The sequence below is a fragment of the Pleurodeles waltl genome, chromosome 2_1 (genome assembly GCF_031143425.1).
Source record: "Pleurodeles waltl isolate 20211129_DDA chromosome 2_1, aPleWal1.hap1.20221129, whole genome shotgun sequence".
Lineage (NCBI taxonomy): Eukaryota > Metazoa > Chordata > Amphibia > Caudata > Salamandridae > Pleurodeles > Pleurodeles waltl.
Window position 1 is genome coordinate 632,423,407 of NC_090438.1, and position 72,089 is coordinate 632,495,495.

The window sequence follows — 72,089 nt, forward strand, 5'->3', positions numbered from 1 at the left end:
GCTTTTTGGTATGTACAGACCCATTTTTGCCATTCGGTAATCTATTTATCGAATCGCAAAAAGGGTTTGCGAGTCACAATTAGGAATGGGCGTTCCCTTCCTAACTGCGAGTCGCAGTCAGAAGTACGATTGTTTTGTGACCGTGAATGCGGTCACAAAACAATCACAATTAGCACTAGTTTCAAACTGGTGCTAACCCATTCGCAAACGGGAAGGGTTCCCCATGGGACCCCTTCCCCTTTGTGAATGGCAGTGAAAATATTTTTTCAGAACAGGCCTGTTCTGAAAAAATGAAAAGAAAGCTTTTCATTTTTTGTTTTTGAAATGCGTCTCGTTTTCCTTTAAGGAAAACGGGTTTCATTTTAAAAATAAACTGCTTTGTTTAAAAGCAGTCACAGACATGGTGGTCTGCTGTCTCCAGCAAGCCACCATTCCTGTGCTGTGAGGACGGCCATTCCCAATGGGGTCGCAAATTGCGACCTACGTCATGAATATTCATGAGGCTGGTCATTTGCGATCCCATTGGGAATCGCAAACTGTGTAAAGTACACTGTTGTACATTCGGTTTTGCGACTCGTAAATTGCGAGTTGCGAAGACTCGCAGTTTGCGAGTCGTAAAACCGAATCTTTGTACATGTGGCCCAAAATCCTTTCCCATTTCTGTGAGAATTGCACTGACCATTCCGGATGCTATTATAGGTAATTGTCAAAAAGGACCATTACATTGTTACCCTCCTTGTACACTTCATTGCCAAAATGATCGACTCACAATGTATACACACCTTTAATTTGAGGAGCAGTTTCACAGTAAATTCTTAATAATTATAGTCCATTTTTAGAGCAATTGAGAAATAATGATGAATATAATACTGTTTCTTGTGTTTTGTAAAATGTTAAGGCTTCTTTAAAAAAATATTAAGGGGCATATTTATACTCTGTTTGCACCGAATAAGTGTCATTTTTTTAAACTCTAATTCGGTGCAAAACTAACTCCATATTTATACTTTGGTGCTAGACCCCTCTAGCGCCAAATTTATGGAGTTAAAGTAATTTTTTGAAAGTGGAGACCTACCTTGCCTTAATGAGATGCAAGGTAGGCGTTCCCATGCAAAAAATGACTCTATGGCCTTAACGCCATATTTAGGGGCATATTTATACTCTGCGGCATATTTATACTCTATTTACACCGAATTAGCGTATTTTTTTTTACTCTAATTCAGTGCAAATCTAACTCCATATTTATACTTTGGTGCTAGACCCGTCTAGCACCAAGGCCCTGATTTATACTTTTTTTGCACCGCATTAACGTCATTTTTTGACGCAAAAGTGGCGCAAACTTACAAAATATTGCCCCTTATTTATACTTTTTGAGCAAAACTGCACTAACTCAGTTTTGCACCAAAAAGTTTAGCACCGGCTTGCACCATTTCTGTGCACCAGCTGGGCACCATATTTATGGAATGGTGCAAGCCAGTGCAAAGGGTAGGCTATAGTAAAAAAAAATGACTTTAGTTGGGTGGGGCTGGCAGTATAGAAGAAGATGGTTTAGCACCAAAAAATGACTTTAGGCAGGTTAGAGTAAAAAAAGAAGACTAACAAGATTAGCGTCATTTTATTGTGCTAAACCTACCAAGCCACATGACTCCTGCATTAGAAAAGGCAGGAGTCATGCCCACCATCCCAATGGCCAGCACAGAGGACAGGGGTCCCCTGGGCATGGCCATTGTACCCTGTGCCATTTATGGGGGCCCATTTCAGGGCTCCATATGGCACTTTAAAAAAAATGAAATTAAATGCAATCTTACCTGTACTTACCTGGGATAGGGTCCCCCATCCTCCGCAGTCCCTCTGGGGTAGGTGGGGGTGCCCCTGGGGCCTGGGGAGGGCACCTGTGGGCTTATTCCATGGTATTCCACCTTGGAAATAGGCCCACAGGTCCCCTAACGCCTGCCCTGACCCAGGCTTTAAAAAATGGGGCAAAGCAAGCTTTGCCCCATTTTTTGACCCCTCCTCCCTCCCTTGCACCATTTTTGCGTGGGAGTATAAATATGGCGTTAAGGCCATAGAGTCATTTTTTGCACGGGAACGCCTACCTTGCATCTCATTAAGGCAAGGTAGGTTTCCACTTCCAAAAAATGACTTTAACTCCATAAATTTGGCACTAGACAGGTCTAGCACCAAAGTATAAATATGGAGTTAGTTTTGCACTGAATTAGAGTAAAAAAAAAAAGACGCAAATTCAGTGGAAAAAGAGTATAAATATGCCCTTTAGCGTCAAAAAATGAAATGATGCTAATCTGGTCAAAATCATTTATTTTGCCTCAAACCTGCCTAATGTAATTTTTTTTTAAGTTAGCCTAACCTTTGCACCGGCTTGCACCATTCCATAAATATTGTGCCCAGCTGGTGCTAAAAAACGGTGCAAGCCGGTGCAAAACATTTTGGTGCAAAACTGTGTTAGTGCAGTTTTGCACCAAAAAGTATAAATAGGGCCCTAAGTACTGGTTTCCTGACTAATACTAGTCACCTCCTAGGTTCGCAATTGATTACATCAAATAATCAGTTTTAAGGTGCTCACAAAAGATTTCATGTAAATTCGATCAAAACGGTGGGCACATTCTTGAGAAATCTTCGAAAAAGGACATAATTATTTAATATCTTTTAAATGATATTTACTATCTTCCGTTGCACTCAAACCGGACCATAAACTTAATGTTCAAGATACATAGTCCTTGTGAAACTAATCTAATTGGATTCAGCGATTTTTACTCAGTACAATACATGAATCTGTTTACACACATACCAATAGAAGCTAGGTTGGAACCCATATGTAAGATCAAGCCAACAAGTTCTATTAACAATGCTGCGTAGGGTGTCGGTGTCCGTAGTATTTCCTATTGCAACACTTACATTTGCATGGAATCTATCTCAATTACCCTCCATGTATGCTTCCATGTATGCTTCCATGTATGCTTCCATGTATGCCTCCATGTATGCTTCAACAGTAAGTTTGTAATTCTCAGTTTTCACCACGATCTTATTAACATTCTTCTCAAGCAACCATTACCTCAAACTTAGAAAATGTAGGAAAATATACCCCGAACCATGGCCGTTTGAAACATTTGTACATTGGTACATTAGTATCGAAGCTTTATACCCTGCATTGTGCAAATCACTATTAAGACCATTATTTAGGACTGTAATATGGCAGTTAAGAAGGTTTTGCAATTTTTTTCTTCACCTCAATATATTTTCTCCGTCTCATCCGCTTCTTTGTCAATAAATATGTGTGAGCCCTAAGTACGATTTCTACAATGTCTTATGAATGTGACTTCCATCTCAATGTGTTGACATCAAATATTTCTTACCACAACTTTTCAATGATGCTAAGATGTTTCTGTGATCAGTCTTTCAATAACCCCTCTGTTGACCCCATAGGTATATTGTTGAAAACACGGGACACAACGTCCAGTAGTTCATACAGTAATGGGTATTACAGTTAATAAAGTCTATTTTCGTCACTTCCTGTAAACATTTTCTGTGTAACTAAGGTATATTTGAAAAAAAAAAATAACAGCATTTATAAATTAAAAGCAAGAACGGTAAAGTCAATGTCAAATGCAATAATCCAACAATAGATATGATGGTGTGTTGTTTGAATCTTTGCAGAGGACCTGTCAGGTGAAGGCCGCATTAGCAATGATCTCTTGAGCCTCAGTGTCATTATTTGCCAGCAAATGGAGCTAAGATAAAATTCAGTGGCCTCTACAGAGATGCACATTTTTATGATGAGCATCTTCTACGAATGGGTTAATCAGGTTCAACCACAATATTGACACCTGTGGGCTTTTGGGCTTTACTGTCGGGTATGGCAGGCATTCTGAAAGAGGAACAAGGCAAGCTGGCCAAATGCTGGCAGATTTTAGTATTCCATAAGTATAATTTAGGCAAATTAAAAATTCACAGTGAACACTAAGGACCTTACCATTTACTATTATTTGCTTTTTGTGTTAAACTGACTTCATACTTTTTCTTGCTGTGTAACATAATAAGAAGTGAACAAAACTCCTTTCCTCCATTTTTCAAAAATGAGTCTTTGTTTGAATCAGAATCAGTCCTTTCTGATTTTCAGCGCATAAGTAAAAAGAATATTGGAAATCACTTTTATACCAGTTGCTCTCAGATTACGATTTCTGTGTACATTAGGCAACAGGTGTTGCATATGGTTTCTCAATCTTTTTAATCCATTTTCCTCTGATGCAAAATGATTTCCATAATACAGATTGAAGCAAAATCTATTGGCACCATTCTGTAGTAAAGAAGCAGCAAAAAATGTGTACCCGTTTTTCCCTTTTTTTCACCAGTGCAGCATTTCTGCAGCATGGCTGCATGCAGTAATTGTTGCCTTCTTCAGATGCAACACTAATTGAAAAAGCACAATAAAACAGGTATGTGTTCAAGCAAATTGACATTTTAGGTGCTGACAGTAGTAGATAAGATGTCAGACTCACATAGATACCCCTTTTTTTGAAGTAAACACTATTGTAATAATCTTGACGTTTTATCATTTTTCTTCCTACATTTCCCTTGCCCATTGTATTCCTGGACAGTAACAGTTGCTGCAGCAGAGGCAAGGCAGCAACTAGGTTCCAGTTCTCAAGTATTCCTGCTATTCAGCCTGCTATGTGTCACTTCTATCATTTAGAGACACACAAGATACTTAGGGCCAGATGTACGAAGCATTTTTCAAGTCGCAAAGGGGCCGATTCGAGGAATCGGCCCGTTGCGACTTGAAAAATGTTTTTTGGGAGGTACAAAGCCCAAACTGCGATTTGGTAACTTGTTACCGAATCGCAGTTTGGATTTTGCGATTCGGTATTAGGAAGGGGCGTGTCAAGGCCGTCCCTTCCTAATACAGAATCCAAGTGGTATGTTTGATTGTTATTCCCGGTCGCAAAACAATCGCAGTTAGCACCAGTTTCAAAATGGTGCTAACCGATTCGCAAAGGGGAAGGGGTCTCCATGGAACCCCTTCCCTTTTGTGAATGGCAGCAAAAATATTTTTTCAGAAGAGGCAGTGGTCCCACTGCTTTGAAAAATATGAAAAGAAAACTTTTCATTTTTGTTTTTGAAATGCATCTCGTTTTCCTTTAAGGAAAACGGGCTGCATTTAAAAAAAAAAAAACTGCTTTATTTAAAAGCAGTCACAGACATGGTGGTCTGCTGTCTCCAACAGGCCACCATCCCTGTGAGGCCGGCCATTTCCAATGGGGTCGCAAACTGCAACCTACCTCATGAATATTCACGCAGTAGGTCATTGGCGACCCCATTGGGAATTCCAAACAATGTAAAGTACACTGTTGTACATCCGTTTTTTGCGACTTGCAAATTGCGAGTCTCTAAGACAAGCAGTTTGCGAGTCGCAAAACCGGATCTTTGTACATGTGGCCCTTAATACCCAAAATCCCTTCCAAGACAAAATCTGCATTTGGAAAAGTTATATAGACAATATTTTGATAATTTGGAATGGGGATGAAACAACAGCGAAACCCTTCATGAACTGGCTTAGCACACAGAATGATTTTTTAAAATTCATCTATACCATGAGTAACAAGGAGCTGGTATTTGTGGATTTGAATATTGAGGCAGATCAAGGAGCAATAAAGAATACAACTCATAAAAAACCTGTGGCGAAGAATTGTCTATTACTGTTTGATAGTTTTCATCCACGTCATTTAAAGGAAAACCTTCCATTTGGACAATTTCTCAGACTAAGAAGAAATTGTTTCGATATTAGGGATTACAAGAAGCAAGCAGCTAATTTAGCAAATAAGGTACAAGCAAGGAGCTATCCGAAAAGGATTGTGGATAAGGCTATAAAACAGTCTAATAAAAACAACTGGGAAACCCTCTTGGAAATTCCCCCACCAAAGGATCAGAAAAACAGGCTCATCTGCATAAACACATTCAACATAGTATCAGATAGAGAAAGCAAGATAATCAATAAACATTGATGAATCCTAAATAGTAGCCCTTTGAATTTTGCCAAAACCAATGTCCTCAAACAAGTAAGACTGAAAGACCTATTACAGTGCACCCACCCACAAAAACCTCTGAATAACACTAGGAGGATCACAAAGACTGTCCCACAAGCCACAGGTCATTCTGGTGGCGGATGTACTGTTTGCAGTTTAACAAAAGTCACAAAGATTATCACCTTCAAGGATCAGACAAAGTGGGACCTCAGAACACTCACAAACTACAAAACAGCAAGGGTGGTATATCCTATTTCCTGCCTGTGTAGTCTCTATCATGTGGGAATGGCCACTCAAAAACAAAAAAATAGGATAGGAGAACATCGGAGCAATCTCAGATGCGAAACAGAATCCACTAAGATGTCAACACATTATATAGAACAAAAACATACAGTGTTGGAATACCAGTAGTAGAGAAGGAACAAAGATGGGTTTTGAGACTTAACACGCATAGTGAAGGCCCGAATGACAATATACCATGGGATGCCTTTATTGGTTATTAGTCATCGGTTCCCAAAGGATCTGGTGAACATTACATTTTTTTTTTACTCTCACTAGTACAGGGTAATATCAGATTAACTGTGTTTGTCTTCACAGAAAAAGCCTACACATGGTAAAGGGACAAATGTTTTGCATAGAGCATAACATGCATACTCAACTATGCAGCAGTACCTCACTAGTACTTAACTAATCTTGTTTTCACCATCATTTCTCATTTACCTTGTTTTGGTTTTAAGACATGGACAGGAAGGATCTTGTGACTTTTTTGGCGTATTTTGACAAGCAAAAATAATTTATGTTGTAATGGGTATTGATCAATCACCCCCTTTTTTATATGAGTGGGTAAATAATTAGAGTCACAGGTTTTTACCCCCTCTTGGTAATATCAATAAATAGCCCCTTTGTTGTGAAGGAGAATAGGAACCAGGAAAAAGTTCCATGTACCGCCACCATTGTGGAACAATGAACGGTCTAGTTGCTCATTGGTACCAGGAAGTAGGAACATCGGAGACACGTTTGTGGGATAATGCGAGGGCAATCTTCCTCTGGTTGAGATATTAAAGGTGTACCGCAGGCGGACACAGGTCAATATTTGGTTCCTGGTGAATCAAAGTAGGTGAATCCAGCTGAGTAAGACCTTGATGCAATAAGTATGGCACAGCTGAATAGGAGCAAATGAGGGAGTATGTATTAAATAATATGCCCGAATGAATCAGTGCATTTTGATTTATGTCCGCAGAGTGTGACTATGGACTCGTTCACCCACTTAGCAGATGAAAAGCCCTTTTACAAGTATGTAGTTGTTTGTGACTATGGCCCTCATTACGACCCTGGGGGTGGGTGATAAATTGGCGGTAATACTGCCAACAGGCTGGCGGTAAGTACTGCCAAATTATGACCATGGCGGTGATATCTCTGATAGACAGCCAATATACCACACCAACCACCAGGGTGGAAATAACAGCCACTGCGGTGGTAGATGCCAACAGCCAGGCGGAAGTCAAAGTTCCACCTACCATATTAAGACCCTGCAAACCGCCACCTTTTCGGCGGCGGTACCAATGCCAATAAAAGCCTGGCGGAAACAGAGCACAGAAGTGAAAGATTTGGATTTGGAGACACAGGGAAGAACCACGCCGCCATGGAACCCGAACTGCAAGTTTTCCCGATGATCTTCTATGTTATGCTTCACCTGGAACACCAACGCAGACGAAGACGACAACGGTGAGTACAGCCACCTAGCACACAAGGGAGGGTGGGAGTAAAACGAGAGCGACACACACACACACACCACATACACCATTCACACACACACACACCATACACACAACCAGCTGCACTACAAAAACAATTTGACCCCGAAATTCGGCAGAATAATGCAACGACAACAGGAACTGACAAAAGTGATTATAATCAGTGCAACATCAAAATTAATAATCCGATTTGGCAATGAAACAGATATGGACACATGTACAAAAAAGGGACACTGTCCAGTCCAAAGTTCAAAGGGCCCACATGGCCACAGGGCACAGTCGAAGGCCCAACTAGATTCCTGAGCACATCCGGATAGAACACTGCAGGGGGATCAGTTTGCAAACAGGTAGGCACCTCAGCCAGATGCGGGAACAATCCCACTGGTTCTGGAGGGGGCAACATGCCCATTGCTCTGTCCTGGGGAGTGCAAGGCCACAGTCTCTGGAGTGGGTGTCTTTCCCACTGGTTATGGAGGGGGGCAACATGCCCATTGCTCTTTGTCCTGGGGAGTGCAAGGCAACAGTCTCTGGAGTGGGTGTCTTTCCCACTGGTTCTGGAGGGGGCAACATGCCCATTGCTCTTTGACCTGGGGAGTGCAAGGCCTTAGTCTCTCAGGTGGGTGAATACCCCTCTGGTTCTGGAGGGGGGGGCAACATGCCCATTTCTCTGTCCTGGGGAGTGCAAGGCCACAGTCTCTGGAGTGGGTGTCTTCTCCACTGGTTCTGGAGGGGGCAACATGCCCATAGTTCTTTGTTCTGGGGAGTGCAAGGCCACAGTCTCTCAGGTGGGGGAATACCCAACTGGTTCTGGAGGGGACAACATGCCCATTACTCTTTGTCCTGGGGAGTGCAAGGCCCCAGTCTCTCGAGTGGGTGACTTGTCCACTGGTTCTGGAGGGAGAAGCCCACACAGTAGTCCCTGAAGGGTGGACTACACGGCGTCCACCGGCGGTGAAAGCTGCATGTTGGTGGTGGTTGGGGGAGGCTCCTGGGCAGATCCTGCACTCACTGATGGCTGCATGTTGGTGGTGCTTGGGGGAGGCTCTTGGGAGGCCCCTACACTCATTGATGGCTGCATGTTGGTGGTGGTTGGGGGAGGCTCCTGGGCAGCCCCTGCACTCACTGATGGCTGCACATACACTGCTGGCGGTAGGGGCCCTGTGACAGCTGCTGGTGGTGGCGGTGTTTACCTGACAGCTTCCTCTGCCGCAGAGTGCCTCTTGATCTCCTGGTCATGGGTTGGGGATCCATTACCGTTCCTGGCATGGGTGGATGGGATCTTCCCCTCTCTGCCTGGCGGTGCAGGCTCCTTCCCCTTCCTCACAGCTTGTGCAGGCTCCTTCCCCTTCTTCACAGCTGGTGCAGGCTCTTTCCCCTTCCTCACAGCTGGTGCTGGGCTCTTCCCTTTCATCCCAGGTTGCGCTGGCTCCTTCCCTTTCAGTGTTGTTGGTCTGGTCTCCCTACCACCACGAGTAGGTGGTGCTACCACTGTCCCCATGGACTGTTTGGCTGAGGTACTGGGCTGTGTCCTTGGTACCCTGCCCATATATGGAGGATGGCGGGAGGGGAAGGGAAGAGGTCAATCTGGGAAAGGAAAAGCTTTTTAGGGACGTTGGGGCGGGAGGAGGGAGGAGTAATGGGAGTGGAGGATGAGGGAGTGGTTGTCGGAGGTGTATGTCTGCTGGATTTGGGTGCAGGTGTCTGGGCTTTATGCTGTTGTGAGGTGGATGGCTGTTGGGTGTCTGAGTGCTTGTGTTTGTGTCCTTTAGGAGGGGGGCAGACACAGTTGGAGAGGACATAGGGGACGTGTGCATGGATGTTGTGGAGGTGTCTGCCAGTGAGGCGTGTGTTCTGCTTGGTGTGGTGATGATGCTGGTAGTGGATATTGATGTAGTGCATGCAGGTGTGAGTATGGATGTAACTGGGTGAGAGGTGGAGGAGGAGGGGGAGACATTGGAGGCAGTGGATGTTTTCGTGTCTGCAACTGTATGGTGTTTGTGTGAGTGCCTGTAGGATGAAGTGTGGTGCTTGTGTTTGCCTGTGCCACCATTGGGTATTGTGTTGTGTGCATGCTCGTCTGCCTGTGTGCTTGGGATGAGTTGGGGTTGAAGAGAATGGACTGGGAAGTGGAAGTTAGAGGGGGAACGGTTGAAACAAGGACAATGGCTGCCATCAGAGAGAAGGCCAGAGCCTAAATCGATCTCCGTTGGGCCACCAATCCACTGTGAATGCCCTACAGGAATGCATTGCATTGCTGCATCGGGGGTGCCAGCCCCTGGATGGCATTAACAATGGTTGATTGCCCTACAGATATGGATCTCAGGAGGTCAATAGCCTCCTCACTCAGGGAAGCAGGGCTGACTGGGGCAGGGCCTGAGGTGCCTGGGGCGAAGGAGATGCCCACCCTCCTGGGAGAGCCGGCATGGGCAACTTGCTGAGGGGCTACTGGGAGGGCAGTGCTTGTATGGGGGGCAGTGGCTGGACCTGCAGCTGGGGTGGTCACAGAGGTGTCTGCCCCTGTCAGGTAGCTCCCATCGGAGGAGGTATCAGAGTCTGTGTTGTCCCCTCCAGTCTCCGCCATGGTGCTTCCCTCGCTCTCCGTCCCACTGGTTCCCTCGGCGTCGGTAGGCTCTGCCTCCAGGGTCCTGTGGGATGCAGCTCCTTCTGTCGCCGGGGCCTCTGCTCCTCCACCAGATGATGCTAATGCACAAGGGGGAGAGAGAGACAAAGGATACACTGGGTCAATGACTGCACCAGCACCACCGTTGGCGTACAAAGCACCCTCACACACAGGGAACAGGCCTACGCACTATGCATTGCACTACCAGTGAAATGGCTAGTCACCAAGGCATGAGGAGGGGCACATACACCGCCAACTGCAGAACACCTGGGACCTACGCGGCCCTGCCTAGAAGTGAATACTAACAAGCTAGGTAACCAGTATTTTACATTCAACCATTACTCTGCTGAGGTCCTACGCTGCTAAGTCTGGCCTGGCCTAGGGGCACCCACTAACACACAACCACCACACGGATACCACCTCTTCAGCCATAAGTTGTGATAATAGCCACTGTACTCACCCCCTTTTGGCTTCTGTGATGCCCTCATGCGTCCATCCAGCTCAGCTTAGGCCACCGCTAGTATGCAGGCCATCAGGGGCATCAGGGTCTGATGGGTATCCTTCTTTGTTGGAAGGCCATCCCCAGCTGGGCCTCCTCGGTCTTCCTTGCCCAGCATGTCAGGTCCTCCCACCGTTACCGACAGTGGGTGATCCGCCTGCCATAGACCCCCAGGGTCCACACATCCTTGGCGATGGCATGCCATATTTCCTTCTTTTGATGGGCACTGACCTGCAGACAGGAGAACACCATTAGACAAAAAGTCCAGCCTGTCGTTCAAATGGCCCACCATACCCGTTTGCATCACCATTGGCACACACATAGCACAACGCACACCATGTACACTGTCAAGAGGAAATCCACCCCGCTTACACGATGCCTTCCCACACAACTCGATGCATTCATGCCACATGCATTATGCCACAGTGTACTCACTTGTTGGTCTGGAGGCCTACACAGCAGTCTGTACAGGGGTAGGACCCCATCCACCAGTTACTCCAACTCCCCCGAAGTGAAGGTTGGGGCCCTTTCCCCAATCACACGGGCCATGGTAGGTTCCATACACAGGTCACAGCAGCACATGCAGTGTAGGTCCTCTCCTATGGAAGGTCAGGAAACAAGTGGGGAATGTGAAATAAAATGGCCATCACATCTGTGGCGGTGCATACCGTCACTGCCGGTGTAGATCCCCATTGGCCATTGAACCCCATTGGGCCCAATATAAACCAGTGAGGAATTGCACAGTGGTTCAAAACCGCCTACCGCCAGGGCGAAAAGAGCGAACAGGGCGCCAGGGTGAACAACGGACACACAGGACAGGCGGTCGCCATTTCGGGGGGTGGTGAACAGGCCTATCAATAATTTCTGTGGCACAGGATATATAGGCACATACTTTTAAATTACACTGTCCCAAAACCTGATTGCACGATGTGGACTGCTGTTGTGGTAAAGTTGTTCAAATTGTGACAGCCTACTCACTCTTGTGTCCCTTAGATACCTACCGCTTTGGATGAATAGGAGATGGAGATAACACCCCTGTGTACAGATCCCTGGTGGACTTGACCACACTGGAGGAGAGGCTTATTATACTCACCTATAGACTGGACAGGGCCACAATCACAGAGCTGTGTGCCCAGTTGGAACCTGACCTAATCTCAGCTATCCGTCATCCGACTGGGATCCTGTCAGAGTCACCAGATCCTCGGGGTCTGTGCACGTTCCCAACACTTCCACCACAAGACAGCTCCAATACTCTGATTAGATTTGTCACAGAGTCTAAGAGAGTCCAAGTGGGGAAAAGGGGATTAGGAAGAGAACAGCTGGGAAGGAGACCTGTAGGAAGCAAAAGGTTAAACACACAACATCAAAATCACTTCTCATGAAATCAGTACTATGCTATGACTCTAAGCATCGTCATTCTGAAAACATGAACAATCTTAGAATAGTCTTAAAATGACTAGGCTTTTAGATGACTGAATACCTGTGGGAGAAACAAGAGAAGTTAGATAAAACTTTCAGATTCAAGTACTTTTTTTAGCATGAGAATCAGGAAGCAATCTGAGTAATTTCTGAACCATCATATGAATCTTATTTTAAGAATACATATCAGGAACACACAGCATTACATCTAGAACACTGGTCTTTTTGTTTTCTCCCAAAACATTGGAAAATTAATTGCGCACATTGCAAGTTTTTATATAAGTATTAAACACCATATACGGATTGTGCACCATGAAATAACACCAAGTAGATTCAAGGAATAAATCATGCGACTTGTCAACTCGAATACTACCAAGGAAATGCCTTAGAATGGTAGCACACAGTAAATAACATAAATTAAGCATGAGGAAATAATTGCGCGTCTTGCTGATTCAAATGCCACTATGTAACTGCCAAAAAATTGTAGCGCACTATGAATGACACAAATTAAACACGAGGAAGGAATCGTGCGTCTTGCCGACTCGAATGCCACCATGTAACTGCCAAGGAATGGTAGCGCAGAATGCAAATCAAAGGTTAAGTCACTAGGAAGCGAATCGCGCGTCTTGCCGATTCGAACGCCACCATGAAACTGCCAAGAAATGGTAGCGTACAATGAATATCATGAATTAACCAAAAGGAAAGAATCGCGCGTCTTGCCGATTCGAACGCCACCATGAAACTACCAAGAAATGGTAGCGTACAATGAATATCATGAATTAACCACAAGGAAAGAATCGTGCGTCTTGCCGATTCGAATGCCACCATGAAACTGCCACGGAAATGGTAGCGTACAATGAATATCAAGAGTTACACACAAGGAAAGAATCGCGCGTCTTGCCGATTCGAATGCCACCATGAAACTGCCAAGGAAATGGTAGCGTACTATGAACATCACGGGTTAAACCGCTAGGAAACGAATCGCGCGTCTTGCAATTTCGATGGCCACCATGTAACTGTCAAGGAATGGTAGAGCACAATGAATATCATTAATTAATCCCAAGGAAAGAATTACGCGTCTCGCCGATTCAAATGCGAGCATGCAAAACGCATAATTACACGCGCAAGAGCAAATTGGTTTAACATGAAGAATTAGGCCCAAGAATACGAGCATCTTCGATTACGGGGTCGGGGCCCAGCCCAACCTCCGTCTTACCGCCCTGACTAAGGATCACCACTGTAGTACGAAGCGCAGAGGCCTGGAAGGCCAAGGTAGGCCACCGGAACAGGAGCTCAGGAAGTTGCTGCTGCTCTGCACTGGGACCTCTGAATAGTGAGCACGAGGAGCTGGGCTGGCTCCCTTTTATAGAGTCTTGGCCCAGCCCACAACCACTCCCAGGCATGCTGCAGGGAAAGCTTCTAGAAGGCCCTGGAAAGGGACCACACCCTGACTCACTCTGAAAGCCTGCAGCAATACATTGCAAATGAACATTATTTATAAGCACCTTAAGAATGAATCTTCTGGATTGAATTCTGCAATGCAAAAGGTATAACAATAACATATCAGTACAATGCATAAATTACCTTATCTTGAAAGTGTTGGGTTTTTGTATTCTAGTCGCCCGTAGAGCGCGCACTGTCCTGGTGTTGACAGATCCCCCCTCTTGTGCAAGTGCTATCAGTGCTTCAGTTCCTGTCAACTGGTTCTTTCCAAGTGACAGTGGGATTGGCAGCAGGAATGTCACACCCAATGTTCTCAATAGTGCTGGCAAGAGTCTTGTCTGCCCTGATAAAACACATGTGCAGCTACTTTCCCTCAGGTGGAGGATTTGGCCACAGTGAATGCCGGGTTTTATGCAATAGGACATATCCCCGGTATAATTGGGGAGATTGACGGAACACATATTGCGTTTGTCTCCCCCCTGGCAAAATGAACAGGTGTACAGGAATCTTAAGAGTTTCCATTCCATGAATGTGCAGATGGTGTGTGTGACAGGGTCAGAAATAATGGAGGCTTGTAGGCGTTGTAGTAGTTTATGGTTTTATTTATTTTTCATAATGTAATGGGTTGCAGTCTTTCCATACGAGCGTCTCTTTGTTTTCCTCTCTCTCTTTCTCTGCTGGTACGTCTTCAGCTTCTTGACTCTGTTCCATCTTTCTTTTCTTTTGGTTTTCAGGTGGAATCTCAGGTATCATCCAGGAGGTGCATAGGAGGAAAGAAGAACATAGAAGACCTTTAGGAGGTAGGTATTGTTTACTTTTCTCTCTCTCTCTGTCTTTTCTGACCTTTGTTTTCTTTCTCCTTGTCAGAGTCACCAAATCCTTGGGGTCTGCGCATGTTCCCAACATGTCCACCACAAGACAGCTCCAATACTCTGATTAGAATGTCACAGAGTCTAAGAGAGTCCAAGAGGGGAAAAGGGGATTAGGTAGGGAACAACTGGGAAGGAGACCTGTAGGAAGCAAAAGGTTAAACAACACAACATCAAAATAAAATTACATTGACTGTCACTAGATTATGATTCTTAGTGTTGTCTTACTGTTACCATGAATACTCTAAGGAGTGATTTTAACTAGGCCTAAAGAACTCTGGATACCTGGAATAAAATCAAGGATGATTAATGCAATGTTTCATGAAGGTTTTTTCATAACATGTCATGTAATGTCTAGAAATACAAGAACTTTCTAGAATATAGCTTCAGAACCAACACTGCCTTTTTTAACATGAGGACTAAAGGCTGTCTAAAAACCATCTCTGGAAAACAATTGGAATTATGCTAGGAACTTAATATGCACTAGAACGTCACATTTAGGTTTTGTCCTTTTCACAAAAAGAAATGTGTGCACATTAAATAACATTACACTTCAGAGTTTTTTTTGTATGGCCATGAACTGATTATACACACTGTTTCCGATCTGGGAATCAAGTTTTACATGAGGGAAATGAATCGTGCACTCTGCTGATTCCAACAGGAATATGTAAATGTCTTGTAATGATCGTGCAACCTTTTGCCGATCCGAACACCAAGGTTGTCATGCAAGAAATGAATTGCGCACACAGCCAATTCTAACCAGAATATGTAAATGCCATAAAATGATCCCGCAAGCCTTTGCCGATCCGTACACCAGGTTTGTCATGCAAGAAATGAATCGCGCGCACAGCTGATTCTAACAAAGTATGCAAATGCCATGAAACGATTGCGCAAGCCTTTGCTGATCCGAGCACCAGGGTTATCATGCAAGAAATGAATTGCGTGCTCAGCCGATTCGAACAAAGTATGCAAATGCCATGAAAAAATTGCGCAAAACCTTTGCCGATCCGAACACCAAGATAAACATCAAAGTAATGCTTTGCGTACTCTGAAAGTTTTCAAGAATAGGCCCAAGTATTCAAGAGTCTTTTTAGAGCGGGGTCGGGGGCCCAGCCCGACCACCGTCTTACCACCCTGCTCTAGGATCACAAAGATAATGCTGTGCAGGCCTGGAACTTAAAGGTAGGCCTCCCGAACAGGAGCTCAGGAAATAGCTGCTGCTCTGTACCGGGACCTCTGAATAGTGAGCCTGTGGAGCTGGGCTGGCTCCCTTATATAGAGTCTGGCCCAGCCCACAGACCACACCCAGTCATACTGCAGAGAAAACTTCCAGAAGGTCCTAGAAAGGAACCACACCCTAACACACTCAATAAGTCTGCGGCAATACCTTGCAATTGAACAGTTATTGCAAACATCATTAATAGTGTTTTTCAAGGTTAAAGTCTGCAATGCAAAAGGTTAACAAACTGCATATAAACACAATGCATGAATTATGCACTTGCATAAAGGCTGAGTTTTTGCATTTTTGTCACCCGTAGAGCGTGCACTGTCCTGATGTTGACACTCCTGTCTTCCTTCTGTTCCGTGGTGTTGTCTTTCTCTTTCTTTTCTCCCTTTCTTTTGTGTTTTGCCAATACTCTTTCTATCCTTGGTTTCTCTTTTCCTGTCTTTCGGACTTCCTTTCTTTCTTTCTCAGGGCACTTCTATAATCCACTATCTCTCTCTGTAATATCTTGTCTGTCTGTATTTCTCCTTTCGAATTACTTTTACTACTAAGGATCCTAGCTGCTTTGTTCTCCTCAGTTTCCCTCTCATTTTCTATAACATACTTACATGTAGCTGAGTCTCTTTTCTAGTAACATCTTTGGTGCCCCGTGAAACAGTGAAATTAACAAAACCTCAATTTTGTGTGCCCCTGGGATGAATTCCCTTCGGTCCCCACTCCCCCTTCTCTTTTATTGAAAAAAACAAATTCCCACCTCCCTGTGTCGCGTTTCGTCTGTGGTCCATTCCTGACTGGGCCACGTTCTTCAGAGAACGTGGACGGCCTGTCTGCTCCTTCTTTCCTCTGGGATGTCCTCCAGGTCAGCGTCGATGCCCTCGACAGTGCCCCCAGGTACTTCCTCACCAGATCTGGGTTCCTCGGACCATCGCATTCCACTGCCCTGTAGGTAGTGGCTGTTGGAGCCACTGGTCGGATGGATATCGAGAGAGATAATCTGTGTTTGAAAGAAGGGAGCCAGGGGAGTGTTGTTTCTGGAAGGAAAAAGATTGTAGGGATAAGAACCATCGTAGGACCCATGCATTTGTGTCTTTGTGTTGCGACAGCCAGGTCAAGGGACCATGACCCAGGAGCAAAGTAAAGGGACGGTCCGACAAGTAATACCTAAGGGATTCAATAGCTCATTTTATTGCAAGACATTCCTTTTCTATTGTGGGATAATGTCTTTTGCAGGGTAAATGTTTTCTGCTAACGTATACAATAGGATGATATAGTCCATCCTCATCTCTTTGAGACAAAGCAGCTTCTATCCCTTGATCGGAAGCATCGGTTTGAACCTGGAAGGGTTTGTGGAAATCAGGGCAACGTAACACAGGTTCAGTTGTGAGTAGGTGTTTCAAGCGTAGAAAACATTCTTTCTCCAATAGGTTAGGTGGGTTATCTGATTAGGTCTGTTCTTTTCAAGTAAGGCAGTAAGAGGAGCCGCGATATCAGACAAATGAGGAATAAACCGTCTATAATACCCTACCATATTTAGGAAAACTTTGACGTCCTTTTTGCGTCATAGAAAATAAATTTGTGTAATAGCGTATATCTTTTCCATTTGTGGTTTCAGAGTTCCATGACCTATCACATATCCTAAATACTTAAGGGAATCCTGTACTAGTTCGCATTTTTCTGGATTTGCTGTGAGTCCTGCCTGTCTGGTGGCGTTTAAAATGTTAGATAAATTTGAAGTATGGTCTTCCCATGTTTCACTGTAAATTACAATGTTGTCTAAATATGCAGCCGCGTACTCTTGAAAGGGCCGCAACACCATATGAATCAATCTCTGAAAGGTAGCTGGTGCTCCACGTAACCAAAAGGAAGGACCGTGATCTGATATAAACCTGACGGTGTAGCAAAAGCCGTTTTTTTTTATCACCCTCCTCAAGGGGGATCTGCCAATAACCCTTTGTTAGGTCTAGCGTAGTCATATTTTTTGCCTTTCCCAACCGTTCTAGAAGGTCATCTATTCTAGGCATGGGATATGTATTGAGGTGGGAGTGGGCATTTACTCGTCTGAAATCAATGCAAAACCAGATAGAGCCATCCGGTTTTGGGACTAAGACTATGGGTGAACACCAGGGACTATATGAGGGCTCAATAACCTGAGCTTTTAACATCTCCGTCACTTCCTTCTCAAACATCTGTTTCCCTGCTTCCGGTATCCGATAGGGTCTTTGTCGTGACACGCGATTGCCTAAGGTACGAATGTGATGTTTTATTAGATGGGTCCTCCCATCGTTAGAAAAAACGTTGGGGTTAGTATGTACTATATTTTCTAACTGGGAATATTGATTTGGTATGAGATTGGTACCCAACTGGGGCATAATAATGTCATTGTCCCTTTCCGTACTAGTGGGATATATTAGTATTTCAGTTTTGGAACAGGTGGAAATGTATAGGCTACTGGTCTGTCCTTCTGGTTCATGCCATACTTTCAGAAGATTGATATGATATATCTGACCTCAACCGACCCAGTTAGTATTTCTATTTTATACATCACAGAAGTAACTTTTTCTAGTATAGTTTAGGGTCCTTGCCAGTGGGGGAGTAGCTTGTTATCTGTGGTCGGTAATAGAACCAATACCTGTTGTTCTATTGCTAAATCACGGGGTTTGCTTTGAGTATCATAATAGGTTTTCTGTCTCTCATGAGCTTCTTTCAGATTTTTATGTACCTCCTCCCAAATGTTATGTAAGTTTTCCTTAAGTTCTCTAGTATAGGTCAGTACATCTTTGATTTCCTCTTCTGTTTCTTCCCATTGTTCTGCTAACATTTCCAACAAGGTACATGGTTGCATCCCAAAGAGGAGTTCAAAGGGACTATGCCCAGTGGATGATTGTAGCTGCTTTGTTCTCCTCAGTTTCCCTCTCGGTTTTTATAACGTACCTACATGTAGCTGAGTCTCTTTTCTAGTAACATCTTTGGTGCCCCGTGAAACAGTGAAATTAACAAAACCTCAATTGTGTGTGCCCCCATGATGAATTCCCTTCGGTCCCCACTCCCCCTTCTCTTTTATTAAAGAAAACAAATTCCCGCCTCCCCGTGTCCCGTTTCGTCTGTGGTTCGTACCTGACTGGGCCACGTTCTTCCCAGAACGTGGCCGGCCTGCCCGCTCCTTCTTTCCTCCGGGACATCCACTGCGGTCTCTGCCTCTGGGCTGATCGGCGCCTCTCCTCCTGGTCGTCTTCTTCCGGACTTCAGCTCCGGTCCATTCATCCCGCTTTCCTTCCTCGCCACGTCTTCACCTCCTGGAGAAAACAACTCTCTCTCTTTCTTGTCCCGCTCGGGGTTTAAAACCCCTCTAGGTTCCGTGTCATTCTCGCGGACACGCTTCTCAACCGTCCCCACCTCTTTCGGGTCAGCATTGATGCCGTCAACAGTGCCCCTGGGGTACTTCCTCTCCAGATCTGGGTTCCTTGGACCATCTCAGTGTGCATGGTGGACCAGTACATCTCCCACATCAGTGCTAAGTATCCTGGGTCGGTGCATGATGCCTTTGTCCTGAGGAATAGAAGCATCCCAAATGTGATGGCCCAACTACAGAGGCACTGGGTGTGGCTAATAGGTGAGCCCTAGGTCCCCACCCAGTATATGTTGGTGTATGCCTATGCTGTTGGCCATATGGGATAGTGTGTGCATAAATGTTGTCCCTCAATATTTGCAGGTGACTCTGGTTACCCAAACCTATCATGGCTGCTGACCCCTATGAGGAATGCCAGGACAAGGGCAGTAGAACGCTATAATGAGGCACATGGGTGATCCAGAAGGATAATTGAGAGGACCTTCGGCCTCCTGAAGGCCAGGTTCAGGTGCCTCCATCTGACAGGTGGATCCCGGTGCTACTCAGACAAGAAGGTCTGCCAGGTAGTAGTGGCATGATGCGTGTTGCACAACCTGGCCCTCAGACGCCATGTACCTTTTCTGCAGGAGGAGGAGACTGGAGATGCCCCTGTGGCGGCAGTGGACCCTGAGGACAGTGAGAATGAGGTGGCAGAGGATGAGGATGTGGACAACAGAACATTGGTGATACGTCAGTACTTTCAATGACACACAGGTGAGACAGTGCAACTTCACATTTCTATGACTATTTGGGTATTCTGCTTGGCATTGGCATGCTGGCATTACCCACTTCTTTCCCCTACTTACTGTTACCTATGGATATTCATTTTACATATGTTGTTGATATAACAACAATGTCCTGATGTGATCACAACAGCCAGCAACAGGTCATTAATTCTATGCTCATACTATGTACAGTTAATTTGCAATGGTTGTAGCTGTTTCAATCAATATACATTTGCAATACATGAAATACTAGTGGTCAAGTTTTATCCAAGGGTGTTTATTGTTGTGCTAAAATATAGAGGGGAAAGTGCAATGGAATGGGGTCATGATGGAGGAAAGTCCTGGGTATTGTTCCAGTCTGTTTGCAGCACAGGTGCGGTGTCCATGGGGACATAGGAAGGGGAGCAATGGCAGTTCAAGGTGGACAAGGTGACTGAGTGGGATTCATGGGGGGCAGTCAGGAGTGTCTCATTTCCTGGCAGTGGTCTTGGCAAGTGTCTCTGGCTTCTGTCTGGGTCGCCGAGAACGTTTGTGGGGTGGTCACCTTCTGCAGGGGGAGGGATGCTGGTGGCCTGTGGGTCCTGTGGGGGGGCCTCCTTGCCACTAGCGGCAGCCGAAGTGGAGGGCTTTTCAGATGACTGGCTAGTGGTAGGGGCCTGGTGGTGTGCTGTTGCCTTCCTCATGATGTTGGCCATGTCTGCCAGCATCCCTGCTATGGAGATCAGGGTGGTGTTGATGGCCTGCAAGTCCTCCCTGATTCCCTGATACTGTCCCTCCTGCAGCCGCCTGTTCTCCTGCACGTTGTCTAGGATCTGGCCCATCATGTCCTGGGAATGTTGGTAGGCTCCCAGGATCTCGGAGAGTGCCTCCTGGAGAGTCAGTTTCCTGGACCTGCCCTCCCCCTGGCACACAGCAGTCCTCCCAGTGTCCCTGTAGGCCTGTGCCTCTGTCCCCTGAACAGTGTGCCCACTGACTCCAGGTCAGTCTTGTGTGCGAGGTGTGACCTGGGGTCCCTGTACAGGTGGGCACTCTGCTGATTGATGTCTCCTGTGGACAGAGGCACAGGTATGCTGGGTGGATGCTGTGGTGTTGGTTCCTGATGGGGGAAGCTTTGTGGTGGTCTGTGAGTGGCCTTGGGTGACCGGCTGTCCAGTGGTCACTGATGGGCCAGGTAGGTAATCCAGATCCAGAAGTCCAGAGTTACTGTCATCACTGGGGGCCTCTTCTGTTTGGGGACTGGATAGTGGTGGCACCCCCCTCCACTGACATTGGCTGGGGTACCTGTGGGGATGTAAATGATGAATTATGCTTCAAGTGTATCACATTTGTATTTCTGTAGTTTCCCCTCTATGGTTGGTGTTACCCCGCCAGCTTTTGCTAGTGTATATTGGTGTATAGTGGGATTGTTAGTTTCCCTATGCTGGGCATGCTTTAGTAATGAGTGTCCATGCAGGGCTGGGAGGGGTGTCCATGCATTGGTACAGCATGCAGGGCCTGGCATTGGGATTAGTGAGATGTGTTGGTGGAGTGTGTGGGATGTGGTGGAATGATGGGAGTGAGGGTGTGGGTGTGTGATGGCATGCAGGTATGGGGGTGATAATTGTTAAATGTTTACTTACCAGTGTCCAGTCCTCCGCCAACTCTAGCGGGTCCCTAAGGATGCAGTATTGCCAGTACCTGCTCCTCCCATGCTGTCAACTGCGGGGGAGGAGGTAGTGGTCCACCGCCAGTCCTCTGTCTGGCGAGCTGGTGTCTTGCTGCAATGGAACGTACCTTCCCTCGTAGGTCGTTCCACCCCTTCCTGATGTCATCCCTTGTTCTTGGGTGCTGTCCCACGGCATTGACCCTGTCCACGATTCTCCACCATAGCTCCATCTTCCTTGCTATAGATATTTGCTGCACTTGTGCTCCAAAGAGCTGTGGCTCTACCCTGACAATTTCCTCCACTGTGACCCTTAACTCCTCCTCAGTGAAACGGGGGTGCCTTTGTGGCACCATGGGCTTTGTGTGATGTGTGTTGGTGAGGGTGTGTTGGGTAATGTGGTGGGGTGTGTGATGTGGAGTGCGTGAGGGGTGTATGGGTGTATGTGGAGTGTGTGTCTAGTTGTCTCTATGCTCTTCTTCTCAGTCTCCTGGTGGCAATTGTTGTACGTAAGGGGTTGTGGGTAATGTGGGTGTATGTTTTATAGTGGTGTGGGTGTGTGGGTGAGGTGTGTGTATGGGTGTGAGATGTGTGTATTTGGTATTGTCCAATGTAGTGTTGTTTAGTATGTGGGTGTCCAATCTGAGCGCGGCGGTATGTACAGCCAATGGTTTACCGCCATTGAATGTCCGCCGTGGTGATTCGTGGGTCCTAATGTGATGGGCGTTGTTCTGTTGGCGTAACGATATGGGTTTTGGAACCGCCACTTTATCACTGACCTTTGGTCTGGCAGATTTGTGTATGTGGCTGTATTCTGTTGAATTGGTGAGTGTGTGTCATAATATGGTGAACGGATATTCGCCAGCGCAGTGGCAAGTTGGCAGCCGTCAGTGTGCGGTAAGCGGGATTTACCGCCAATGTAATAATGAGGGCCTATGTATTGTATTGTGTTTTTGTGTGTACTTTTATCTGTTGCCACAGAGTTTTCAAACTAATGGTTTGCTCACCATTTTATGCAAATTAGAAGTGTTCAATATAAACACCATGACATTACTATTACTCCGGTTGCCCACAGTGTGTGTTGTTGTGGAATAGAAACTATGTACATTATGGTTTCCTTATCCCTTAAAAAATATTTATAGCTCCTCATTATCTGTTACAGGTATTAAATATTTTGACAAATAGGAGGATAAGCTTTCTGTAACAAACCTCTGGCTTTCCTTTTTGCTGTATAATTACTTCTATCAATGTCACAATGGCGGTCATTACAACATTGGCGGTAAAAGCCACTTACTGCCGTGCAGAAGACCGCCATCACACCACTGCGGCCGCAGAAATCTGCCACAGCTATTATGACCCACAGCTCGGAATCCGCCAAAATTCAGACACCCACACAAGTCTGCCACACCAAAGGTCAGTGATAAACTGGCGAAAACAAAACCTCCACCGTCATGCCAACAGAAATACGCCCACACTATCACGACCCACGAATCCAAGCGGCAGTCTTTCAACCGCGGTATTCCATTGGCGGTTCAAACCGCCGCGCTCAAAATATACACACATTTACAAAACACATCCACATTGGACAATTCGAAATACACACACCTGATACACATACACACACCACTCCCACACACCCAATACAATATAAAACACACACCCACATCATCCACAAACCCTTACGACAACAAGTCACGAACGAAGGCCAGAGAGAGACACCACCATCAACAACACTAGCATCCACAGGCACACAACACCATCACCCACATAACTTCCACGCACCGCACACTACACACCACTAAATATCATCACACTCATCACCCCACGCATCACCTACACCACCCCATGGCACGGCAAAGACACCCCAGGTTCTCGGAGGAGGAGCTCAGGGTCATGGTGGAGGAAATCGTCCGGGTAGAGCCACAGCTATTCGGATCACAGGTGCAGTACACCTCAATTGCAAGGAAGATGGAGCTATGGCGAAGAATCGTGGACAGGGTCAACGCAGTGGGACAGCACCCAAGAAATCGGGAGGACATAAGGAAGAGGTGGAACGACCTACGGGGAAAGGTACGTTCTGTGGTCTCACAACACCACCTGGCGGTTCAGCGGACTGGCGGCGGACCCCCACCTCATCCCCCACAACTAACAACATGGGATGAGCAGGTCTTGGCGATTCTGCATCCTGAGGGCCTCGCAGGAGTAGGTGGAGGAATGGACTCTGGTAAGTCAAATCTTAACTATTACATCCCCCACCCTAACTGCATGCCAGCACATACCCCCACCCTCACCCTCACCCCCATCACTCTAACTCCTCACAAATGTCCCAACATCACAAACCACACATCCTAACACCAAGCCCTGCATGCAACAACAAAGCATGGACACCCATCACTAAAGCATGCCTACTGCACATACCCATACACCCCCCTAAACCACCATCACACAAGTTCCCACACAGGAATGCAAGCACTGGGGTACACGGTCACCCACCCATTGCACACCATGCCACACACAGATGTAATAACCATCCATTTATACCCCTGCAGGACCCCTACCCAATGTCACCGGACAGGAGGGTCCACACATGTCCACACCACCAACAGAAGAGGCCCACAGTGATGACAGCACCTCTGTCCAACTGGATCTAGATGACCAGCCCAGCCCATCGGGGACCTCGGGACAGTCGGTTCCCCACACCCAGTCACAGGCCACCACAGAGCTTCCCCCCTCTGGAAACACCAGCACAGCACCCACCCAGCGGGCCCATACCTCCGTCCCCAGGACATGACAATCAGCTGTGTGTCCACCACTACAGGGAACCCAGGCTAACCCACCACTCCATCAACAACAGGGACCTGGGGGCAGTGGTAGTGGGCACACAGTCCAGGGGACGGAGGCCCAGGAACACAGGGGAACTGGGGGGGCTGCTGAGCAACAGGGGGGTGGACAGGCCCAAGGAACCCACTCTCCACGAGGCCCTCTCCTCCATCATGGGAGCCTACCACCAATCCCAGGAGACGATGGCAACAGTACTGGCCAAGTTTCAGGAGACCCAGCGCCTGCAGGAGGAACAGTATATGGGCTTCAGGGAGGAACTCAGAACCATCAATTCCACCCTGGGCACCATCGTAGGGGTGCTGAAGGAAGTACTCAACACCAGGAGGGAACTGTGGCACTACAAGGGGCCCCTGACACTAGCCTGGACGATGAACTGCCCACCACCTCCGCCGGCGCTAGTGGACAGGAGGAACCGCCACAAGACCACCACACCAGCACCCCACCCCCTGCAGAGGGAGAACCACCTAGCAAATGGTCCCTGAGATCCAGGAAAAAGAAAGAGAACGATGCCAAGACCCTCGCCAAGAAATGAGACCACCCTGATTGTCATCCTACTGTCCCACTTTGTCACCCTGTCCATCCTTCAACTGCCCCAGCCCCACTTCCTATGCCCATATGGGCAATGCACCTGTGAGACTAATAGACTGGACTCTGCCATGGACATTCCTCCGCCATCACCCCTCACCATTTTACAACCCCTCCAATATTGAGCACTTAAATAAACACTCTTAAAGCACAAAACAATCTGGAGTCTGTCTGTGGTTTCGGAATACTGTATTAGCAATAACTGTGGCAAAAAGCTTTTTCATTGTTAATGTCAACATACCTATGTCACACAGCTCTGGTCCATGAGGAATCAAAGCAGATGTCACACAGTGGGACCCACATCTGTGAAATCGTAAGGGAAAGTGACAACTCAGTGACCATACACTGGGTGAAAACGACAAACAGTAGAGAGGCAGTAGTGTTTAAGTACATGTAGTAGGCAGGTCTGTATTCTTATCTGTGTGCCACTGGAAATTTTGCTGGATCACTGAGTCCCTGCTGTCTTTGTCTTCTTCCTCTGCTTCCTCGTCTTCACTGACCACAGGCTCCACAGCTGCCACAACACCGCCATCTGGACCATCCTCCTGCAGAAAAGGCACCTGTCGTCGCAAAGCCAAGTTGTGAAGCATACAGCAGGCCACGATGATCTGGCACACCTTCTTTGGTGAGTAGAATAGGGATCCACCTGTCATATGGAGGCACCTGAACTTGGCATTCAGGAGGCCGAAGGTCCGCTCAATCACCCTCCTAGTTCACCCATGGGCCTCATTGTAGCGTTCCTCTGCCCTTGTCCAGGGATTTCTCACTGGGGTCAGTAGCCATGACAAGTTGGGGTAACCAGAGTCACCTGCAAATGGCGAGGGACAACTGTTAGACACACAGTAACCTGGAGGGATATTCCCAGCCAACCATTCCCACTGACTAGCTTCCAGGTGCTCACCTAATAGCCACACACAGTGCCTCTGGAGTTGACCCATCACATAAGGAATGCTGCTATTCCGCAGGATGTAGGCGTCATGCACTGAGCCAGGGAACATGGCATTCACATGGGAGATGTACTGGTCTGCCAAACATACCATCTGTACATTCATCGAATGATAACTCTTCCGGTTTCTGTACACCTGTTCACTGCTGTGGGGGGGTACCAAAGCGACATGTGTCCCATCAATGGCACCTCTGATGTTGGGGATATGTCCCAGGGCATAGAAATCACCTTTCACTGTAGGCAAATCCTCCACCTGAGGGAAAACGATGCAGCTCCACATGTGTTTCAGCAGGGCAGACAACACTCTGGACAACACGTTGGAAAACATAGGCTGGGACATCCCTGATGCTATGGCCACTGTTGTTTGAAATGACCCACTTGCAAGGAAATGGAGCACTGACAGCACCTACTCTTGAGGGGGGATTCCTGTGGGATGGCGGATAGCTGACATCAGGTCTGGCTCCAACTGGGTACACAGTTCATGGATTGTGGCACGGTCAAGCCTGTATGTGATTATCACATGTCTTTCCTCCATTGTCGACAGGTCCACCAACGGTCGGTACACAGGAGGATGCCGCCATCTCCTCACATGTCTCTGCGGACGGTGCCTATGAAGGACAACAGCGAGCACAGAGTCAAACAACTCAGAGGTACGTACCCACAGCATACACAGAACACGATTCATAACCTAAAAAGTGGCCTGTATGTGTGTTGAGTCTAGGCCTAGGTATGTGTGACGCAGTTGAAATTGTAGGCATGTGGGCCCCTGAAATGGCGGCTCCCTGACCTGTAAAGTGGGACAATGGGATGTGAGGTAACTGCGCTGGCGTTGTACACCGTCGCAGTAGGCGGTCGAAGACCACGGTGCAATGCTGCATTGGTTAACATTGGACCCTATGGGTCTCAGGAGCCAATGACGATGTTCGCCGGCGGTGACGGTACGCACCACTGCGGACGTGACCGCCAATTTCTATCTGTTCAATCACTCAATACCTGATCTTCGACAGGAGAGGACCTACACTGGAAGTGCTGCTGTGACCTCGGTCTGGAAGAGACAATGGCTCGAGTGTCTGGGGCCCCTGCCTTCACAATCGGAGGAGTTGGAGAAACTCATGGATGGGGTCCTCCCCCAGTACACGCTACTCTACGGTCCTCCAGATAAACAGGTAAGTACACTGGGAGCATGCTGTATGGGCTATGCCTGTGTGGAGAGGGGCGGATGTAAGAAGGAAGGGGGGAGAGTGCGGCGTGCATGAAACAACGGTGAGTGCATGTGCCACATGGCAAGGGTAGGGATGGGGGCCAATCACTTTGATGGTGCAGTTGGTAATAACTTTCTCTTCCCCCTGTACAAATTATGTAGGTCAGCGCCCACCAGAAAAAACATATTTGGCGTGCCATCGCCAAGAACGTCCGGACCCTGGGGGTCTACCACAGATGGAGCACCCACTGCCAGAAAAGATGGGAGGACATTCGCCGCTGGAGCAAGAAGACGGCAGAGGCTCAGCTCGGGATGGTATCCCAACGTGGGAGGGGTGCCCGTTGCACCATGACCCCCCTGATGTTCAGGATCCTGGCGGAGGCATACCCGGAGTTGGATGGGCGCTTGAGGGCATCACAGCAGCCACAAGGAGGTGAGTAGACTCGCATTCTGCTGATTTTGCACGCAGTGGAGGTGTCTGGGTGGGGGAGGTGGGCTGTGGGTTTCCCTAGGCCAGGGCGAGTTCCGTAGGCAAGGTCCCTCCATAAGGCAGGCCATGTGGCACCCCACTGCACCTCTGTAGAGTGCCAACTACACCTAGTCATGCCCCTGTGTCATCCATGTGTGCAGATGTCGTCCATTGCCTAGTAGGCCATTTCCCAGGAATTGAACAGTGGAGCCCAAGAGCGCGGCGAGGTGCAGGGGGCTTCTGTGTCTGTCGTGTCTGCCAACGGTAGCGGTAATGCATGCACTCAACATGTCTTTCTTCTGTCGTCCCCCCCTTTTTGTGGTCTCCCTGTTCTTGTGTGCATTAGCATCATCAGGCGGCGGAGCAGTGGCACCGGAGCATGTGGGGGCTGCAACCCATATGGCCACGGAGGGCCACACTACAGACTCGGAGTTTCCCAGTGGTGGCGGCAACATCTGTGCCCCCCCCATCTACAGGTACAGCCGCCCCCCCCCTTCCAGCACCACCTTCCCAGCAGCCCCTCAGCCTTTGCCCTGTGCCCGCTCACCCAAGAGGGTGGGCATCACCTTCGCCCCAGGCACCTCAGGCCCTGCCCCAGTCACCTCTGCTGCCCTCAGTGAGGAGCCCATTGACCTCCTCAGGTCCCTCACTGTTGGGCAGTCTACCATTTTGAATGCCATCCAGAGTGTAGAAAGGCAGTTGCAACAAACAAATGCATTCCTGGAGGGCATTCATTTTGGTCAGGCGGCCCTTCAGCGAGCTTTTCAGACTCTGGCCTCAGCACTGATGGCAGCCATTGTCCCTGTGTCTAGCCTCCCCCCTCCAACTTCCTCCACCCAGACCCAATCCCCTCTAACTCAGCCTATCCCAAGCACACCTACAGACCAGCATGCACACACGTCAACACACAAGGGAAGCTCATGCAAACATAAGCACCACACATCCCACAGGCACTCACGCAAGTATCAGACACATGCATACACACCAAATCCACTGCCTCCACTGTGTCCCCCTCCTCCTCGCCTCCCTCCTCCCTCCCTGTCTCGTCTCCACTCACACCTGCATGCACTACCTCTACAGCCACTACTACCATCACCAGCACACCCACCACCACACCCCGCTCACGTGCGGTCACCACCCCCACTTTCATTCACACGTCCCCTGTGTCCTCTCCCAGTGTGTCTGTGACGCCCCCTCCCAAGATACAGAAACGCAGGCACACACTCACCCAACAGCCATCCACCTCATGTCAGCCTCCAGTGCATGCACCTTCACCCAAAGTCAGCAAACGAACACCTCCTACAAACACAACCTCTTCCTCCACTCCTAAACCCCCTCCAGCTACCTGTCCCAGTGTGTCAAAAAAACTTTTCCTGTCCAACCTTGACCTCTTTCCCACACCTCCCCCACCCCGTCCGTCTCCTAGGTCCTGAACTAGCACCTCAGCCACAACATCTCTGGGACCAGTGGTGCCTGTAGTCACCGGTATCTGGAGTGCACCAGCCACCAGGGCAGCCAGTGTGGCACGGAGCCACAGCACAGTCAGTCCCCCACCTTTGAAGCATCAGAAGTTGGCCAGTGCCCGGCGGGAGAGGGGGAAGACTCCAGCCACAAAAGCTGCTCCCAGGGGTACAGGTGGGAGTGTGGAGTCAGCTGCGACACCTTCCAAGGTGGGGAAGGGGCACTAGAAACTCAGCAAGTCTGGGAAGAGCAGCACGGCGGAGAAGACCGCCATCATCCCAGCTGCCCAGGAGGCCACCGCCAGCACCAGCCCAGCTGCCCAGGAGGCCAGCAACAGCCCAGCTGCCCAGGAGGCCACCGCCAGCACAAGCCCAGCTGCCCAGGAGGCCACCGCCAGCACAAGCCCAGCTGCCCAGGAGGCCACCGCCAGCACAAGCCCCCCTCCAGAACCAGTGGAGAGATCCATCCACTACCTCTGTCCTTAGCAGGATGAAGCACTCTGGGCACCATGCCCCCTCCAGAACCAGTGGAGAGATCCATCCACTACCTCTGTCCTTAGCAGGTTGAAGCACTCTGGGCACCATGCCCCCTCCAGAACCAGTGGAGAGATCCATCCACTACCTCTGTCCTTAGCAGGATGATGCACTCTGGGCACCATGCCCCCTCCAGAACCAGTGGAGAGATCCATCCACTACCTCTGTCCTTATCAGGATGAAGCACTCTGGGCACCATGCCCCCTCCAGAACCAGTCGAGACTGTTATCCACTTGAGAGACTGTGGCTTTGCACTCCCCAGGATGGAACAGTGGGCAACCCACTCACTGTAGAGACTTGAGAGACTGTGGCTTTGCACTCCCCAGGATTGATCAGTGGGCAACCCACCCACTGTAGAGAGTTGAGAGACTGTGGCTTTGAACTCCTCAGGATGGAACAGTGGGCAACCCACCCACTGTAGAGACTTGAGAGACTGTGGCTTTGCACTCCCCAGGATGGAACAGTGGGCAACCCACCCACTGTAGAGACTTGAGAGACTGTGGCTTTGCACTCCCCAGGATGGAACAGTGGGCAACCCACCCACTGTATAGACTTGAGAGACTGTGGCTTTGCACTCCCCAGGATGGAACAGTGGGCAACCCACCCACTGTAGAGACTTGAGAGACTGTGGCTTTGCACTCCCCAGGATGGAACAGTGGGCAGCCCACCCACTGTATAGACTTGAGAGACTGTGGCTTTGCACTCCCCAGGATTGAACAGTGGGCATGTCGCCCCCTCGTGGATTTGGCGTTGTGCACTCAACCGGCTGAGGTGCCCTCCCTTTCCCTCCCCCTGAGGTGCCTGTTTTGTGGCTCTCTGATGCCGCTGCAGTGTTCTCTCCGTCATGGTCGGGGATCTTGTGTGGGCCTCACCCATACCTTGTGGGCCCAGTGTTCCACGGACTTAATTGGAGCACTACCTGGATTACTATGCTTGGTATATATTTTGTACATGGTGTATATATATATTTTTGCGTACTTGATTTTAATATACGACAATGGTTACACTCATTTTCTGTTGTCTTTGCATTCTTCCACGGGGGTTGGGGGGGTGACTGTGATGTATCAATTTGCATTAGTGTGTGTGTTGTAGTGGGTGAGGGTGGGGGTGTTGCGTGTGTGTGTCCCTGTTTTTTCCCTCCCCCCTCCCCTGTGTCGTAGGTGCAGTACTCACCATGGTCTTCGCCGCCGGCATTCGTGCTCCTGGTAGAGGAGCAGGAAGACTATCGTAGGGGGAATTTGGAGTTCCAGGTCCATGGTGTCCTCGTTCCTCGTGGGGTGTGTAGAGGTGAGCGTTTCCCTTCGGAATCCTGTTTCCGCCGTGTTTTTATCCGCGGTGAATCCACCCCGGAAAAGGTGGCGGATTGGTGGGTTGTGATAGTGTGGGCGGTACATTGTCTGTTGGCGGTGACCGCCACGCTGTTTGTTTGTACCTCCGTGGTGGTCGGAGTGTTAAAGTGGCTGTCTTTGTTGGCGGTTTCCGCCACGGTCGTAATTGCAAAAATGTTACCGCCGGCCTGTTGGCGGTCTTACCGCTGCTTTAACACCGTTTGCCAGGGTTGTAATGACCACCAATGTCTCTTAAGAAATTAATATCCTTCTTCATTGCTCAACAATGTCATTAATGGTTCTTGTCTGCATATGTTGAGGCAATATGTTAATCCCATACTTATATTGACATGAATCGGCCTCATCTAGGCTCATACATGACTTGCCATCTTTTATATTTGCATATCCTCTGCTACCTGTCACCTCCTCCTCTGCATCTGTACTGACTGAGCTGACATCTGTACTGGCCTCAGACACCAGAGTGAAGGGAGAGCCTGGTAAGTGTTTCTCTATGTCAGCTTTTTAAACATCTTTCACTCTGCATAAAAGTGCATAAGAGTGAATGTAGGAAAGTACCATCTTGCCTGGCATGTTACCCCCATTTTCACTGGATGTATGTTTGTTTTTGCCCTTGTGTCACTGGGATCCTGCCAGGCAGGACCCCAGTGCTCATAGTGTGTGCCCTGTATGTGTTCCCTGTGGGGTGCCTAACTGTATCACTGAGGCTCTGCTAACCAGAACCTCCGTGTTTATGCTCTCTCTGCTTTCTAAATTTGTCACTGCGGGCTAGTGAATACATTTACCAATTCTCATTGGCACACTGGTACACTCATATAATCCCCTTGTTTATGGTACTTAGGTACCCAGGGTATTGGGGTTCCAGGAGATCCCTATGGGCTGCAGCATTTTTTTTGCCACCCATAGGGAGATCAGACAATTCTTACACAGGCCTGCCACTGCAGCCTGAGTGAAATAACATCCACGTTATTTCACAGCCATTTTTCACTACACATAAGTAACTTATAAGTCACCTATATGTCTAACCCTCACTTGGTGAAGGTTGGGTGCCAAGTTACTTAGCGTGTGGGCACCATGGCACTAGCCAAGGTGCCCCCACATCGTTCAGGGGAAATTCCCCGAAATTTGTGAGTGCAGGGACACCATTACACATGTGCACTATACATAGGTCACAACCTATGTATAGCGTCACAATGGTAACTCCGAAAATGGCCATGTAACATGTCTAAGATCATGAGAATTGTCCCCCCAATACCATTATGGTATTGGGGGGACAATTCCTTGATCCCCCCAGGTCTCTAGCACAGAACCCGGGTGCTGCCAAACTGCCTTTCCGGGGTTTCCACTGCAGCTGCTGCTGCTGCCAACCCCTCAGACTGGATTCTGCCCTCCTGGGGTCTGGGCAGCCCCGGCCCAGAAAGGCAAAACAAAGGATTTCCTCTGAGAGAGGGTGTTACACCCTCTCCCTTTGGAAATAGGTGTGAAGGGCTGGGGAGGAGTAGCCTCCCCCAGCCTCTGGAAATGCTTTTATGGGCACAGATGGTGCCCATCTCTGCATAAGCCCGTCTACACCGGTTCAGGGATCCCCCAGCCCTGCTCTGGTGCGAAACTGGATAAAGGAAAGGGGAGTGACCACTCCCCTGACCAGCACCTTCCAGGGGAGGTGCCCAGAGCTCCTCCAGTGTGTCCCAGAACTCTGCAATCTTGGATTCAATCCCCCTATCATGACTCTTGTGTCCTTTTGGGGTAGTAGGGGAACTTTACTCCTACTTTTCAGGGTCTTGGGGTGGGGTATCTTAAACACCCTGACTGTTTTCTTACAGTCCCAGCGACTCTCTACAAGCTCCCATAGGCCTGGAGTCCATTTGTGATTTGCATTCCACGTTTGGAGTATATAGTTTGTGTTGCCCCTAGACCTATGTTCACCTATTGCATCCTATTGTGATTCTACATTGTTTGCACTACTTTTCTTACTGTTACTTACCTGTTTTGGGTTTGTGTACATATAACTTGTGTATATTACTTACCTTCTAACTGAGGGTACTCACTGAGATACTTTTGGCATATTGTCATAAAAATAAAGTACCTTTATTTTTAGTAACTCTGAGTATTGTGTTTTCTTATGATATTGCGCTATATGATATAGGTGGTATAGTAGGAGCTTTGCATGTCTCCTAGTTCAGACTAAGCTGCTTTGCCATAGCTAACTTCTATCAGCCTAAGCTGCTAGAAACACCTCTATTCTACTAATAAGGGATAACTGGACCTGGCACAGGGTGTAAGTACCACAAGGTACCCACTATAAGGAAGGCCAGCCTCCTACAGTGAATATATTAGTAATGTGACTCTCTACCACAATAAGGACCATATATTTGGTGTACCTCACCAATGTGGTACAATTTGGTCACAGATCTCCTGAGTATCTGCCAAAGCGAAAGTTTCCCAATACGATTAATTGCAGCTTCTGAATCGAGCGAGATATGCCCTCTCTCATGCACCAGGACAGTTCTTCAGCAGTTAATATCAAAATATCAACCTACACAGCAAGTGGGAGTTGATGTATTATGGTATTGTAAGAAGTTGGTTTATTGGTTGAGAGGGTTAGAGTCTTCACTCAGGCAACAATGACAATCCTTGCCAGAGAGAATTCTTAAAATATAAAATAATAAATAAAATTAAATCCGAATGACGAACATCCAACCAGTAGAACCGGAGATATACGTTTTTAGTAAAAAATGCCAATAGCACAAAGCATCAACAGTGGTTATCTGGTTACTCCAGACCGGGACAAAGCCACAAGTTCAGGCCTACCTTGATGGAATGCGGACCAGATATAGGGACCAGGTCAGTCCTGCGTACCTAAACTGTTATTGGGAGTGGGCACCGGAATGTGGGGGTGAACCGAATAGTATAAACATTAACCAACACCGAATAACAAAACCTCAGATAATAGGAGATTAAAGTGCATATATCTAAACGGCAGATATTTAATCAACCATCGCATTCAAATTTGGGACTTCATACAAAGAGAATGACCTGAATTATGTTTTGTCACAGGGACATGGCTTAATTCGACCACAAATGTAGGTGTTTTTACAACCCTACAGGAAAATTACATCGTAAGGTCGCAATGGGGAGTGGGCTTGCCTTGATTTACAAAAACACACTTAATTGCTCCATGTTAGACTCTGTTCCCCTAGAGGACAGGGAATTAATGTTCTTTATATCCTGGATAATTTCCCCCCATGAGGAACTTTTGGTATATAGAGCACTGGGCCCTAGAAAACTTTTGTCTCCAATTTCGTATAACTGATAGTTTCTCAAGCGTTTAAATTATGGCCCATATTTATACTTTTTGACGCTAAACTGCGCTAACGCAGTTTAGCGTCAAAAAATTTAGCGCCGTCTAACGCCATTCTGAAGCGCCATGCGGGCGCCGTATTTATGGAATGGCGTTAGCCGGCGCAAGCGGACCGGCGCTGCCTGGTTTGCGTGGAAAAAAACCACGTAGACCAGGCAGCGCCGGCGTAGGGGGAAAATGGCGTTAGGGCGTCTTAAAATGGGGCAAGTCAGGTTGAGGCAAAAAAATCTCCTCAACCTGATTTGCGCCATTTTTTTGCGACACCCAGACGCCATTTACATGACTCCTGTCTTAGTAAAGACAGGAGTCATGCCCCCTTGCCCAATGGCCATGCCCAGGGGACTTGTGTCCCCTGGGCATGGTCATTGGGCATAGTGGCATGTAGGGGGGCACAAATAAGGCCCCCCTATGCCACCAAAAAAAATTAAAAGAAATTAAAAATTATACTTACCTGAACTTACCTGTACTTCACTGGGATGGGTCCCTCCATCCTTGGGGGTCCTCCTGGGGTGGGCAAGGGTGGCAGGGGGGGTCCCTGGGGGCAGGGGAGGGCACCTCTGGGCTCATTTTGAGCCCACAGGCCTCTTAACGCCTGCCCTGACCCAGGCGTTAAAAAGTGGCGCAAATGCGGGGTTTTTTGACCCGCCCACTCCCGGGCGTGATTTTTGCCCGGGAGTATAAATACCACGCATTTGCGTCGCCGTCATTTTTTAAGACGGGAACGCCTTCCTTGCATCTCATTAACGCAAGGAAGGCGTTCACGCCAAAAAATGACGCTATTTGCCCATACTTTGGCGCTAGACGCGTCTAACGCCAAAGTATAAATATGGCGTTAGTTTTGCGCCGAATTTGCGTCGAAAAAAACGACGCTAATTCGGCGCAAACGGAGTATAAATACGGGCCTATATTTCTTTCTTTTTGTTCGGGTTGTTGCTACAGCTGCAGCTATACTGAAGGGTGACTTGTCAGCTCTTCATTTTCTTCAAAAAGTTAATGAACCTACACATTTAGCTGGCCACACACTGCACTTCACTTTTGTGCCATATGGAATTTTTAATTGCTGAACCCTCTCACCTCTTCTCTGGTTGGACGATTATTTGTTAGATTCTTTTTAATTTATATCGGAACGTGTATCATCCCTAGCAACACAGCCCGCACTTTTAACAGCAAGGACTGGAAAATAATGTCAAATGAGAACCTTGGCATGGAGCTCTAACTTCCTATTCTTATAGTTCTGAAACGAGTGCAGAAATGGCTGCAGTCCAATTCACTTCTGGGGAAGGGCTGGTAACAATTTATGCCCCCTTAAGAGCTGGCAACATACCTAAACGCTCAACCACGGCTAACTGGTACACCCCGGAGTTCCCGAGAAGAGAAAGAAAATGTACAAGGCTAGAAAGAAATTGGGAAAAACAAAAATCCTCGTGAATAAAAATGTTTTGAAGCCTAACTTAATAGTTATCATAAATTAATTTTTCATGTCCGCAGAAACTTTTTATGCACTGGATCAAGGAGAATAAGTATTTCTCTACTGCAATTTCTAAGCAGGTTAAGGAATGTGCATATTCATCGGCCTTTGAGCAAACCACTTCGGTGTCTGATGCTTTCTGCTTTAATATAGCTGTTTTTTTTTAGAAATAAAATCATAAAGATTTACCCAGAGTTAGTTGCTCAACCTAGCCCTAACTTTTATCAAGATGTTTGGTCTTGCCGCATCCTATATCTGTGACTGCCCTGAATGCCTTTGTCACCTTATTCATATGTGAGTTGAAAAGGCCATGGTTGGGGTTAAGTCAGGATCTCCTGATGATCTTTGCCCCCATCATGCTGTATCTTCTATTGCCAACTTGATCAGCCCTTGGATAATGGAGTTATTTAACTTGTCCTTGGAATCAGCTACATTTCCCAATTTATGGAAGAACGTCCTGGTCTTTCCTTTATTGTCAAAAACAGGGTATAACTGTCGAGAAGTCAAACTACTGCCCTATTTCACTGTTTCCCTACTTGGCAAAAGTACTAAAAACGGATACATTTACAGCACTCACAATACCTGCAGAATAGCAAAGTGTTGCTGAATGCATAAGCAGGTTTTACAGTGACTCATAGTACAGAAACAGCTCTTTTAGTGATAACTGATAACATCTGGACCGTTGTGGACGAAGGTAAATTTGCAGTTTTAATCCTTTTCGATTTTTCAGCAGTATTTGAAACAGTGGCTCACCATATATTACCACTGCTAGAACCTCTGCACGAAATTAGTCTATATGGAAAAGCTCTCAAATGGTTGCAATCATGTTTAGTGGGTGGGTCGGAAATAATTAGTTCACCTTTCACTGTTCAGATCAGACCCCTCACCACTCATCTATGGGTTTCTTCTCTGAGTCCAACACGTTTTCATACATATACATAGCACCTCTGCAGTTGCGTCTGGCGACTAGGCAAAGAGGGGGGTCGGGGGCAAGGGGAAGCACAACAAAAATAATTAAAAAAAATATAGAAAAAATAATCTTACCTGGTCGCTGCAGCACCGCCTTCCATGCACAGGCTCCCAGCCTGGCCAGTGCCAGTCATGACGCTGCTCAGAGCAGTGTTATGATTGACTGGACTGCCCTGGATGGGTGTTCCAATGCAGACTGGGAGCTTGGGACAGCTCTCTCCAACTCGGCAACACAACGCCACATTGGAGAGCGTCCTTGTGAGCATGTGTGTTTGGCTGTCCCGAGACGGCTGGCCAAACATAAATGCGCACTGAGCGGAGTGTTCTGTGCACTCCCCTCATTGCTTGTCACCCCCATGGCCCCACCCCTTTAAAAATAAAACCATAATAAACAGCATTTATTATCGTTTTATTTCTAAATGTTTGCAGCTCCTGCTGGTGGGGGGGAGGGTGAAGCTTCTCTGTCCTAACGGAGGAGCCGCCCCTGCAACACTGGCATCTATTGTTCGATCTAAAGACTTCAACATTCATTCTTATGGAGATAACACTCAACTGTTAATGTTAATTATTGAAATAGTCAAAACCATGATACTTGTTTGTGAAGACTGCCTTACAGAGGTGTCATTCTGGATATGACATCAATGTCTGAAACTGAATGAAAATGCAATAAAACAGGCTTTTTGCATGTCTCCTTCAAATGTTTGACCCCTTTTGGACTATTAGCTACTGGTTTTCGTCTTTGAGAGTGCACTAAGGCCTTCTGTTCAAACCTCTGTGCCAGGGTTCTTTCCCTTTTCAAAAGTATATGTTGAGTTTGATACCCCCAATTGGCATGTGCTGACTTACTTATAAGTACCTAGTATATGGTACCCAGGTACCAAGGGCATGTAAGAATGGCTGTCCACACAAGAGCTGCAGCACTCTGTTGTGCCACTCTTTGTGTGTCACAAAGTGAAAACAGAACATTCATCTGCCATTGCAGACTGAATAAGGCTGTGCATGCACTGCACACCCAACATTGTCATTACCACTATTGTCAAAATCAACTTAAGTCCCTTAACCTTGTATATAAGTCTCCTCTAAGAAGGAAGGCCTAGGTAGCACTATTGCAAGGAGCTGTATATTGTTAAGATAGACATACATTTTAGATATGTCTTTAGAGCAAAGATCTAAACTGTCATTCTTTGCTGAGAGTGGTTGAGTGGCCTTATAAGGTAATTGCAGAGTTAATGGTTGGCGCTCAAGTGCATCTAACTTTTGACAGAGGATACCTGACTCTATCATGTAAGTATCAAAAATAAAGGGAACACCAACTGTGACTCAGTGGGGCAGTCGACATTTATGACAACTTTAATGATGGCCACGTTTGCGAAAGTAGCCACACTTTGACCCAGCTAGTCCAGTGACTTAAAAGAGCCATAGGGAGTGTGACAGGTTTCTGCCCACCTGAGGAGATGTGTAAACAACTCCCCAGTTGAGAACAAAGGCTGTTTCCACACTGTAGGTGTGACCACCACCTACATGATGGGATGCAAAGGGTGGTAGCCCATAAGGTAGACATCAAAGGATGATGCTGCCTTTGAAGGGCCGCTGTGACAACATTCTCATGCAGGAAGCCATTTGTTTCCCCTAGAGAGGGTAAAGCCAGGGCCAAAGGAGGGAAAAACAGTTTTCCATGGGTGTGCTGCTTATGGTACGACACCCCCAGGAGTGGGCTACCAAGCTACTCACATTCGAAGAAGACCTCAGCCATGCTGGTTGTGGCATGCAAAGTGCACTCTGGGATAGCCAGATGCCACATATCATTGGCACTGTGTCATCAGGTAGGAAGGGACCTACTAGCCCAATGGCTAGTGACGGTGTTGTCCTCTTGGGGCACTTTACTGAGATATAATCGCCACCCTGGGCACCTGAGAAGTTAGTACTCACTGGATTCAGAACAAAGAAAAGAAGAAGAGCATTTTGCACCCCTTTCAAGAGCATGAAAGAGGCTGGGGGTGCCAGAGCAATTGCACCTGTAGTACACTAAGCTAGTGGAGATTGAACCCTGTTCTTTGTGCCTGACCTGGGGAAAAGTTGATTTCCAGCCCTAATTCACTGCAGACACTCAAAGGATTAGTTGACTTGTCCAGTGTAACCCACTCCAGGGACATAAGAGTGGAAAGAGGCCAAAACAACAGAGTGATAGCCACCATGGACGTTTTTCTGCTGCTAGTTGCTGGGCACACCAACGAAGGATAGCCAAAGTCCTCACCCAAGTCTGCTAGACCCAGGAAAGCTATCAGAGACCAGATTTGTTGGACTACAAGGACACTAGCCCCAACCAAAGGTTTGCAGTAGCAGCCCTTTGACCCTTGTATAGAGGACTTTGTGGGACCCTAAGATCTGTGTCCAGAGTTGCCCCCACTTACCTATGGACCGAGGGCTCAACCAGGCTTCACTCCTGTGGACCGCCCGGCCTCAGGATCATCCATTGAGCACATTTAAGCCTGTAAAGTCTGGAACTTGCTTTCAGGACACTCTGGTGGCCAGGTAAATGTCTGCAGTTCTCATTCTAGACTCCTATACCTCTATCCTGATGGTTTGGTTGCCCAACTCGTGTCAGAGTCACCAACATCAGTGTAACAGAGGTTTTCGAAAGTATTACAAAGTTTGCAAAGTTTTGACTTGCCAATGCATGTTTGCACTTGATGTTAATCTTTTTAAATGCTCTAAAATTTAATATCTTCAGAACCCTCTTGTGGATTTTAGTCATCAAGGTCTCTAGAAATACATAAAAATATGCACTTTCTTATATATTGTTGTTGTGTCTCCTTCTTGTTTTGTGACTGTCTTATATCATTTTTTGGTGTTGTTAAATTCTTTACACATTGTTCTTTTGCCAAGCCTTGCTGCTCTGCGTGATAGATATCAAAGGGTTGAGTAAATAACTCTGACTGGACCCAAGGAGATAAAAGTGAATGTGCTGCACAACAAGTCCCCAACCTTGTAATAGTTCATCCATTTTCTTACAGGAAATAAGACTGAGATGATTAGTTTCTGGAAGACTGATTCTATTTAGTCTAGCTTGTGGTGGCCCCCCAGCCTCAACCTTGCTTTAACTCCTAAGACTTCTTCAAGGAACTTTGACATAATCAAAGATCAGCATATATTCATGAAAGAGCAAGTAACAGTGGAGTGTGGCATTTGTTATACTACATCTTTTATGTAAGATCTTCATCCGGCTTCCCATACCTTGCTGCTGGACCATCATTCTGGCTCTTATTATCAGTTGCCTGGACAATGGTAATTCTTTGTATGTAGGCATTGTGGACTCTCATTTCTCATGGCTTGTAGTAATTCAGAACCCAGCAGTCAGATTAGTTTGCAATTGACCTAAAAGATCCTCAGCAGCTCCAATTCTAAAATCACTTAACTGGTTGCCAGTGCACAAGAGGATAAATTGCCTTGTCATGCCCATCAGGCCTAATATAATTCAGGACCTGCTTATTTGGGTAATATAATTATAAGATGTAAGTCAACAAAGGCGCCGTCCTACTCTAACCACATCCTTATGAAGGCCTTTCCACATATGTAAAGAACAGAAGGAAAACATTCCTTCTCCTGTCTAGCTACATGTCACCAGAATAATCTTCCACTTAGGATGTAACTTATCACTGAACTTCTTCCCTCCAGGAATGCCTTAACATATGGTTGGTTCACTATTAATTATCTACTCCCTATGGGGAATTGGTGCTTTCTCTCACTGTTACTAGACAGCACTGAGGTGTGAGCCCTGGCCAAGCAACAGCCACAGTCCCTTGTAAGGTGAACCACACAAAGTCACTAATTTAATCAGTGCTTAACCCTAGGTAGCTTGCCACAAAAAGCAGTTAGGCTAAATTTACAGGTAATGTGTTAATTATTTCTGCGGCAAACAAACAGCAAAATAGTGAAAACACAATACAATAAAAAAGAGCCAATTTAGAAAAATAGAGTACATTTTAATAAATTGTTTGACACCAGAACAATGAAAATCCAATCAGTTGATTCAGAGTTATGAATGTTTAAAGTTTAAGGTAAAAAATAGCACATAAAAGATAAACGCGCCAATCACATATATCTGGCCACACTCAGCATTGCAACCAAGGGTCCAGCAATGTTTGGAGACCACTTGTGGCTTCAGGACTCACTCACACCGAGTCTAGGTGCAGGTTCAAGATGATGGGAGCCTGTTATGTCCTCGTGGCTCAGAACAGGAGGCCAGTAAACTAGACGCTGGAGTCACTTCTCAAGTAATGGGTGCAGTCATGTGACCTAAAGCAGGTTGCAGACAGATAGGACTAAGGGCAGGAAAATACCAACTTTCCAAAAGTGGCATTTTCAAACTTGTAATGATAAATCCGACTTTACCATTAAAGAGGGTTCATCATTACACATTCAGACATGTCAAACATGACATATTGACTACCTCTGATTTAGGAATTACAACTTATTAAATATAATAAGTGTTGAAAATGGGATCTCTAGTTGGCAGTCAGTTTACAACCTGTCCACGTACGGACCCTCACTCTAGCCAGGGTAAGGGAGATACACAGCTTATAACCCCCCGGCTCACCATCTTGGCAGTTTGGCACAAGCAGCCAGGCTTATCTCAGAGAAAGTGTGTAAAGTATTTTGTACAAACACATACAGTAACACAGTGAAAACACCACAAGAGGACTCCATACCAGTTAGAAAAATAATCAATATTCATCTAAATCAAACAAGTCCAAAATGACAAAAATTCAACATACACAAGTAAAGAGATCAAATTTTAAAGTAAAAAGAGTCTTAATCCATAAGAATCAATGGATGCACTGTTTTAGCATAAACTACTTGGTATGCGTCAAACATAAAGCTGCAGGAGTGAGTGTGCATCGAGAAAGCAAGTGATGCATTGATTCCTTATCCACAAGTGAGGCCATGCGTCAATTCTTTCTCTGCCTGGTAAGCAATGCCTTGATTCTTTCCTCACAGGGAAGGGATGCTTTGATTTCTGGACAGGCAGCCTTTGGTTTGTGTGGTGATGGTGAAGATTTGGACGATGTGTGGAAAATCCAGACGCATGGCAACAATGAATCCGTGTTGAGCTGGCAATGCATTGATTTCACCGGTGCTGCGTTGAATTTTCAGCTGCAGTGCGGGCGCTGCATTGCTTTTTCTGCCGCTTGGCTCTGGTGCGTGGATTTTCACTCAGGTTCTGCCAGCTTCCCCTTCCAGGAGCCATGGAACTGGATGTGGTACCATTTGGCAAGTCAGATGTCTCAGCAATAGAGCCCAGGTACTGGCATGTGAAGTCTTTGATGTACCTGAGACTTCTTAACAGGAGGCACGCTCAATCCAAGTCCTTGGAGAATCTTCACAAGTAGGATACACAGCAAAGTCCAGTCTCTGTCCTCTCTAAGGCAAAAGCAGCAGCTGCAGGCCATCCCAGCAAAGCACACACTGCAAAGGTTCAGTACTCCTCCTCATAGCTCTTAGCTATTCTTCTTGACAGAGGTTCCTCTTGATTCAGAAGTGGTCTCAAATTCTGGGGTTTTGGGTCTACTACGTATACTCACTTCTGCCTTTGAAGTAGGCAAACTTCAAAGGAAAGTCTTTGTAGTGCACAAGACCCAGCCTCTTCACTGCTCTGCCCCAGCCACACTCTAGGGCGTTGGAGACTGTATTGTGAGCCGACAGATACAGCTGTTTCAAGTGCACGTGACAGCTCCTCCCTCCCACTCTAGCACAGGAAGACTCATCAGGATACACAGTACACACCTCAGCTCCCTTTGTGTTATTGTCTAGAGTGAATTCACAAACAGCCCGACTGTCAGTCTGACCCAGACATGGATTCAGCAGCTAAGGAGAGGCACAGATTGGTTAAACCAGAAAATGCCCACTTTCTGAAAATGGCATTTTCAAACAGACAATCTAAAAACCAACTTTACCAAAAGATGTATTTTTAATTTGTGAGTTCAGAGACCCCAAACTCCAGATCTCTATCTGCTCCCAATGGGAAACGATGCTTAAAAGATTTTTAAAGGCAATCCCCATGTTAAACGATAGGAGATGTAGGCCTTACAATAGCGAAAACCGAATTTGGTTGTATTTCTCTCTCAGGACATGTAAAACGCACCAGTACATATCCTACCTTTTAAATACACTGCACCCTACCCATGGGGCTACCCAGGGCCTACCTTGGGGTGATGTACATGTTGTAAAAGGGAAGGTTTGGGTACACTTGCCAGGTCGACTTAGCAGTGCACAACTGCACACACCGACACTACAGTGGCAGGTCTGAGGCATGTTTACAGGGCTACTTCTGTGGCTGGAGCAATCAGTGCTGCAGGCCCACTAGTAGCATTTGACTTATAAGCCCTAGGCGCCTTTAGTGCACTTTACTAGGGACTTACTAGTAAATCAAATATGCCAATCATGGATAATAATCATAACCACAATTTACATAGAGAGCACTTGCACTTTAGCTTTGGGCAGCAGTCGTAAAGTACTCAGAGTACCAAAAAGCAGCAAAAGTGAAAACCAGCACACAGTCACAAATACAGAAAGCAGAGGCAAAACGACAGGGAAATCACACCAAGGATGCCAGTTTCAACAATAAGGAATTCACAATGTTATCCTTTGGGAGGGGTAGGCCTCGCAGTAGTGAAAAACATATTTGAGAATGTTTCACTACTAGGACGTGTAACACTTAAAAATACATGTCCTGCCTTTTAACTGCACAACACCCTGCCCTATGGGCTACCCAGGGCCTACCTTATGGATGACTTATATGTATTAAAAGAGAGTTTAATGTTTGGTAAGGGGTTTTAAATGCCAAGTCGAAATGGAAGTGGGGCACTGCCTTCAGGCTGCAATGGGACATGTTTTAAAGTACTACTTAAGAGTGTGGCACAATAGGTGCTGCAGGCACTTGAGTAGCATTTAATTTACAGATCCTGGATATATGGTATACCACTCTACAAATGACTTACACATAAATTAAATGTACCAGTCAGTTATATGCCAAACAAATCATGTATTAGGGAGGGAGCACAAGCACTTTAGCGCTGCTTAGCAATGGTAAAGTGCACAAAGTCGTAAGGACAAAAAGCATCAATCCAACAAAAAATATGAGGAGGGAGTCTTCCCATAGTGCATATGTCATAAACCAAAACATTATTGTGCACAGTGACAGCCCCTGACATATGAACTGTGCTCTGGTCCTAAGAAACACAACATACATCAGTTCCTGAGCATGAAGACTACTGTACAGAATACAAAATTACATTTGTCACTATGCTCGTATTGGCCAGTGCTCCTGGGTTCCTATCTCACTGAGGATCCCCTCCACTGACTGAGAGCGTTGTGGTAATCTCAAGAAAGTAACACTAACAGGATTGCAGAGCTCCATTGAGAGTCGCCACCCTGTCCTGTTTTCTGCAGAGCCCCCAACCAAAAGTAAGCCTCAAAGGGTAGGGGAGAGTGCCTGCAGCCCCCTCCAAGGATAGAGGAGGGCACCTGCAGCCCTCACGACAGTGGGAAGACCTCTTTGGGTCTCCATCATGGCACAGATCACAAGGCAACAGCCTTTGAATGTAGATTGAGCCACCCACCAGGCGGATTGCTCCCATGGCTCTCAGGGCACTGTTGCAGTGCATCCGAGTCTCCATGGACCGCTGAGCCCCTGGACCAGACCAGTCACACTACTGCTTTCTTATCTGCCCGCACCGAGTAAGGTACACAAACTCACTCCTGCACCCCTCCCAGGTAGCCTCCCGCATCCATGTGGAGCAGCTGCCAGGCTCCTGTCCCTCCTGGATTGGAGCAACTGCGGCATGGGCTCCAGTTGGTGACGGCCAGCCTTGTATCCTGGTCACTCCCCGGCCCAACGGTGCAAGTCTCCCCCAACACAACTCCAGGAACAACAGCTGCTTGGAGCACCGCATCCTTCGGGGCTCCAGCAGCAGGAATAAGTGCCTGCTTTTGCCCTGGGGCATCCTAGGGAGTACGCTGCTCCAAGCTGGCTCCACGGCTCATTACAACCTCTCCTGCGTTGGGGAGCCTCACACACGGTGACACGGGGAACTTCCTTATGCCCAGGTCAACCAAAAACAGACATTAGGTGCCCAGGGCAAGACATAAAGTGCCCTTCATGAGCTAGTGCCACAAAATCAATCTTTACACTCTTTAAAGTAGAAGGGGGAGGTCACTCCTCCCATGCCCCTCAAAGAGAGCAGCACCAAAGGGGCAGAAAGGCAGAGAGACTTGGGGCATACCACCCATCCCCTGGAGACAACTGTGGAGGTACAGGGCCCAGGCAAGCAGGACAGCAGAAGCGTCCAGAGAAAAGCAGTGGCAGTCCCTCTTGTGACCAAGCAGATCCCAGGTCAGTCTAACAGTGGAGCAGTCCCAAGGCGGTTCCTGGTGAGTCCCTCCAGCAGCATCTAGTGTCCAGTCCACATAATGTCCAGAAGTGTCTCAAAAACATGGGGAACAACCCCTATACATATAATCCTTTTGCCCAGCTTCTAGGAGTAGGGAGAAGGTTCCAACTTTCTCCTCCACACTGGCTCCAGACAATAGTAGGTGGTAAACAAGCCTTTAGTGTCAGAGCAGGGCACAGCCAATACAAATGTAAGTGTGCACCACCTCTACCTCTCCCAGCCCAGGAAAACCACTCAGTATGCAGATGTACTCCTATTACACCTCCACTATCCCTGTGTGATGGCTGTCTGGAACGTATGCACAAAGCCCAGCTGTCACTCTACCCCAGATGTGGATTTGAGTCAAGCTGCAAAAGCACAGAGAAATGTCCACTTTCTAAAAGTGGCATTTTTACAATGGTAATAAAAAATGAACCTGCACCAGTAACCAGCATTTCTCACTACCATTCCATCCATACCAAACGTGCTCATGCCACCCCTCTTAGATCAGAAAATACCACTTAGCCATATGAAAGGGCATTTTCACTGCAATCCTGTGAGAGAGGTAGCACTCACAGCAGTGAGAAACCAAATAGGCTGTTTGTCACTACTACGACAAGCCTCACAACCAGGCACATGTCCTACCTCTTACTTACACAGCACCCTGCCCATAGGGCTAGCTTGAGCCTACCTTAGGGTGACTTATATGTCATAAAAGGGGAGTTCTAGGACTGGCAACTCAATTTAGATGCCAGGTCCCTGTGGCAATAAACTGCACACACAGGCCCTGCAGTAGCAGACCTGAGACAGGTTTGCAAGGCTACGTCTGTGGGTGATGCAAGCTGCACTCAGGCCCATAGTAGCATTTAATTTACAGGCCCTGGGATACCATTGTACAAGAGACTTACAGGCAAATTAAATAAGCCAATCAGGTGTAAGCCAATCATATCAAATGTCAAAGCGAGCGCACATGCACTTTAGCACTGATCAGCAGTGATAAAGTGCCCAGAGTCCTAGAGCCAACAAAAAGAGGTTAGAAAAATTAGAGGAAGAGGCAAAACATTTAGGGATGGCTGTGCAAAAAATGGGCAGGTCTAACACATGTAAATACCTACTACCCTGCTGACACACTCCTCAATCACCCCCAATTTCTCCTTAGAGGGTGTGAGGCCCACTCTTCTATCTCTTCAGCCATTTTCAGAGTGTTTTCAGGGTCGAAAGTAGAATCTGGATGGAGGCAGGTTATGGTGTGTCCCTGGGAATGCTCATTAAATAGGCTTACTTCTTTTTCCTGTATGTAGTTTCCAGTTTGTCTTGTTTGGAGTAAAACTCGCTTTCCACTACCTAGTTCTCTAACTCTGTAACATATTTTTCTGCCTACATAGCATAGGAGGAGAAACCTGTTGAGTGGACAGTTTAGCTAGGGAAAACCAACTTGTCACTCATGCACACCAAACTCTGACTTCTGGTTGGTGGCCAAGCCTGGCAACATCAATGAGGGCCTAATTCATGGGTGAGGTCTGCATGTAAGGCCTGTCACATGGCAATGTTGCAGTATGCAGAAGACTACAACAATCTTTCATACTATTCTGGGAAATACTCGAGCACTCCCCACATATAACCAAGATGTCTGCTGTATGATTTAAGGATTCCTTCCTTCCCAAACTCACATATTACATCACTCATGACATTTTGTATGACATCATTAATGACATCATCCAAAGAGTGTGTTTGTTTGTTTTATAGTTTACGTATGGCTGGTAACTGCCATGTTACATTTGTACCTAATTTTGTACAACTTCTGTTCAGCTAATGGGTGTGTTTACAAAACCCATATGCTCCTAATGCAGCATAGGAGGGTAGAGGTATTGAAAAATTTAAATGTTTGTATTGAAGAGAAACTCTATGTGTAGACCACAGTTGATGACGAGTGTTCAGCATGTTCCACTCATGTTTTTGGCTCTGCAGAAAACGTTTGCAACAGGGTAAAGATTCCACATATTAAATACTGATTATTGTAAGGAGGCTTGTGCTATTAGAGATACTCATCTCAACATGACAATTTCTGCATAGCACAGAAGACTGTGTGCAGTGCACCAGGTCCTAACCTATGTGCATGTGATCATTTTGCTTCAGAACACGGGTTTTCTGTAAAGTTTTCACAACAGTATAAAGGCTGCTGGTAGTATGATCTTTTGCACCTTCAAGCCTTGGTTATTTTAAATTAATAGTCTTGCTTTGAACATGTTTTGCATAGAGTGTGCACTGTTCTTTGTAGATATTGTGTAATACTCTGTGGTGTATTTCCCATGAGAATTTCACTGATTGCAAACAGTGTGATACAGAGTAAACTCTCTCATTGAGTAAACACTGTTTACAGTACCCACTTTTCTACTCATAAAGGGCTCAATTCACAAGGGTAAACTTAGACCAAAAGCATAACTTTAGACAAAAAGTCTAATCTTAGGCCTAAAGTCTAACTTTACTCGTAGTAAAGTTACACATTTGGTCTAAGTTTAGACTTTTGGTTTAAGTTTAGACTAAAAATCTAACTTTACTGCGAGTAAGGCTATATTTTAGATCTAGACTTAGACCTTTGGTCTAATTATACAGCCAGATTCACGAAGGTAAACTTGAACCAAAAGTCTAAGTTTAGACCAGAAGTCTAAACTTAGAGCAAATGTCTAACTTTACTCGTATTAAAGTTAAATGTTTGGTCTAAGTTTAGACCAAAAGTCTAAACTTAGGCCAAAAGTCTAACTTTATTTGTAGTAAAGTTAGACTTTTGGTCTAAGTTTAGACCAAAAGTCTAAGTTGAAAACAAAAGTCTAAATTTAGATGAAAAGTGTAACTTAAACTACAAGTAAAGTCAGACTTTTGGTCCAAGTTTAGACTTTTGGTCTAAGTTTAGAGTTCATGAATGATGTAATGTGTGAGGTCATAAGCAGTGTAAGTCTAATGAATGCATTATGACAAAGTAAATGTATCAATGACTAGCTTTGTGAATTGATTTTCTAGGTAAAGATGGCGTTCCAGTTTGAGTTAGTTAAACTTATCTAGCGGCTACAAGTCACTAATATACCCAACAACCAGCTGACATGCATCAGTGAAAATGTATCTGTCATTTGTGCACACAGTGTAGACCTCAGTGGAGCCACCCCTTTATATGCAGACCTTTGAATATTGATGGAGTGCCATCACTGTCCGTTGGTCTGTTGTAGGAATGGTGCTCCCTGTATTGGGGAGGGGGCTTAAGAGCCATGCAGGTGCAGTTAGTGACAATTAATATTCATCTTGCCTTTTCAACAATGGATGTGCATGGTGGTATACTTGTGTATTTTCCTAGTGATGCAAGCACCATGGCAGTGTTGCTTATGAGATGCATGCCTTGTCCCCAGTCATGCGCTGCAGAGATCTATTGGCTAGTAAGTGGAGGTTTGATGGTGTTTATCCCCAAATCAATTAATGTTACTGGTTGTGAATGTCTTTCCAAATGTGGCTGCACAGGTTTAGTTAAACAGCAGCATTTGCATGAGTGTGTCACGACACTGGATTAAGTATGTCATCACTACAAGGCACAAATAGGGGCCTGAAACCCTCCTTTCAAGCAGATGAAGCTTCAGGACGGTGCGAAATTCTACCTCCCAATTGCTGACAGATATTGTTCACCCCTTTCAGATATTCGTTTTAAATGACATAATATCTTATGAACAGGCACTGTTGTGTTACACTTGGTGACATCATTTGGGTCTTGACCTTCCAAATAAGTTCTTCTGCAATAACATTGGGTAAAATAGGATTTAGAGAACATGGGGTCTTTTGGACTATGGCGAACAGGCCAACACAGTGGAGGACTGGCTGCCACATTTTGAGAATTCTGAATGCCTGTTGGGAATTTGTGTAATGGAAGTGTAATCACAGCTGTGGCAGACACACCTTCCTTATTGTTGACTGTGATGCAGGCTACTATGTTGAAAAAGCAAATAGCCCTGACACTCGGGGAGTTTTCACCCTGGTCACCAAGGAGATTTAAGCATTTTGGTTCATGAGACTGCTATGTCTTGTATGCCCCGATATACCTTGTAACCCCTATACTTGCATGATCCCTGCTCCTAAATTGGGCAGGGTGAGCTTCGCTGTCACCTTTCGCCAGGTCAATGGTTTCTGTCAGTGGAGCCAGAAAAGTCTCTGCCAATGGATAACCCACAGGTCCCCAGCTCTAAATGGGCCCCGAATTACATGTATAGGCAGAGCAGGAGTACCACCAGACTATGACTCCGAATCCTGTTTTACCACATTCTAAATGACTTTGTATGTCTTACGGAGGACTTCACTTTTGTCCACGAGTTCAGAACTTGTAGAGAGAGGACAGGGCTGTTTTAAGACGTACCGTGGTAAACACATGAACTAAACGGTACTGTATTTCCTCACCCTGATCATCTTCTCTAGTAGTTTGTCAAAGTTTCCTTAATGGCAATTCACGAGCTCCTATTTATTGCCTCAGCAAGAAAGATTGTCTATTTGACATATGAACCAGCAAATAAAGCAAAACCAGGTTTGCTACATTTTGCAAAGAAAGCTCACAGAAAATAAATACAGCCAGAATCAGGCATTAATTACAGAGTGCTTTGCAAAAACTAAAGAGTGAAACTAAAAGGTCCTATTTATCTAGGTTATCTCTAAGTTCAAGGTATTTAAGTTATAGGCCTGTTTTGCAGCAACAGATGAAAGTCCAGGGATAGCCAGACAAGGTTGGCTGGCGTCTGAGGAGAGATTTCCTCTAGAAATAGTTAGATATAATCTACCCAGTCCAAAGATAAAATTCATAGCGAAAAGCGTACTTGTTCCTCCTCTTTTATGAGATGCACAACCACCATTCTTCTTGTTTTTCTTTATTAAGGCATTTTAAAGGTAACCCTTATCTTTTTTAATGTGCGTTTCCATATGCCCTGCTTTATAGCTGCCAATCTAAGCTCTCGCACACTATTTTCGTTTATCTGAGCTTTGAAAGAAAGGCTGGCGCTTTGCAAGAAACACACATACACAGGTAAATACAAAAATAACTTACTAAATGATTTAATATATTTCTAATGTCATACGATAGCCAGGCTTTAGGGTGTGCAGCAAAATGTAAATATAAATTACGTGTTAAGCTCTCGACCTCTGTTTTTAAACAAAAGCAAGTGAAATTAGAAAGAGGCTGTTGGCATGACCAACTTGAGCGTTTTGATGTTAGGCTTACCAATGTTAATTAACTATGCTTCTTCCCTTCTATCGCCTCGCTAGAGTTTAAACTTTTCATACAGTTTTCTTTGCACTTTTCATGCAGTTCCCCTGTTTCTTTAAATACATCTTTATTAAAACAAAGCATAGCCTTGTTTAATTGTCACAACCATTAACAAGATTTGCATTAACTGACTCTTGCCCAGCGATGCCCCCAATACGGTTCCAGGACTCACTTATAAATACAGCCATCGTTTATGTCATGTAACATAATTGGCTACTTAAAAGGTAAAAGTCATTTTATACATCTGAAGATTCGATACTATCTGTAGGTGATCGAGGTTAGCACATAGTGGTAGCTACTGGCCATTACGAAAACCCAACTTGAGATAACAAATGTATTTTGCTGCTAGGTGTCATAGTCAGTCACTATTGACACTTGGCTGAATAGAACATCTTTCAAATGAATGGAAGTGTGTTCGATGTCAAGAAGGTCCCCCACCTTCTACTACCAGAAACAAAAAACGTGGCACTTCATTGATGGTGGAACTGCACATACTAATCAGCATTAAACTGGTGTTGACCTTCATTGGGATGAACTAATTTAGGTGGCTTGCACTTGGGGCAATGATGGGTCTTGATGAAACCCACCAGGCTGTGATGGGTTACTATGAGCTCCCTTTGACAACCTGGCATAGGACTACCCAGACCAAATGCATTATCACCAGACTGTGGGGGTGGAAGCCCCTTGGTAATATTTTCTCCACCGATTTCCTAAAGTCCTTGACATGCAGAGCTCCCTATCCATACCACTTCTTGTTGAAACCCACCTTCCGGGCATGCTCTGCAAAGCTGCAGGTCAAGTATGCCTTGTTAGCCCTGCATATGTAAGAGTGGCCCAAAAACAGTTCCTATGTGTAGCTATAGTGTGCCTGATGACCTGAGAAAAATGAGAAAAGGAAAAACAATGGACCTAATTCACAAAGGTGAACTTAGGCCTGAAGTCTAAGTTGAGACCTGACGTCTAAGGGCCCAATTCACAAAGGTAAACATAGACTTAAGTCTAAGTTTAGGTTTTCCCTTGTGAAATGGGCTCTTAGGTGTCAGGTCAAAACGTAGCTTTAAGGTCTAAGCTTAGATTTCAGGTCTAATTTAACCTTTGTTAATTGAGCCCAGTGTGTCAGCTAGTTTATGGGGAGGTGCACATATTGCTTCCTGCAACTAGATCATCACCTCCCAATCCTTTACACTACTTCATCATCTAAAACTGAACCAGCAGTAGATGTGGTTACTCCAATGCGAAAGGAGTTGAAAATTAAATCAGCCAAGTCAAACCCTACCTCCACCAAAACCAACTTCAGCCTTTTTATGAACTGAGATGTGGATAGCGGTGTTCCATTTGTGTATAGAAGCAATGCACCCGAGGGTGACCTGCATTGTATTCTTTGACCTCCTGCATTGGACAACAATGAGACCCAGAAGACCTATTGAGGATAATGTGTTCTCCTCAGAACTCCCGTCCAGTCTTTAAGAAAGGCAATGTCACTGTCAAAGACCCACCCAGCAGGTTTACTGTATCTGACTAGATTCCCACATTGAGGTCAGTCTTGGACTTTGCCACAAGCTCCCCTAATAGAAAAGCGTTATAAAAAGGAAAGATAGAAAGACACTGAAAAGCAAAGCTTCAAATTCTAACCTGCACACTTCTGGGAGACTTGCTACAATGATGCCCAACTGTACACCAGAAATTGGCCTCCTGTCATTGCTTCTAACTCCCTTTAGCCTTTCCCAGGCTTTCAAGGCTTTTTATTGAAAAAAGACGTGACCCAGTCTCTGTGCCTTCCCGAGTTGGTGAGAAGGACACTGCTGTCAGGTGTCATCTCGCTTAGGCCAAAGATCAGAACTCCTTACTCAGAAACTCAAGAAATGCCACCCTAAAAGCCTGGAAAAGAGATCCCCCCTTGCTGCCTTGACCCATGGAAGACAGATAATGCTGAAATGTTCCCTAATAGGATTATTAGGATTTGGGCGCTAACCTGGTCACCATGAGGTCTGGTAGGATGTGGGACCAAGTCCCCATAGATGTTCTGAGAGTAAGTAACTACCCCTCTGGATGGGAGTGCCAGAATTCCTGCAGCTTGAAGAGACATACAGAGTAAGATGCACTATTTAACAAACCTGGTGCATGGTTAGTCTTAAATGAGATATTCTTTAGGTAAAGAAAATGGATTTCCTTAATCAATCTTAGCACCACCTTACAGCCGGCTCGCTGTTGGTTAATGGACAACACCAATAGCCACACAGTAAGTGCTGCGAAGATGGGAAAATGTTCCAAAAACCTACACTGTCTCCTGGCTGGGCTCAAACCAGCCCACAGGTCATTTTTGCACACACCACTCTTTGCGATGAATTGCATCACCACTGACACTCCCCACAGCATCGAAAAAGAGGCCAAGGTCCTGATTCAATCTGGGAGGGGTTGGCCACCTCACTGATCTATTGAACTGATTCAAGAAGGCTTCCCAACTTCACAGGTTCTGCCTCATTTCCCAGACAACCTCAGGCACTCTGGACAACACACTTGTCTGACAGCAGGTGCAGTCTGTGAGTGTGACTGACTTCGAACCTTTGCAGTAGCCCTGCAAGGAAGATGCACAAAAGATAGGGGATGTGGAGGAGAGAATAACAATATAGTAAGTAAAAGGAAAGAGAAACAAAGAGACAGTGGAGAAAAGGGATACGTGGGGAGGAAGGAAACTAAAGAGGAAAATCCACAGCAAAATGCCTACTCAGGAAGCAGACTCCAGTGCAGGAAGCACCCACAGAACAGTTCAAACCAGCCCAGATTGCAGCACATCCACCTTTAAGCCAACCCAGGGGCTGTATTCAGGAATATGAGCAGTAAGAGGTGGAGGATGCTGTGGCGGGTACAGAATGGGGAATGAGAGGCACAGGCTCCTGACAGATTGAAATAAATGCTGTACTCAGATGAGCATCGACCTGTTTAAGTCTCTGGAAGGGTTTGGCAGGCTAACTTAGGCTAGTTATGCATGCCTAGCAGGAGTAGTCATGTTTCCTCCTACATATAGAGACAGACAGGAGCATCTCTCATCATCAAAAATACATTTATATTCTTTCAATTGTAGAAGCACGTACACTATACATATTCCACTTGCACAACACGTTTGAGAAATTTTATGGAACTGCCTTATTTCCACCCAAATTTAATTTTTTTAGTCTTTGGGAAGTGCATTATTGAATTACCTCTTGATCAATTTTTATGTAAATTATTGCTCAATACCCTACCCGCTAAACTCTCTGTTCATGTCCCTCATTAAAGATGGGTGGGTCTTAATTTTTTTGTTGACGGAGCCCTCATGAGCTCTGTCGATTAAATACTTCCTCCAACAGCCCAAAGAAGTAGGGGCCACCGGAAGGACATTGCACTACCCCCTTGTTTAGGGTGGATTGAGTAATGCCTCTTTTTTCTTGTCCGTCACCGGCAAAATAATCTGTTGGTGAGGGAAAGGAAAAAAAACAATAATAGTCACCACACCATTGCAGAAAATTCCCAGAGTGTTAGAGGGTTATTATGTTTTTGCTTTTCAGAAACAAACTCCCGGTTTATGAGTTTTATTCTAAAAGACAAACATATTTAAAAGGTTTGATGGATGACCATAAAAATCAACAGTGGCCATCGACTAAACCTTTAGTACTTTCAATGTTCAGAGTGGCAGCTGGATGGCAGTCATTTTTAAATTTGGCGGATGGAGTGCTGTTGCGATGATGGATGCAAAGTCCTCATCTATGCCGATGGAAGCTATTCTATCCATCAAACCCTAAATAAGGCATTTTTGCCTTTTTGTCTTTTGTCCACTGGTCTTGTGTGTACCTTTATTCTAGGTATTCTAGGTATATCTTTGCGCCATGTACCTGTAGCCCTTCTACTTGTATTGCATCAGTTCAAACTTCATGTGATGGTGTTTGAGTCACTCCATAATCATTCTTCCGCTCCAGCTCTCAATGTTACCTTAGGAATCTTAGGTTATCTCAAAAAGCGGCGCAAATGCGGCACTAAAAACATATAAATACGGGCCATAATGTGCCGATGCTGCCTGTACATACAGATAGGCCATGCTTTCGTGTTTCGTTAGGGTTAACTACATTCTTTGATGGTATTCTTGTGTGGACCTCCTCTGCATTTAGTAAGAAAATGTGTGTGTCAGTCCAGAGGGTGAAAAGAGTCACCATGAGCATTTGATATTAGAAAAATGGTTCCATACAAGGGTTCATAGTGCCCTAAAACCAGTTCACCGGTGCTATGGGTCAGTAGGATCTTGTAATGAATTGCAGTTTTAATGGCCTGTATCTCTCTGCTTTTAACTCTCGGCACTCACTTTTTCGCCTGTGGACCTTCCAAGGACTCCATCCTTCCCCCATACTAGCACACAGTCTCATTCTCAGACCTTGACGGTGACCTCAGATTGCTGGTGTATTTAGTCCATGTAGTTACAAATACTCGATGATCCGGGGAACGTATCTATTCTCACCAGCTCAGAATTTGGTTGTGCAAGCAGTTATTCTTAAAACAGTAAGAAGATAGGTAGAGAAGCCAAAAAGGTGTAAAAAGTTTCTGTTCTTCTCACTTTTTCACACAGAATAATCCTAAAGATCATTATTCTGTCGAGGAAAACTGTATGAAAAGAAATCCAAATAATGAAGTGGTACCCATGATCTAAATTATATCACAGACAGGCCTTGATTGCCCCTGTGCAACATACTTACTTAAACAATCAAGGAATTCCCGACTTTGAATGAATGTTTTCTTCTGGCAAGAGACGGCAGAATGCACCTGTTGTAATTACACACCTTTGAGCTTGGAAGCCGCACAAATGAAAAGATTGATGATTTCACAAATACTACCCTGTGTAACCATAGTACAAAAGATGCTTTTGCTCAAGTCAGTCATAATGTGTACCCCATTCTGTTTGATTTTATTTTTCTAACTATAATGTGCCCTTCTGTCACCAATATCAATAAACTGTAAACTGTATACATTCTATACAGTCTTATAAAAACAGTAAATTAAAAAGGAACAGTAGGAAATCAAATGGTTTTGTTAAAATTCTTTCACTAAAATGAGTATTTGCATAGAACAGACCATACATCAATCATAGCACTCGTTCATAGTACCTCCTTGGGCATACTAAAGTCGAAAACCAATAATTTCTAATCGCGTTTTTTCACTGGCACCTGTTGTTAGTAAAACAAAAATCACAATCACTTGCATTCTATTGCCACCAGCATTACTCTCTTACTAGTAGCAAGTGCTATGAATGGGGTTTAAAATCTTTGACGCAAATTTGGCACAAACCTAACACCATATTTATACTTTGACGCCCGACCCCGCGAACGTCGAAATTCATCAGTGTGCTTCATTTTCTGGATGCTTGAAACGGCCTTGCATTAATGACATGCAAGGTAGGCGTTCCCGTCCAAAAAATGACTTTAAGGCATGTGCGCCTTAGTTATACTCCTGCGTCATTTTGATGCACAAGAGGGGGCGGGCCTTAAAAAATGGCGCCCAGCCTGATTTGCGCAGTTTTTTGACGCCTGGTTGAGGGCAGGCGTTAAGGGACCTGTAGGCTCATTTCCATGGTCTCTAACCATGGAAGCAGTCCACAGGTGCCCTTCCCGGCCCCCAGGGACACCCCCTGCCACCCTCGCCCACCCCTGGAGGACACCCATGGATGGGGGGACCCATCCCAGATAAGTAGAGGTAAGTATTTTTTTATTTTTTTAAGTGGCATAGGGGGGGCCTATCTTGGGCCCCCCTACATGCCACTGCGCCCAATGACCATGCCCAGGGGACAGAAGTCCCCTGGGCATGGCCATTGAGCAGGAGGACATGACTCCTGTCTTTCCTAAGACAGGAGTCATTTGAATGGGGGTTGTGAGTCAAAAAATGGTGCAAGTCCGGTTAGAGCCATGATTTTTTACTCTAACCTGACTTGCACCATTTTTTGATGCACAACCCCCATTCTTCCCTACGCCTGCGTTGCCCGGTTAGAGTCATTTTTTTTTCACTCTAACGAAGCCGCAGCACCTGTTAACATCAATCCATAAATAAGGCACCCGCCTGGCGCATTGGAATGGCGTTAGCCGGTGTTAAATGTTTTGACGCAAACCAGCGCCGGTGCTGGTTTGCTTCAAAAAGTATAAATATGGGCCTTGGTGTTTTTCACTGTAGTCAAGATGGCCCTTATATTGAGTCCTGTGACTCAAAGCTTTCATATCTGCGCCTCGCTGTAGCCGTTCTTAGGGTGAGATAGTTGGCGAACTTCAATTTCATTGCTTGTTAATTCTATTATTATGTGCTGAAAATTATTCTATACCTTTATTTTCAATTCATATATTTATTTATCAAATGCACAATTTACTTATTTTTGTTCGTGAATTATTCGCACTTATTACCCTTCATGTCTACACAAGCAACAATATCGTGCTATTTAAAGAAAAGTCTTAGAAGAAAAGGAAAACTCAGCACCTAAAGTATGTCTGCTTCACGTTAAAATGATTAGCCAGTCTCATTTTTTTAAGCTTGCCTCAAACCGTCTGTTTTCAGTCTGACTTGAATTATGCATATGCACTTAATCCTGGTAGCAGACACAGGCTTCTTTCAGAAAAAAAAAACATAAAGCGAGATTTGGAATTTCGGTATCACCACAGTGTCTTAAACCAATCTCTAGCTAAAGCCAGTGCCCCCATTCCCTTCATTCAAAAATCACAGGCCATCACTTTCCTATTCACGGTTGTTTCAAGCAATATCGTTGGGCAAAATGATTCATTTAATTTCATATACGTATCAGTAGCGACAGCAATCTCTGTTTTATTCCCCATATTTGTTCAAAATGTTGCACTTACATGCTGCCTTAGACTTACATTTTGTCTATACCTACATTATGTTGAGTCCACTATCATTAAAAGGATGAAAGACTAAGCAGGATTTGCAGGAAACAAGTCATATGGTAAGGATGGTAGAAAAAGATCTGACCTCAGAGATCTGAACTACAGCTACAGAGATTTAAATACTGTTTATTCACAACCATTGCCTATAGTAAATTATCTGCTCCTTGATGAGCAATATCCCACAACTGTATGGACATTCTATGGACAAATATTTGTGGTAGCAAAAGTGACATCGTGCAGCCTTTGATCTCCAATGACAGTGCCGTAACATCCTCATTTTCAATGCTGAGGGCCTAAGAAAAGCTAAGCCACCAAGTTACTACAACATGAATTATGTATAGGTTTATTTCACGTGTAACACATAAGCAGTATAAAGTGCTTTAAATCTCCTATGTGACTTAAGATCTTTTTCCATTTTCTCCATTACTTCCTGATACGTCAATCAGCATTATTGTGTAAATAACCTGTAGCAGTTCATAAGGGGCTGCGCTTAATTTTATTGTGATGCCATAGAAGTAGTAGAAATATTCCGTTCTAAGTTGCTACTGGTAGAGCCACATGTTACGGAAGTGAAATGTCAGAGTTGGTTGAATTCGGGCAGACATTGCGATTCATCTGGCTTCCCTCATCAAAAGCTTACAGAACATATAACATGAGAAATGTAATTTGTATCTACCATTTTCTTTTAGTGAATCGTAGAGTGTTGATAATTAATTGACCTATTTGACCTTTGTACTTGGAGGACCTTACAGTCATATAATCTGAATTATGTGTTTCACCTTTTTGCATTTGTTAATGTCATGAAGGTGCATTCCACAATCCTCTGAGTAATATTGAAGATTCCAAAGGTTTTTATCATGGTGCAGCCACATTTGGACCTCTGGGCACTGACAGGCTGCTAAAAAACTATCAGTGCATATTCTTTACCAGTAAACATGGGAACTATTTGGCAAAAGCCAAATAGACTATTTGACTTTCAAGAAAAAAAATGTGCAAGGCTGCACAAATAGAATGGAAGGCAAATGTTCCACTATTGTAGGAGGTTTATTAAGGGGTAAGGCACCATTGTTGCCCCCTTAGCAGAGTTAACTTCCAAAAAGCAACCAAAGAAAGTGATCTGGACTGAAGGCAGCCAGGTGCAAGGCACCCGTGCTGAAGTCACCTGAGTTCTCTCAAGAATTTGATGTGCAGACTGATGCCTTGGATCATGGTGCAAATCTGCACAAATAGAATAGAAGGCAAATGTTCCATGTGGACTACAGAGCAGCTTTACACCACCCCGTAAGAATCCTTAAAACATTGTAGTAAAGTTTCCCAGTTGCTCTTTACCATTTTAGACCAAGCTTCAGCATTCATATGTCAAAGTTGAGCTGTTTCGGATATCTTTAAAACTAAGTCTAAAAATAAATAACTAAAATTTTAAGCCATGTGGCCTAGACCATCATGTTTAGAAATTAACCATGCTAACGCACATGCTTCTGTTGTAACAGGAATTTATAGTGCTCTTCAGTGCATAAGCTATGCCAGACTTGCCATCGTCAAGGTCTGCTTTGTATTTATCAACACAGTTGTATAACATGGCTTAGAAACAAGCTAGAACATCGTTTGTTATAACAATATAGTGAGTATTAAAAGTATAACTCAGAATCAAACTTCTTGTAGTGCAAATGTCTCAAAGATGATTTTTAGAAAAGTTGTTAATCTCTGCTTGAAACATGATTCCCCTAAATCAGTTCACCCAGCTCTTACTCACTACAGTGACTAAAATTAGATTTAACCCAACCCATGGTTGCCCAGAAAAGGTGTGCTTGGCCATCATTAAATACTATGCCTAAAAGACAACAACCCTTCTTGTGCAGCTATCATAATATAAAGTCACTATCAACAAAACATGGAAGGTTTAATTAGAGAACAGCAACCTCTCAGAAAATTAAAGCCTGCACTTGCCAGAGGAATGTGATTGGAGGGGCAAAAATGTAACCTAATTGTACCACATAGGTAGCCAGAGATTAATAGAAGTTGAATCCCTGTGTAAAATAAGGGACTTATTGTGAACAAGACTTTGCAGCTGGCCTTCCCAAAGATTCATTGGTTTCTCTAACATGGAGGATCATGGGGCTGGAGTCTGACTGCTGAAGAAAATGGCCATCTGATCCTGGAACTCCACTGCACTGGGAGGCCCAGGGAGAACAACGCTGGCATCTGCCTGTCTTGGGGCTCCATTCTCACTGAGGATGCATAGGACCCTACAGAGGAGTTGTGGGAGCAGTCCTAACCCCTATACCAATGCCCCCGCAGACATAGACAGGCGCAGAGTCTGACAACCTAGCCACGAGGAGCCCGTTCTACCCTAAAGCCAGTGACTCCCCCATGACCACAAGGAGAGGCGACTCAGAATGGTATGTCTACCGCCGCTCACACTGCCTTTAAGCCCCAGCCACCATTCCTGCGGGGATCCATGTCCTGGCCCTCCCCCATACAGAGCATTCTGTGTGCAGGCCAGTGGTTCCTCAGCAGTGAGGTCAGGGGCTGCACAAGAGCCGAAGTGCATGGCCTCTCTGGATTCCTGCACTAAGTATACTTACCTGCATGAATGTCGGCAGTTCCTGAGTGGCATCATGGAGAGATGAATCAGAGCGGCATGCCTCCCACTGCCCACACTATGACTGAGCACCCGCATATGTCCCTATGGGGCTGGGTACATTCACACCAAATCACGCCCTGGCCCTCATAACATGGGTAATTTTCTTTGTGGGCAGGTGACCTCCCCAGCAGCAGGGTTGTGGGCAGCACTAGAGCTGTGGTATGTGGTCTGCCTGGAACTTCACACTGCACTGATACACCGGCAGTGCACAACATCTAGCCTGCCCTCCTTGCCAAGATTCTCTCTCCTCCTCCCAAACCTGTGGGAGGCCTGCCCTCATTAGTCTTACTTCCTGACACATCTGAAGGGTCAGTCTCCCTCGATTCTCCAAAGGCCCGGGCCCCCATTACAGATTTCATGGTTTGCCACACTGCCCTCAAAATCTTCGAATTTCAAAAGCCTCACAGATTACATTGAGCACAAAAAGGTGCTTACATACCTCAACTCAAAGCATGCTGAAATAGCCCTCCTCCAGGACATACACTTCACCATGACAGAGGCACAGGAGCTTTGGCAAAACTAGGTGGGTAAGGAGATCCTCAGGTGCTGTCCCCCATGGGCAGCAGGTGGCTTGCTGGCTTTCTGGAAATGTGGGGTGGTTATCCTAATCCGCAGGTCCCTGCCCCATGTGGTGCACAAAACCTGGATCAACACGGATGGATGGTATTAATTTGCCAAGCTGAAGATCAGTAGGAAGATGAAATATGTGGGCTTTGTGTATGTGCCTACAGGCCCAAACTACCCCTACTTTCTCCAGTTTACCTGGGTCTTGAAGGAAGTAAACACAGCAAACATTTTTATAAAGGTGACTGGAACCTGGCCTGGGATGTAATCTTGGACCTTACAGATCCTCTTACAGGTTCTATTGACGCAGTACATAATGCAGAATGGGCTCTTCTAGGGGACATAAGGGAAGACCATGACCTTCAGGACGAGTGGCACCTTCTACACCTGATAGACACAGAGTATCCCTACCTGTCCCCTGTTCATGGCATGCAATTGTGGTTAGGCTTATTTCTGGTGGCCCACCCCTTGCTCCCCCTCATATGCGAGACCGACATCCTTGAGAGCGCTTTCTCGAGCCACTCCCGATCGGCTTGCGGGCCAATCCAGGTCTGGCCAGAGTGATCCAAAAACCCTGGTGCCTCAACCTATACTGATACACTTATCTGATGGGCAAGGAACCACTCAAAACCCATGTCCGTACCTATGGAGAGCACAACAAGAGCTCATCAGCTAGGTTCTGACCCTATGGGCAGTGGTGAAGGCGACTATCATGGGCCAGCTGATGAGAGATGCAGTCCTCTCTAACAGGTAAAGATAGGAATGGCAGAACACACTGGAAGGGGATAAAGCCCTCATGCATGCCTATACAGCTCACCCTTGTGGTGCCACTAGGTTCAGCCTTGACAGAGCATGTATGAACCTCAACACACTGTTTACCTTTATGAACAGCAAAAGAAAGCAGGTAGGCTATAGGTGGCTCAGCTGAGACAGGGGGAGGTATTGCTACCTGCCGTCACCACCGACTCAGGGACCCTGGTCTCCAAGCTGCAGGAAATCTCAGATGCATTTGCGTCCTACCGTTTGGCACTCTACTCCTTAGAAATAACCACAGGGGTGGCACAGGTGGCTGCTTTCTTGGATGGCGTCCATTTACCCTGCCTACACATGAAGGCAGGGAACGGCTCCAGAGTGCGATCACTAACGAGGAGATCACACAGACCATCTTGTGCCTACTTTATAACAAAACACTAGGGGAGGATGAGTTTACCACACATCCTTTACCACACAATACCTTTATTACACAAATCTTTACCAAGCAAATGTCTTCACCACACATGCCTTTACAATGAAATGGTAAATATATATCATATAAGTGAAACCAATATATATACTGATACCCTTAACAAATTCCTTAGAACCCAAACACCTTTATCCACCATAAACACCAAAAAAAACCTTACCACCCCAAATACCTTGACCCACCCTGAACCCTAAAAATACCCTTACCACCCAAATAACCTTACCCATCAAACCCTAAAAATAGCCTCACTTCCCAAATACCCATAGCCACCCTAAACCCTAAAAAAACTCTTACCACCCAAATACCCTTATCCAACCTAAACTCTAAAAAGCCTTACCACCCAAATTCCCTTATTCACCCTAACTCGTAAAAATACCCTGACCACCCAAATGCCCTTACCCACTGTAAACCATAAAAATACACTTACAACCCAAAAACCCTTACCTACCTTAAACCATAAAAATACCCTTACCACTCAAATGCCATTACTCACTGTAAAACCTAAAAACACTCTTACCACCCAAATACCCTCACCCAACCTAAAAATACACTTATCACCCAAAAATCCATATCCACTCTAAACACTAAAAGAGCCCTACCACCCAAATACTCATACCCACATGAAACCCTAAAAATACCCTTACCACGAAAAAAACCTTACCCACCATGAACCCTAAAAGTACCCTTACCACCCAAATAATATTATCCATCTAAACCCTAAAAGCACCCTTACCACCCTATACCCTTTTCAATCCTAAAAATACCCTTTCCATCAAAAACCCTTACCCACTACAAAACCCTAAAAATACCCTTACCACCCAATACCCTTATCAACTTCAAACCGTAAAATCACCCTTAGCACCATCCTAAACCTTGAAAATGTCCTTACCATATATACACATATATAGATGTTTCCCAAATGCCACCAAAGAATCTGCCAAACACTTTGCAGAACAAGTGCCTCCTTACCTGATGGTGACTACACATTGAAAATAACTACTCAATGTCCATATTTTAATCACTCTCTACATGCTTTTATTGGATGATGAAAAAAACCTATTGAAAATGGACCAATAATTGCTTGTAGATCACTCAGCCAGTATGCCAATGATTTTCCACATAATTGTACATTTAAAAATGCACCATATATATCCATCGGCATACCATGTTAAGTTATATATTTTATCACTAGAGAGTGAGTCCTGCTGTTAGACCTGGCATCCTTGATGTGGTCTCCCCTAAGTTTTTGCCTCTACTTGCCAGGCTCTTGCTGTGTGCTGGACTCTGTTTTTACCGTTTTTGATACTCTGGACACTGCTGATCAGTGCTAAAGTGCAAGTGCTCCCTATGTGAAATTGCATGTGCAATTGGCATATCCATGATTGGCATATTTGATTTACTAGTAAGTCTCTGGTAAAGTGCACTAGATGTGCCTAGGGCCTGTAAATCAAATGCTTCTAGTGAGGCATGTAGCACTGGTTGTGCCACCCACATGAGTAGCCCTGTAAACATGGCTCAGACCTGCCGCAGTGTCTGTGTGTGCAGTTTTAAACTGCCAATGCGACTTGCAAAGTGCATTCACTTGCCAAGCCTAAACCTCCCCTTCTATACATTTAAGGCACCCCTAAGTTAGGCCCTAGGTAGCCCAATGGGCATGGTGAAGTTCATGTTAAAGGTAGGACATGTACTTGTGTGTTTTTACATGTCCTAACAGAGAAATACTCTCAAGGGGTGCTCAGGCTTTTCATTTAACTGCCTACATCGGCTCCTTACAATAACTGCTTCCGATTAGTTTAAAGGTCGAGCTGTAACTTTCTACAACTTAAAGATTACTGGGCAACCACATATAGGAGGGAACAATAGCCCAATGCATAATAAATAGATGGCTCTCTGCCCTACATGGTGGATCAGCTTATACCACTGCTATATCACCGCCATAAGCCTTCATGCAGAAATCACAGCTGCTTCAGAGCTATTAATAGTAATATAATAGTGTTTTTTTTAAAGAACTGTAAGAGTCGCGCACAGTAAGTGAACCTTTGCACACAGTACGTAACCAGTGTGATTTAGAGTATGCAGAATACACATATACACAAGTTACTAAAATTGAGTTCAATATTCAAAATTTACTAATGTTCTTCATCAACTACCATAGAAATACCTGAAAAACATTATAATTGTATTTTTACTACTTTTTTGATGGTTGCGATGTCATTCCAGGATCCCACACGGCATGCGACTCCGATGTTTTTAAAAAATACGTTAAAATCATATATATACTATTTTAATGTTTGTATTACGTAAAGAGGTTTAGTACCACACAAATAAAATTACTGTCTGTAGAGAAGAAATACATCTTATCAAACATTTAAATAGCTTTTATTGAGTCAGGTTTACATCATGGCAGTCTGCGGCGGGGCTGCGTCAGCGTCACACATCCCATGTGACCTAGAAAAAACAATTCCATTGGTTAAGCTGTTCTCCATCTTAGTGAAAGGTCCCACTCATTCTACTTTACTTTGGGAGTGGCTGTGTGTTTTCTCAGCCAACCCAAAACTTTTACCTTGTGCGTTGGTGTTTTATTTTACTGTTTATTTCTCTGGAGTGGCAGCTTGAGGAGAACAGCAGGAAGAGGAGGATATAGTATGTTTTATTTTTTTCAATTCCTGAAGGGGAAAAAAAGTAAACGCGAGAAAGGTAACACTCTCTGCAAAAAGGTTTTATCAAGAGGAAGTGAGAGGAAATATTCTTGTGGAACATCCAGCATGTTCAAACATCTCAGTACAATTCACTCTACTCATCCTGCAAGAGCTCAAATGCAGAGGCTGCAAAGTGAAGAAGGTGGTTCAAGTGGATCTGCTGACCAGCCAGGAACAGCCTCTGGTGGATGTCATGTTTCTGGATTTCCTCCGACTTACGTAGAATTTGGAAAATTAGGGATTTATTGCCCAAAGTGTGACAAAGTTTTGAGTGTCGTTGAACAAGCTGTTCTAAATCTAGTGCAGACCATCAATGCACACACATGTTAAAATGTTTTTTTTTTAGCTTTTCTATTTTTACAGACTGTGCAAGTTGTTCTGCTTGCCTTTGCAAGTGATGCTCCTTTTCCCCCAAAATACAAATAAAGCACCAACATTTATTTTAATAGTTACAAAAACACAAAACCCCAAAAAACAAACAAACCAAAAAATGGTTCTATTGAGAACCACATCTTTCACTTTAAAAAAGAAATGCATGACTGCTTTCCTGGGTAAATGATTGGGTGTATGAGAGCCTGTGTAGGTGAATAATAGCATGCATTAGTGATTAGATGTATGGGTGAATAATTGGGTGTATGGGTGACTGAGTGCATGAGAGGGAATATGGGTGAGTGACTGGGTGTATGAGTGAGTGCATGAGTCAGTGTGTGAATGAGTGGCTGTATGCAGGAGTGAGTTGGGGCATCAGTGAATGTTTGGGTGAGTAATAAATGACTGAACTGTTGTATATGCGACTGAATGGGTGCATGATTGGGTGTATGGGTAAGAGTCATGGTGTATGAGTGGCTGCATGTGTGAGTGTAGGAGTATGTCTGTAGCTTTATGGGTGAGTGAGTGGGTGTATCAGTGGCTGTGTTGTGAGTGAGAGGGTGCATGAGTATCTGTATGGGGCAGTGAGTGTGTGTATGAGTGTCTATATGAGTGAGTAAGAGGGAGTGTGAGTGGCTGTACACTTAACTGAGAGCATAAGTGCCTGTATGGGTGAGTAAGTGGGTGCATGAGTGACTGTACTGGTGACTGAGAAGGTGCATGAGTGTCTGTATGTGTGAATGAGTGGGTGGATGAGTGGCTATATGGGTGGTTGAGAGGGGGAGTAGGTAGCTGTGTGGGTAAGTAGGTGGGGGTATAAGTGACTGTATGGGTGAGTGAAAGGGTATGTGAGTGACTGTATGGGTGAGTAATAGGGTGCATTTTTGGCTGCATGGGTGAGTGAATGGGTGCATGAGTGGCTTTATGGGTGAGTGACTGAGTGCATGAGTGCCTGTATGGGTGAATGAATGGGTGTATAAATGGCTGTATGGATGAGTGACTGGGTGTGTCAGTGACTGTATGGGTGAGTGACTGGGTGCATGAGTCGGGGTAAGGGTAAGTACATGGGTGCATGAGTGAGTAACTGGGTGTGTGATTGGCTGTATAGGTACGTGACTGGGTGCATAAGTGACTGTATGAGTGAGTGAATGGGTGCTTCAGTGGCTGTATGGGTGAGTGATAGGGTGCATGAGTGGCTGCATGGGTGAGTGAATGGATGTGTGAGTGAGAAGATGCATGACTGGTTGTATGGGTAGGTAAATGCATAAGTGGCTGTTAGGGTGAGTGAGTGAGTGGGTGCATCAATGTCTCTATTGGTGGCTAAGAGAGTTTGTGAGTGGTTGTATGGGTGAGTCAGTGGGGGCATGAGTGACTGTATGGGTGGGTGCCTGGGTGTGTAAGTGGCTGTATGGGTGAGTAATAGGGTGCATGAGTGGCTCTATGGGTGAGTGACTTAGTACATGAGTGGCTGTATGGGTGAGTGAATGGGTGCATGAATGGGTGTATGGGTGAGTGATTGGGTGTGTGAAGGGTTGTAATGGTGAGTGAGTGGGTGCATCAGTGGATGCATAGGTTAGTGATTGGGTGCATGAGTGCCTGTATGGGTGAGTGATAGGGTGCATCAGTGGCTGCATGCATAAATGACTGGGTGCAAGAGTGGCTGCTTGGGTTGTGAGTGGATGTACGAGTGATTTTATATGTGAGTGAGAGCATCTAGTAGTTGTATGAATAGGTAAATGGGTACATGAGTGGGACTATATGTGTCTAAGTGAGTATATGAGCAGTGTATGGGTGAGTAGGTGTAGGAATGATGCATGGATGACTTAATGACTATATGAGTGGTATATGTATGGGTGAATGATAGTATATCTGTCTGAATGAGAGAGTGAATTGGTTACCATGGGCCCCTATATACTGTTCAGGGTTAGCACCAAAATTTTGGAGCTAACCCTGAACAGTACAACAATGGCTTAAAATATTCTGATGCTATGGACCCCAAACTGTGCCATGATGTGCTGCATTTTAAATAAGGCTCACACATGGTGGTGGTGGGGTGGGCACTAACGGGCACAAGGAAAGTGGCTCTGCACTGGGTGCAGCGCCACTTTTCTTAAATCTGCCCCTAAATGTTTCCCATCTTCACAAAATATATACATTAGCTCTGTTGCTGTCTTATTTCAGGAAAACAGTTTCTTAATAAGTTGACTTTCCAACACCAGTTTGCCCTCCTCTATCAGAACTCCTACTCTAATGTCCTTTAGAAAGTTTCAATACTCCTTGTCAGAGGCTTGACACATACTTTTCACAAGTTCCTTGTATTGAAAATATTGTCAAATGTTTACATTGCCAATACTTCCCAATGAGTTTCGAGTCTCTTCATGTGAAAGAGTGTTGAAAACAGACTGTCCTTTTACAGGAGTAAGTTGTAGTACATTTCTAAAAACAATTAAATGCTTTTCTCCAAACGAGATGTTGTATTCAGTTTTTAGTGTCTGTTGTATTCTTAGGTGAACAAAAGCAAATATTAGATTCAAAACCATGCTGACCTCATCAATAATCAAAAGTTTCATTTTCTTCAAAACTCTTGCCACCTCATGACAAGTTCATCAGATAACTTCTGGTTTTCCAGTTTATTGTCATGTTCAACCTGTAATATTAGTAGTCTATGTAAAGTAATTCCTTTGATATTGTGTGCAGCTAATACTCTAGGTGCTATTATTACACACAATAAGGGGGTCATTACAACTTTGGAGGAGGTGTTAATCCGTCCCAAAAGTGACGGTAAAGTGACGGATATACCACCAGCCGTATTACGAGTCCATTATATCCTATGAAACTCGTAATATGGCTGGTGGTATATCCGTCACTTTACCGTCACTTTTGGGATGGATTAACACCTCCTCCAAAGTTGTAATGACCCCCTAAGTTTGACTCTGTAGTCTTGTGTATGTAGGTGGAGATAACTTTATTAAAAAGCTTTTTCCGGTACCAGCTTGACCATTAATATATAATAATATTGGCTTGAATAACGTGCAATTGCATTCTTTCTTCTCATGAAGAAATCCATGTTCTATTTTGACTTTTGCTTCAATATAAACGTTGTTCTGTTCTTTTTTCATCTCTAGCTTGTTCCATTGCAGTTTCCACTTCATTCATAGTTATTTGTCCAACAGGATCCTGACTTAAAGCTGCTGAAGTTTGGCTGCTTTGAGAACTATCTTTAGCTACCTCAGCAGCTATAATTTCTTTCTATTGGATCTCATCATTTAACATTTGTAAATAGTTTTTAGAGATAGGACACTGAATACTATCTTTGACAGCATTCAAAGAATCTTTATAGCAGTCATAATCTCCAAGTAATTCCAACTTAGTATGCCAAGGTTTGAGTGGTTGAAGAAAAGCTAAATAGAACAATTCTCTTTTCCCAGGAGTTGGGCAGCTATGTTTTCAATGGTTAATGAAATTTTGTTTTCCATATTTCACTAAACATCCATCACATCCACATACTGCATAGTTACCTTATTCTATGTTTTCACGTACATTACTTCTATACCTGTAGTTTTGAAGAATTTCATAAAGGCCCTTGTCTTCTAGATGTTGACTTCTTCTTGGATAGTATATATCTAACATATTTGATTTTACAATGTCTGTACTTTCTGGTTCAAACTCTGCCAGGTACTGAATTTCAGGGAAAGACTTTAATGCTCTCTTTCTTGTGCTAGATAGACTTAGACTTACCCAAACAGTTCTTTTTGATTTTGAGAACAAATTTGCCAAAGTCAACCTGTCACAGGCTTCACAGGATTTCATGCCCTATGGGAAAGCATTTACAGCCGAAGGAATACAAATTCTTGCTAAGTGTCTTCTCTGCCGAAATCTCATCCCAAATCTCTTTTATCTCTGTATTTTCTGATTTTCTCTAATGTATGGCATGACATAACGAGCCGTGGCAATGGAGTTGTCTGCATCAAATTGCATCTCCATACTAGCATTCCACATTTTTTAAATAACAGGATTGTAGTCATTAATATATTTGGATTCTTCAGTTCTTTTTAAGTTATGATCTTTGGTGACTTCCATGTTAGTGTCTATCTGACTGAAGACAAGAAGCTGTTTACTCTTCCTTTTGAAATAACAGGTCACGGAAAGCCAAATCAACATCCTGTGTAAACATTTTCTTTGGACCTGTATCTACGATGACAGTACTTCCCACATCAATGTGGTTGGAAACACAAAACTTGTTCTCTGAGACATTTTTCACCAGTGTGTTTTGGTATGGTACATCTGACATACTGTTCTATAAAAGACAACACAGACTCATCACTTTCTGCTCCAAATTTGGGTGCATCTTTTATCCATAGTAGCATGTGAATATGAGGAGCTCCTCTTATCTGGTACTTTTTCCACCAAAAGAAAGAAATCACTTACTTTTCCAAGAGGAAGATTGTTTTTATTGCAGATAAATGCAAGTATGACTTGGAACCTGTGGTTGAAATATCTACAAGCAATAGAAGGATCTAATGAGCAATGTTCTCCAGCTGTCTTTTCATTTATGATTTATTTTAGACTTTGCTTCTCTCAAGATTTGAATCAGGTCATCCCATGCATACTCAGCGCAGCTCAGTGTCAAAAACCACTTTGGTGGTCCCAGGTTTCTCAGCATACACTTTGGTTCTCCATGATGATGGAACCAATATTCATTGGTACTACATTGGCACACCATTAAATTATTCAAGTTGTATTCTAAGTTCTCATCCTTTTCATGAATTTTGTTAACAAAATCACTTTCAGACATATTTTGGAGATTAACTCCTGGTTTTAGCATGTGATGTAATGCATACAAGAGTCCAGACAAGTCACTCACAAATAGAAGGTGAAATATGTATGGTATACACTTTCTGAATGTTGGTTCCTCTGAATGTAATTGTGTTGATCGGTATTCAGCTGCTGGTATTTGTATGGACCAGTCATGCCTACCTTATACTCCAGTGGGAAACAAGTGGGGAAAACAGAGACCCTCTAAACCTTTTTCCCCATACACTCATAGGAGCTCCTTTAGCTTTCTTCATTTGGAAAAGGTCACTAGCATCACCAGTGACTTTGGAATGTAACTGATGGATGCTGTAGTGCTCATAATTTTGTGCTGATTAGGATGAATCTACTTTTTCTTTTTGTCCACTTGCTGGAAAACTGTGACCATCAACATTTGGTACATCAGGTTACATAGTAACATTTTTGTAAGAAAAATAATTTTGTACCAAGTATAACATCCATTGTTTAACTTTATTAATATCAACTAACTCTTGCCAAATTATTTTATTCTTAGTCGGTACACCTCTTACCAGGATAATAAGTCGCTCTTCATTGTTTTTGTCTATTCCTATAGTTTCAACATAAAAAAAAAACCTAATGGCAATATACTAATCTTCCTTTAAGGCCTTTCAATAACTCTGTTGGTTGCAATTTGCCTGTTTTGGGCTCCAATCGTATAATCACTTGAAATAGATGTACAGATTGTATAATGATAGATTCATATACATTTAAGTCTCATAGTTGTTTTGGATTAGTCCCAAAGTTATAACCTGCCAATTACTGTTCTAGCTGGTGTTTTCTGGTCCACTAACTTATCATAGCAGTACTTACATATAACTTTATGAATGGACAAGTCAAAACGCTCCTCTACAAATAAATAGGCAACAAATTCTTGCCACTTTTCTCTGTTTTCCCCTTCACCTTTGGAAAATACATCAACATTTCGTGCCTGACTTTTGTAGTGAGTGCGTTTACAACAAATGCAAACATAGTTTGGTTTCTCAGAACAAGCTGTATTCAACTTTATAATCTATTGTTCAAAATCCTCAGTAGAAATACCTATGCTCTCTTCCTCAAAACCTGTACCTAAAAATTCCTCATTCGCCCTAGGATCCTCTTCAGGACCAAAGAAACAAAGCTGCACATCCTCATAATCTTTTTCTACCTCTTGTACATATCATTCAAAAGTACTCTATTCATCTCTCCTAAACATGACGCTGGCGTCCTCACATAGTAAAGCCTCCTACCTAAATTTCTTATTTTTGAATGGTGAACTACCAACATTCTAAAGTGATGAAAGGTGCTCTGGCACACTTTCTTGGATAAACATGCTAATGAATGTCCTTGTAAATTACAATACTTTTTTACTTTGCATGGATCTACTCCTTGCAAAATTGATTTTTTTTGCTTGATACTTCAATATGGAAGTCACATACAAAAATGTGTAATAAATGAATAAATTGCTGCCAAATGCAACACATACTGCTACAGTTCCATTTGTAAACCAGGCCCTGTTTAAGCCTTCCTTAAACCTCTTCTGCTATCGCCTCTTCTCGTAGTTCGACTCTCGCTCCTAGGCAAGATTGCTGGTTTAGGGACAACAGCACTTTTGTTTGTAGGTGACTAGGCCAATCCTACAACAAGTTGCAACTGTCGGCCCAACCCTCCCGGCTCACGTGTTGTACCTCACCAAAAACCCAAGCAGTAAAAGGTGATTTCTGGCAGCCTTTATGCATGAACCCAGTCACACACAGGCCATAAAGGAGATGCATAAGACTGCAATCTACGGTTAAATGCATGAGCTGCAATGATTAGGATAACTAATGATAAGAAAAGCATGATTGTGAGAATGAGAGTCATGAGTACAAAGACCCCCACCATCTTACAATAAACATGAAATGTAAAACCCTAGCAAAGAGAGCCTAATCCCTAACCTAGTGAGAGCTAGGTGTGATAAACCTAATATGTCAGTACCATGTCCATGAGAAGCGTCCCCCCAACCCTCGTTAACTTGGAATGAGGTCTGTAGACCAAACTCTGTGGTGACATGAAGACTGGGTCTGCATCAAGGTAATGTGCAGCATCGACAGCGTCAATAGCATCTGGTGGGAATCCCTCTGATAACCTCATCTGTGTGTGATATATATATACAGATCTTGTAGAACCCCTGACGCAAATATGTTCCCAAACAATAGATAAGGGGGCAGGCTTGCGGCGGCAATTATGTAAGCAATTCCCATTAAATGTACATTCTGTTACTGTCACATGTATGTGGGAAAGGGACATGATGTGAATACCTACGTACATCACTTGAGTTTGACGCTGCTAGTGATACCTTCAA